This window comes from Nomascus leucogenys, chromosome 3, assembly GCF_006542625.1.
Source record: "Nomascus leucogenys isolate Asia chromosome 3, Asia_NLE_v1, whole genome shotgun sequence".
Classification (NCBI taxonomy): Eukaryota; Metazoa; Chordata; class Mammalia; order Primates; family Hylobatidae; genus Nomascus; species Nomascus leucogenys.
Genome location: NC_044383.1, coordinates 39,984,913 through 40,055,942, shown reverse-complemented (window position 1 = coordinate 40,055,942; position 71,030 = coordinate 39,984,913). Strand labels below are relative to the sequence as shown.

Sequence of the window (71,030 nt, the reverse complement as noted above, 5' to 3'; positions counted from 1 at the left end):
AAGACCAAAGGTAGATAAAACCACAAAGATGGGGAGAAACCAGAGCAGAAAGGCTGAAAATTCCAAAAAACCAGAACACCTCTTCTCCTCCAAAGGAACACAACTCCTCACCAGCAAGGGAACAAAGCTGGATGGAGAATGAGTTTGACAAGTTGGCAGAAGTAGGCTTCAGAAGGTCGGTAATAACAAACTTCTCCAAGCTAAAGGAGCATGTTCTAAACCATTGCAAGGAAGCTAAAAACCTTGAAAAAAGGTTAGACAAATGGCTAACTAGAATAAACAGTGTAGAGAAGAGCTTAAATGACCTGATGGAGCTGAAAACCACAGTACAAGAACTTTGTGAAGCATATACAAGCTTCAATAGCTGATTCAATCAAGCAGAAGAAAGGACATCAGTGATTGAATATCAAATTAATGAGATAAAGCGAAAAGACAAGATCAGAGAAAATAGAGTGAAAAGAAACGAACAAAGCCTCCAAGAAATATGGGACTATGTGAAAAGACCAAATCTACGTTTGATTGGTGTACCTGAAAATGACGGGGAGAATGGAACCAATTTAGAAAACACTCCTCAGGATATTATCCAGGAGAACTTCCCCAATCTAGCAAGGCAGGCCAACAGTCAAATTCAGGAAATACGGAGAACACACAAAGATACTCCTTGAGAAGAGCAACCCCAAGACAAATAATTGTCAGATTCACCAAGGTTGAAATGAAGGAAAAAATGTTAAGGGCAGCCAGAGAGAAAGGTCGCATTACCCACAAAGGGAAGCCCATCAGACTAACAGCAGATCTCTCCACAGAAACTCTAAAAGCCGGAAGAGAGTGGGGGCCAATATTCAACATTCTTAAAAGAATTTTCAACCCAGAATTTCATATCCAGCCAAACTAAGCTTCATAAGCGAAGGAGAAATAAAATCCTATACAGACAAGCAAATGCTGAGAGATTTTGTCACCACCAGGCCTGCCTTACAAGAGCTCCTGAAGGAAGCACCAAACATGGAAAGGAACAACCAGTACCAGCCACTGCAAAAACATGCCAAATTGTAAAGACCATAGATGCTATGAAGAAACTGCATCAATTAATGGGCAAAATAACCAGCTAGCATCATAATGACAGGATCAAATTCAAACGTAACAATATTAACCTTAAATGTAATTGAGCTAAATGCCCCTATTAAAAGGATAAAGAGCCAAGACCCGGCTGGGCGTGGTGGCTCATGCCTGTAATCCCAGCACTTTGGGAGGCCGAGGCGGGTGGATCACGAGGTCAGGAGATCGAGACCATCCTGGCCAACACGGAGAAACCCCATCTCAATAAAAAATTAGCCCAGCGTGGTGGTGGGTGCCTGTAGTCCCAGCTACTCAGGAGTCTGAGGCAGGAGAATGGCGTGAACCCGATAAGTGGAGCTCACAGTGAGCCGAGATCACGCCACTGAACTCCAGCCTGGGTGACAGACAGAGTGAGACTCTGTCTCAAAAAAAAAAAAAAAAAAAAAAAAAAAAAAAGAGTCAAGACCCATCTGTGTGCTGTATTCAGGAGACCCATCTCGCATGCAGAAACACACATAGGCTCAAAATAAAGGGATGGAGGACAATCTATGAAACAAATGGAAGCAAAACAAAGTAGGGGCTGCAATCCTGGTCTCTGATAACACAGACTTTAAACCAACAAAGATCAAAAGAGACAAACAAGGTCATTACACAATGCCAAAGGGATCAATTCAACAAGAAGAGCTAACTATCCTAAATACATATGCACCCAATACAGGAGCACCCAGATTCATAAAGCAAGTTCTTAGAGACCTACAAAGAGACTTAGACTCCCACACGATAATAATGGGAGACTTTAACACTCCACTGTCAATATTAGACAGATCAATGAGACAGAAAGTTAACAAGGATATCCAGGAATTGAACTCAGCTCTGCACCAAGCGAACCTAATAGACATCTACAGAACTCTCCACCCCAAATCAACAGAAGATACATTCTTCTCAGCACCACACCACACTTATTCCAAAATCGACCACATAGTTGGAAGTAAAACACTCCTCAGCAAATGTAAAAGAACAGAAACTATAGCAAACTGTCTGTCAGACCACCGTGCAATCAAACTAGAACTCAGGATTAAGAAACTCACTCAAAACCGCTCAACTACATGGAAATTGAACAACCTGCTCCTGAATGACTACTGGGTACATAACGAAATGAAGGCAGAAATAAAGATGTTCCTTGAAACCAATAAGAACAAAGACACAACATACCAGAAGCTCTGGGACACATTTAAAACAGTGTGTAGAGAGAAATTTATAGCACTAAATGCCCACAAGAGAAAGCAGAAAAGATCTAAAATTGACACCCTAACATCACAATTAAAATAACTCGAGAAACAAGAGCAAAAAAATTCAAAAGCTAGCAGAAGACAAGAAATAACTAAGATCAGAGCAGAACAGAAGGAGGTAGAGACACAAAAAATCCTTCAAAAAATCAATGAATCCAGGAGCTGGTTTTTTGAAAAGATCAACGAAATTGATAGACCACTAGCAAGACTAATAAAGAAGAAAAGAGAGAAGAATCAAATAGACACAATAATAAATGATAAAGAGGATATCACCACCGATCCCATGGAAATACAAACTACTATCAGAGAATACTAGAAGCACCTCTACACAAATAAACTAGAAAATCCAGAAGAAATGGATATATTCCTGGACACATACACCCTCCCAAGACTAAACCAGGAAGAAGTTGAATCTCTGAATAGACCAATAACAGGTTCTGAAATTGAGGCAGTAATTAATAGCCTACCAACCAAAAAAAGTCCAGGACCAGATGGATTCACAGCCAAATTCTACCAGAGGTACAAAGAGGAGCTGGTACCATTCCTTCTGAAACTATTCCAGTCAATAGATAAAGAGGGAATCCTCCCTAACTCATTTTATGAGGCCAGCATCATCCTGATACCAAAGCCTGGCAGAGACACAACAAAAAAAAAGATAATTTTAGGTCAATAACCCTGATGAACATTGATGCGAAAATCCTCAATAAAATATTGGCAAACCGAATCCAGCAGCACATCAAAAAGCTTATCCACTACGATCAAGTGGGCTTCATCCCTGGGATGCAAGGCTGGTTCAACATATGCAAATCAATAAATGTAATCCATCACATAAACAGAACCAATGACAAAAACTACATGATTATCTCAATAGATGCAGAAAAGGCCTTCAACAAAATTCAACAGCCTTTCACGTTAAAAACTCTCAATAAACTAGGTATTGATGGAATCTATCTCAAGCTAATAAGAGCTATTTATGACAAACCCACAGCCAATATCATACTGAATGGGCAAAAACTGGAAGCATTCCCTTAGAAAACCAGCACAAGACAAGGATGCCCTCTCTCACCACTCCTATTCAACATAGTATTGGCAGTTCTGGCCAGGGCAATAAGGCAAGAGAAAGCAATAAAGGGTATTCAATTAGGAAAACAGGAAGTCAAATGGTCTCTGTTTCCAGATGACATGATTGTATATTTAGAAAACCCCATCATCTCAGCCTAAAGTCTCCTTAAGCTGATAAGCAACTTCAGCAAAGTCTCAGGATACAAAATCAATGTGCAAAAATCACAAGCATTCCTATACCCCAAGAACAGACAAACAGAGAGCCAAATCACGAGTGAAGTCCCATTCACAATTGCCACTAAGAAAATAAAATACCTAGGAATACAACTTACAAGGGATGTGAAGGAACTCTTCAAAGAGAACTACAAACTTCTGCTCAAGGAAATAAGAGAGGACAAAAACAAATGGAAAAACATTCCATGCTCATGGGTAGGAAGAATCAATATCGTGAAAATGGCCATACTGACCAAAATAATTTTTAGATTCAATGCTATCCCCATCAAGCTACCACTGACTTTCTTCACAGAATTGGAAAAAACGACTTTAAACTTCATATGGAACCAAAAAAGAGCCCGCATTGCCAAGACAATCCTGGGCAAGAAGAACAAAGCTGGAGGCATCACGCTACCTGACTTCAAACTTTACTACAAGGCTACAGTAACCAAAACAGCATGGTTCTGGTACCAAAACAGATATATAGACCAATGGAACAGAACTGAGGCCTCAGAAATAACACCACACATCTACCACCATCTGATCTTTTACAAACCTGACACACACAAGCAATGGGGGAAAAGATTCCCTATTTAATAAATAGTGTTGGGAAAACTGGCTAGCCATATGCAGAAAACTAAAACTGGACCCCTTTCTTACACCTTATACAAAAATCAACTCAAGATGGATCAAAGACTTAAACGTAAGACCTAGGACCATAAAAATCCTAGAAGAAAACCTAGGCAATACCATTCAGGACATAGGCGTGGGAAAAGACTTCATGTCTAAAATACCAAAAGCAATGGCAACAAAAGCCAAAATAGACAAATGGGATCTAATTAAACTAAAGAGCTTCTGCACAGTAAAAGAAACTATCATCAGAGTGAACAGGCAACCTACAGAATGGGAGAAAATTTTGAATCTATCCATCTGACAAAGGGCTAATATCCAGAATCTACAAAGAACTTAAACAAATTTACAAAAAAAAAGCAAACAACCCCATCAAAAAATGGGCAAAGGATATGAACAGACAATTCTCAAAAGAAGACATTTATGCAGCCAACAGACATATGAAAAAATGCTCATCATCACTGGTCATTAGAGAAATGCAAATCAAAACCACAATGAGATAGCATCTCATGCCAGCTGGAATGGCGATCGTTAAAAAGTCAGGAAACAACAGATGCTGGTGAGGTTGTGCAAAAATAGGAACGCTTTTACACTGTTTGTGGGAGTGTAAATTAGTTCAACCATTGTGGAAGACAGTGTGGCGATTCCTCAAGGATCTAGAACTAGAAATACCATTTGACCCAGCAATCCCATTACTGGGCATATACTCAAAGGATTATAAATCATTCTACGATAAAGACACATGCACACGTATGTTTACTGTGGCACTATTCACAATAGCAAAGACTTGGAACCAACCCAAATGTCCATCAATGATAGACTGGATTAAGAAAATGTGGCACATATACACCATGGAATACTATGCAGCCATTAAAAGGGATGAATTCATGTCCTTTGCAGGGACATAGATGAAGCTGGAAACCATCATTCTCAGCAAACTATCACAAGATCAGAAGACCAAACACCGCATGTTCTCACTCATAAGTGGGAGGTGAACAATGAGAACACACGGACACAGGGAGGGGAACATCACACACTGTGGCCTGTTGGGGGTGGGGTGGCTAGGGGAGGGATAGCATTAGGAGAAATACCTAATGTAGGTGACGGGTTGATGGCTGCAGCAAATCACCATGGCACGTGTATACCTATGTAACAAACCTGCACGTTCTGCACAGGTAACTCAGAACTTAAAGTACAAAAAAAAAAAAAGAAAAAGAAAAAAAAAAGAAACCATCCTGTACACCATTTAGAGGACTTAAAAACACAACTGATCCTCAGAAGAAACATAACTATAGCACTCTTGGTACTGAGACTAAAGAAATCCATTCCTCCACTGGGCCTCCACAGAGAAGCAACCACGTAGTGTAGTGGTTGATGTTCTCCACAGCAGTCCTGCCGTAAACACAGCAGTGAGTCCCACTCCACTGATTTTTTTTTTTCTTTTTGAGACGGAGTTTCACTCTTGTCGCCCAGGCTGGAGTGCAATGGTGCGATCTCAGCTCACTAACACCCGCCACCACGCCCGGCTAATTTTTTGTATTTTCAGTAGAGACGGGGTTTCACTCTGTTGGCCAGGCTGGTCTCGAACTCCTGACCTCGTGATCCACCCGCCTTGGCCTCCCAAAGTGCTGGAGATGACAGGCGTGAGCCACCGCGCCCGACCGCACTGATTTCTTAATACGTTTCCACATAGGCAAGAAACCTCAGTACCAGAGGCTACTCCATAATTCTCAGAGGCAGGCAATGTCCAGTTACATCCAGCAGTTCTCTGCTGTTCTGGCTTATCCCAGAATAAATTTCAGGGTGAAGGGAGCCCCCTCTAACGCCCCCTCTGACGGGGGCCTGGCAGGTTAAGGACCATGAGTCAGGCAGGCCACTGACGATCGCAGAGGCTGGAAATGCATGCTTTCACCCAAAGGGGGCGCAGCTTCTCAGCGCCAGCTGATGTCCCAGGGCGCTCTGAGTCCAGTGTGACTGATCTTTTTAGATTTTCCAAGAGAAATCTGGAATTTTATTTGTTTGTTTGTTGGAATTTTAAAATATGAAATCTAATAAAAGTTTTAACACTGTGGGACAAACTCATTTTTCGGTTTGTAACGTTTGTTTGGAGCATCTGAATGGGGCAAAAGAGTGATTCGCTCAGGCTGGGGTGGGAGGACAACCAAGGAACGTTCTTGGTTCCCTCCCGGGTCTTATACGCCAGAGGTCTCCCCACGTCCAGTTCAATTAAAGAAGTGCTGATGTCAATGACACCGTGAACACCGCCCTCTCTGACCCTCCCCTTCCACCTGCCATCTGGCTTCTTTCCTGGCTACACTTCTTGGACAGAGAGCTGGCTGGCTGCCAGCATTTCCTGGCTACCCTCTGCTCCCCTAACCAGACAACCGAGGGAGTGTCACGGCTGGAAAGGAACTGTGAGATCATCTACTCCAGGGTCTTTTGTCCAGGAAATCCCTCATTCATGGAGCTTGTTGAAAACGGTGGTTCCTTGGCTTCCCCCAAATCTCCTAAATCAGAACATTTGGAAGAAGCTGCATTTTTAACAAGCTCTCCAAGCCATCTCCAAAACATCTGAGGCATTACTAAGATTGGAAACCTCTGATCTCATTTAACCCTGATGAAATGGAGTCCCAGAGAGGAAAGTGACTTTTCCAAGATCACAGAGCAGATTTTCAGGAGAGCGAAAGAGGCCCAGGCTCCCGAAGGCAATGGTTGTTAGGGCCCCTACCATCTGGGCTTCTATGCCGCAATTCCAGCAACTTTGTTCTTTCCAAGCCCCCCAGTGCTTCGTCTTCCTAAGGCAAACCTGGTGGTTTATTGGCTTGATTCCCTTCTTCTTTGTCCTCTGTGCTGTGCTCTCTGCTTTTGAATCTAATCATTTTTGGCTTTGATGGTTGAGTAGGAAATATTAGCAAGACATCCAAGGGTCGTCCTCTCTGCCATCCTGCCTGCCACTCTAGTGGTAACACCCAAATAAGGGTGAAAGATCAAGACCAAGCTAGGGGTTTTCATAGAGTGCCTAGACAGAATCCAGAGAGATGACAAAGAAAGGAGTAGAGAGGACTGAGCCCTGGGGACTGTCCCATGGTCCAGAAGTAGATAGGTGCACTCAGAGAGAATCACATTCATGTTGTGTCACCCAAATCAAGCAACCATAGAAAGAAGGTATGGTACGCACCGAGGAGAAAGAGCACCTCATCATGGCGTTCACCTCCTCGCCCGCCAGATTCACTAGATTGATTTCACCCCAGGAGCAGCACATCTCCCACTAAAACGTTTTAATAGGTATTACAGGTGGCCGGGCGCGGTGGCTCACGCTTGTAATCCCAGCACTTTGGGAGGCCGAGGCGGGCGGATCGCGAGGTCAGGAGATCGAGACCACGGTGAAACCCTGTCTCTACTAAAAATACAAAAAAATTAGCTGGGCGTGGTGGCGGGCGCCTGTAGTCTCAGCTACTCGGAGAGGCTGAGGCAGGAGAATGGCGTGAACCCGGGAGGCGGAGCTTGCAGTGAGCCGAGATTTGCGCCACTGCACTCCAGCCTGGGCGACAGAGCGAGACTCCGTCTCAAAAAAAAAAAAAAAAAAATATGTATCAAGCACTGATCTTGTCACCTGCTTCAACAAATATTTAACCCATTTGCAACAAGCAAGGTGCCGTGCAAGGCTCTAGAGATGGAGAGAAGAGTAAAGCAGAGATCGTCTTCAGCAGAGCCATGGCCAGGCAGACATCAATGCAGATCAATGGCAGCACAGTGAGGTAAATGCCCCATTAAAGTCACCCCAAGGATGAGAGGACAGGCTTTCCAAACAAGGCCATGACTGAGCTAGGTTTAAGAAAACAAATGCTATTTCAGTACTAATAATATTTGTTTCTGGACTTAGGTTGCAAGTGAGTCATTAGGCAGAGCTTAAAGAAAAATATGCCTTGTATTTTATTGGTCACTTTTTGATGTCAAAGGATGAGGCTGTAGAGGAAGGGAAGTAGATCAATCCAGTTTCTGATACAGTAAAGGGCGTTCCTTCATATTCTACTAACAATGTTGAGAGTCACTTAGCTTCAAAAATACAGTAAGTAAACTATTTAGAATGCTGAACTATCAGAGGAGATAATAAACAAAGGTTTTTGTTTTTGTTTTTGTTTTTTTGTTTTTTTTGAGACATGGTCTCACTCTGCTGCCCAAACTGGAGTGCAGTGGTGCAATCTTAGCTCACTGCATCCTCAAACTCCTGGACACAAGTGATCTTCCCGCTCAGCCTCCTGAGTAGCTGGGACTACAAGCACGTGCCACTGTGTGCCCAGCTAATTTTTTTTTTGAAACGGAGTCTCTCTCTGTCACCCAGGCTGGAGTGCAATGGTGCCATCTTGGCTCCCTGAAACCTCTGCCTCCTGGGTTCAAGTGATTCTCCTGCCTCAGCCTCCTGAGTAGCTGGGATTACAGGTGTGCACCACCATGCCCAGCTAATTTTTGTATTTTTAGTAAAGATGGGGTTCACCATGTTGGTCAGGCTGGTCTCGAACTCCTGACCTCGTGATCTGCCCTCCTCGGCCTCCCAAAGTGCTGGGATTACAGGTGTGAGCCACCATGCCTGGCTGCTAATTTTATATTATTTGTAGAGACAAGGTCTGGTTTTGTTGCCCAAGCTGGTCTCAAACTCCTGGGTTCAAGCGATCCCCTGCCTCCCAAATGCTTGGATTACAGGCATGGCCTCTAAACTAAAGGTTTTAATGAAGGAGAATAAAAGTCTTGGGGGGGGAAAGGCTATTATTCTGTTTGATTCACAAATTATGCATAATGGCACATGTGCTACCTTGCGTGGATTATGAAGGCATGCATTTTCACTTCACTTTTATAAGGTAGACGTAAGAGGCAGGAGAAGCTGATAATAGAGGATTAAGAAAAAACTTGTAGAGTATATTGTTATCAGCATAAACTTAATCTGTTAATTAAATTTTGATCTGTTAAATGAGTTTAACAATATGTTGCATATATGCTACAGTAGTAATTTCTTACCTTGAAGGAGTGAACTTTATGGAAGTGATTCTGTTTATTGGCACTCAAAAGAGAAGCACCTCAAATTAAAAAAAAATTTTTCATAGAGACAAGGGCTCATTATGATGCCCAGTCTGGTCTTGAACTCGCGGGCTCATGCAATCCTCCCACCGCCTCAGCCTCCCGAAGTGTTAGGATTACAGGCGTAAGCTACCACGCCCAGCCCAATCAATTTAAAATTTTTCTTTTGTTTTACCTCTTTGTTTTACTACTTGTTTTACATCATGTTGCTGTGCAAAGAGCTTTGAAAAGGGAACTACCAGACCTGGAACCAAATTCTCGTTCTGACTTTGAGCCAGTCTCTTAAATTCTGTACAAATTTTAGTTTCCTCAACTCCAAAATAGGAATATTAATGCCTATCCCATAACATCCTAGGATGTTATCCAGGTTGGGCACGGTGACTTACGCCTGTAATCCCAACACTTTGGGAGGCTAAGGCAGGCAGATAACCTGAGATCAGGAGTTCAAGACCAGCCTGGCCAACATGGTGAAACCCAGTCTCTACAAAAATACAAAAATTAGCCAGGCATGGTGGCAGGTGCCTGTAATCCCAGCTACTCAGGAGGCTGAGGCAGGAGAATCATTTGAATGCAGGAGGTGGAGGTTGCAGTGAGTCAAGATTGCACCACGGCACTCCAGCCTGAGCGACAAAGTGAGATTCCATCTCAAAAAAGAAAAGAAAATCAAAATCCAGTGTATTCCAGGAGCTCCTGTGTATTAAGTGTTTTTAGTATCCCAGGTGATATGTTAAACACTTCGTAAGTGTCATGTCATTTTATTCTCACAGTAACACTATATGGGAATTTCTATAATGGTTCCATTATACAGATGAGAAAGCTGTGTTTAGAGAGCTTGTCCAAGGTCAGACAGCAAAAAGGGTGGCAAGTCAGAATGCGAACCCAAGTGTGTCTGCCTCTAGACGCTGAGCTATCAACCCCTATGTTATGTGGCCACTCTTCTATCACCCTAAAGCCAGAAAATGTATGTGAAAGCACATTGCAGATGGCAAATACTGTCCCAGATTATTTTCATTTTTCAGCAATGACTCTAGTGTGGACGGAGCTGGAGAGAACGTGAGAGAAGAAAGTGACATGACCTGCCCCCAGAAATGCTGTTCGTTTTACTTGTCCATTATCACCATCTCTCATCCTCACTTGAAACTAGTATCGATGCAGATGCTTTCAAATGCCAATAACAGAAAAAACTTACACCATCAGGACATTTATTGTCTTTTTAAAAAGAAGTGTGGAATCAGATGCTCGCAGTTTAGATCAGCAATTTCACAAGGTTAGGGCTCTGGACTCTCATCTCTATCACTCCGCTCAAGTTCACATCTCTACTGCTGCAGTTCCAAGCCTCACATTCTAATGAGATTTTTCTTCAAAACCAAGAAGACAGCTTGCCAGGGTCATGAATGAGCACTCCTTATATGCTTCTTTTGTTTTATTGGAAAGTCCATTCTTTGGAAATGGAAATATTTATAAGGAAACTCCACAGCACATGTCCCTTACATGTCATTAACTAGAAATGGATATATAATGTATTAGGATGGGCCAGGCTATGCTTCAGTAAGAAGTAAGCCCTGAAATCTCAGTGGCTGAACACAATGGAGGTTTATTTCTTGCTCGCCTGACAATCTTTGTGTGCTGGTGGCCCCCTTTCATCTTGTGTTGTACCGTCTGGAACATGTAGCCTCCACCATCACTGCAGCAGGGGAAGAGAGGGATGGAAATGGTGCACCGGTTTTTAGTGTGTTTTTTTTTTTTTTTTTTTTTTTTAGACGGAGTTTTGCTCTTACTGCCTAGGCTGGAGTGCAATGGCGCAATATCAGCTCACTGCAACCTCCACCTCCTGGATTCAAACAATTCTCCTGTCTCAGCCTCCTGAGTAGCTGGGATTACAGGCACATGCCACCATGCCCAGCTAATTTTTTTTTTTGTATTTTTAGTAGAGATGGGAGTTCATCATATTGGTCAGGCTGGTCTCGAACTCCTGATCTTAGGTGATCCACCTGCCTCTGCCTCCCAGAGTGCTGGGATTACGGACGTGAGCCACCACGCCCGGCCTTTGTGCACCGGTTTTTAACTGCCCCAGATGGGAAGTGCTGCATCTCTGCTCACATTCCTGTTAGTCAGGACTTGGCCCCATGGCCTCACCTACTGCAGAGGTGGCTGGGAAGGGCAATTGACCCAGGAAAGGAAACAGCAAGATGAACACATTGTATTGTGTGCCGCACTCAGCCACCCCCACATGTCAGGGAAGGAGGGTCTTGGGAATGGCTGCTGGGTGGGTGACTGCCACTCCACCTCACTTCCACTTACTCCCCAACCAGGCCAGCAAGTCTGGTCACAGATGTGGCAGGGAAGGCTCTCCTTCTGTGGGTTTCCATGGCCTTGAAGGAAATAAAAACATTTCTCCCTAAAATATTGAGGATTGTTAAATTAAAGACCCTTAAAACACAGGGGAACACTCTACCTCACCCTCTACTTGTCTGACGGCAGGACATAAATCCTTCCATACTGGATGTGTGGGTGAATAGGCAGCTGGATGGATGAGTGGGTAGGTAGATAAGTGTGTGGATGGATGGGTGGGTGGATAATTGGGTGGATAGATGGGTGGGTAGGTGGATAGATGGGTGGAGGGTTCAATAGGTGGATGAATGGATGGGTTGGTGGGTGAATGTGTGGGTTGGTGAGTGGATGGATTGGTGGATGGATGGATGGATGGATGGGTAGATGGGCAGATGGATGGGCTGGTGGATGGACGGGTGGGTGGGTTAACGAATGGGTTTGTGGGTGGATGGATGAATGAATCTTTCATACTGCTTATGCACCCAGAGAAGGCACCAGCAGGTACCAGAGGAATCTGGAAGCAGATTTTACTGTCTTTCCACATTTTCCTTACCTTTTAAAAAGGGAACTGCTCGCTCCCTTGTCTTGTCACTATATAGGATTTTTGGCTCTTTCTTAAAATACTATTTAAGAAGGCCACTGCCTTGAGAGAGAAATACTTTTTTTTTTTTTTTTTTTTTTTTTGAGACAGGGTCTCACTCTGTTGCCCAGGCTGGAGTGCAGTGACACAATCAAGGCTCACTGCAGCCTCAAGCTCCTGGACTCAAGTGATCCTCCCACCTCAGCCTCTCGAGTAGCTGGGACTACAGGTGTACACCACCACGCCTGGCTAATTTTTGTATTTTTTGTAGAGACAGGGTTTCGCCATGTTGCCCAGGCTGGTTTCAAACTCCCGGGATCAAGGAATCCTACCTCCTCGGCCTCTCGAAGTGCTAGGATTACAGGCGTGAGCCACTGTGCCTGGTGGAAAGGAATACTTTCAAAACTGAGGCTTCTTTCACATAATGAGTACATCACACATTAATAAACTTCTGCTTGTTTTTCTTTTGTTAATCTGACTTTGGTTTTCAGGAGAGTGACTCAACTAAGAAGCCAAAAAGAGAAATTTCCCTCTGCAGCCTCTTGTGCCTCCGTCTTCCCCAACCCTTCTCTCTCAGTATTAGTCTTTCACTGGCCTGCCACCCTCTCCCCAACCCTGACCCTAACACACTGTAGACTGCTTAAGGTCACAGGTTGTCTTCCCTTCCCATCTCTCACGCCTACCCTAGGATCTGGCCCATTGTAGGTGCTCAGCAGATGTTTTTAGAGCAAGTGAAAGAGGGTCTTTTTGAAACAATGGTTTTAATCATTTGTGTCTGAGAGCTGCCTGGCTTTTTATCTTTTGAATTTCTGGTAGAATCATTGAGGAACGAGAAGTATGATTCAATCCTTAAACAAACATGGATACACAAGATGCCATAATGCAGACCTCAAAAATGTGGCCATAAATAAAGTAAATATTTGGTCAGTGACATCAACCTATGTAAAACATTTCTTTAAGGAAACTGACTTAGAATCCCACTTAAAATACCTTAAAAGACCTGGCTTTACTCAAAACTACATCTCTCAGATTGAAAGTATTGAGCCAGGCACAGTGCCTCACGCCTGTAATCCCAGTACTTTGGGAGGGCGAGGCGGGCAGATCACCTGAGGTCGGGAGTTCGAGACCAGTCTGACCAACATGGAGAAACCCCATTTCTACTAAAAATACAAAAAATTAGCCAGACATGGTGGCACATGCCTGTAATCCCAGCTACTTGGGAGGCTGAGGCAGGAGAATCGCTTGACCGGGAGGTGGAGGTTGTGGTGAGCTGAGCTCGCTCCACTGCACTCCAGCCTGGGCAATAAGAGCAAAACTCTGTCTCAAAAAAAAAAGTGTTGAGTGCCTTGCATGCCCAGAGAAGGTACCACAGGGATGGTGGCTGAGGCAATGGGTAAAAAATACAGGGTGGTTAGATATATACTCTTTAAGAAATTTAATTAAGGAAGCCAAATAAGAGAGATGCTTTATCAGCAGGGATTATCATCACTATTACAGTTGTTTGTTTGTTTGAGATGGAGTCTCACTCTGTCACCCAGGCTGGAGTACAGTGGTGCCAGTACTTCAACAAAACCGTAATTACTTTTGTACCAACCTATAGCAGGTGTCTTGCTTATCCATCACTGTGTAACAACACACCCCAAAGCCTAGTGGCTTAAAGCAAAAATGTATGACTACCTCTCATGGTTCTGTGGATTGATGGGGCTCAGTTGGGTGGCTCCCTCTCAGAGTCTCTCAGCAATTTCATCAGATAGTCTTAAGGCCTAGTTTTGGAAGTCACACAGCACCACTTTGACTGCATTCTTTTATTTATTGATTGATTGATTTTTGAGATGGAGTCTCACTGTTGTTTCCCAGACTGGAGTGCAATGGCGCCATCTCGGCTCAGTGCAACCTCCGCCTCCCGGGTTATAGTGATTCTCCTGCTTCAGCCTCCCGAGTAGCTGGGATTACAGGCGCGTGCCATCATGCCTGGCTAAGTTTTGTATTTTTTGTAGAGACGGGGTTTCACCATATTGGCCAGGCTTATCTTGAACTACTGACCTCAGGTGATCCTCCCCCCTCAGCCTCCCAAAGTGCTGGCCCAGGCACTGCATTCTGTTATTTAAAAACAGGGCACAGGACCAGCCTTGCTTTAAGTGGAGAGGACAACACACAAGGGGATGAATACCAGGAAACATCCTTCACTGGGAGCCATTGTGGAGACTGACTACCACAGTGGTAGTTTAATGAACAAACACAAGGCATCCCTCGTGTGTGCTGAGGACCATGCCTCTTGAAAGGGCTTTCACATCCATTTTCATTTGATCACAGGTTTGTGAGCTAGGCAAGCCCGTGTCAGGACTAGATTTCCTTGTATTTTTTTTCAATTCTCAGAACATTCTGGATGTAGATCTCTATTTTATACATACAGACGCTGTAGCTCAGCAAAATTGAGTGAATTACCAAAAGTCACACGGCTTCTAAATGTGGGTGTGGAATGTGAACTTTGGTCTTCTGATTTAGCCCTGCAAACTACAGAATTTTCCAAGCCGCCAACGCTCAGAACTTTTTGACACCTTGAACAAACCAGGAAGGAGACAAGAGTCTCCACCTGCAAAAAGCAATCAAGGGGAAGCAACCACAGATCTAAATTTGAAAAGAAAAAGGTTATCACAATTGTTAGAGTTTTACAACATGGTCATACCTACTATAATTGGTGCTGGGGAATGGACACGTGGCCACTGCTCATGGGAGTGTGATTTGGTGCAAACTTTCCAGAAGTGCAGCAGGTATCAAAGCCTTAGTTTTGCAAAATTTGTAAACTAGGAGAAAGTTAGCCAGGCCTTAGAGCCTCCTTCCTGCATGGGTTTTAGAAAGACAGGACATGGGGCTTTTACTCAGAAGCTGCTCAGCTAAGGCTGGTTATTTGTCTAGGGAGTCAGGAATCTGATGAGGCCAGGCCAGGGGTCTCTGAGGCTGAACAAAACATTAGCACAGGAGGAGCAAAAGTTAGACACACACACACACTCATGCACACACACACATATGCACATGAACCCAATCCAAAATTTCATATCTAGAAAATTTTCTAGATTGGGTAGACTTTTGCTAACAGGGAAAAATTACAAATAGTTAAATATCTAACAAGAAGTATTTTGTCAAACAATAAGAAACTATTCTGCCATTAAATTGAAGTTGTAGAAAACTATTTAATGCCACATGAAAGATTGCAATATTATTGATGGGGAAAAAGCAGATTTTGAAAGAGCATTGTAATATTATCATATTTTTTTTCAAAAATATACATGTGGGCATATACACAGAAGAGATAAGAAAGAAAGAATACAAAAATGCTAATAATAGTTATTTAAGGATGGTGAGACTATGGGTGATTTTTTTCTTTTTCTTTATCTTTTTTTTTGTTTTTTTGAGACAGAGTCTTGCACTGTCGCCTGGGCTGGAGTGCAATGGCGCCATCTCGGCTCTCAGCAATGTCTGCCTCCCAGGTTCAAGCAATTCTCCTGCCTCAGCCTCCCGAGTAGCTGGGATTACAGTAGTATGGGTGGCGCCCGCCACCATGCCTGGCTAATTTTTTGTATTTTTAGTAGAGACAGGGTTTCACTATGTTGGCCAGCTGGTCTCGAACTCCTGACCTCGTGATCCACCCACCTCGGCCTCCCAAAGTGCTAGGATTACAGGCGTGAGCCACGGTGCCCGGCTTTTTCTTTTGCTTTCATTTCACTTTTTTTTCTTTTTCTTCTTTATATTTTCAAATTGCTTATAGGATGTGTTGCTTTCGTAATGAGTTTTTGAAAAAGAAAATAAGAACGGGAATTAGAAAAACATAGAGGATTTTAAGCTGATTTCAACCAACTAACGGAAAATATACAAATCAATAATATAGTACTGTGTATCTGACTTTTCAAAGTGCTTTCGAATTCAAGGTCTAATTTGATTTCTATAATAACTCAGTGACAGAGACTGGACAGGTATTATTATTTCTATTTTGCAAATGGGACAAGTGAGCCTCTAACTAGCCAATTAGTGACAAAACCAAGACGAGATCCAGATCTCCTGGGCCATTCATGGACCTCAGATGAAGTCACACCTGGCTTTGAATTTGGACAGCTTACTTTCTATGCAACTTAATCTGTTGGGGACCCCCTGTTTTGGCCCACCCAGAATCCCTTGCCCCATCTTTTGGTCTCAGCACCCTGACTTTTCTTATGAACCTGCCCTTCCTCAATCAGTCCAGATTCCTGATGGGCATGAGATCCCCCACCCTGCCTACAAGAGCCACCTTTGGGAAGTCTGAGGATAGTGCTGGAAGAGTCTGCTGAGCTGGTAGGAAGTGGGCAAGAGCCTCTGTGGCCTCTTTGCCTCCACTAGGGGATGGATGGGCTTCCTGAAGCAAACCCAATTCAGAGAAAAGGGTCAGAGGTGACGACGGGTGCCCAAATAAGTTGTTTGCATCCCTGGATCCAGATGTGCCTAAAGCTAGAGTCACTGCCTGAACTTTTTGCTTACCCGGGCCGATGCATTTCTTTTTTTCTTTCTTTCTTTTTCTTTTCCTCCTCCTCTCCTTTATCCTCCTTCTCCCCTTTCTTCTCCTCCATTTCTGTTTGTTTTATTTGAGTGGGATTCCTGTTAGTTATAACCCAAAGTCTCCCGATCATTATATTCTTCTGCCTTAGTCTTCTCACCTATAAAATGGGAATAATAATAACAATGTTCATCTTCTGCACAGGATTGTTGTGAGACTTGGCTGAGTCACCACAAGTAAGGTGCTTGTTACATAGTGAGAGGTAGTAAATGTTACCTATTAAGGAGTTAGAGAAAGCTGAATTCAGAGAATTTTATCTCCCTGCTGGGGGCAGTGGCTCACACCTGTAATCTCAGCAATTTGGGAGACTGAGGCAGGTGGATCACCTGAGGTCAGGAGTTCGAGACCAGCCTGGTCAACATGGTGAAACCCTGTCTCTACTAAAAATACAAAAAATTAGCCAGGCATGGTGGCACGCGCCTATATTCCCAGCTACTCAGGAGGCTGAGGCAGGAGAATCGCTTGAACCTAAGAGGCAGAGGTTGCAGTGAGCCAAGATTGCACCATTGCATTCCAGCCTGGGCCACAGAGCAAGACTCTGTCTCAAAAAAAAAAAAAAGAAAGAAAGAAAAAAGAAAGTTTTATTTCCCCCTCCCCCCCAAAAAAGAAAGATTTCTCCATGCATCAAAATATGAGGAATAGATTCCTATAATGCAAATTATGAGAAAAGAGAAAGCACTGTGTCAGTCAGTTCACCAGGGAGTCATTATTCCAGAATTTATGGCCTAGGAGTCACTGACCTCACCTCACGCCTCTTGTCTTTCTTTCTTTCTTTCTCTCACTCTCTTGCTCATGTGTGTGTGTGCGTGCGTGTGTGTGTATGTGTGTGTTTCACAGGAATTGCGAGAGAGGAGGAGAAAGGGGAGATGAAGTGGTTGGCTGGACAGAAATGGCTGGTTTTGCAATGCAGTTTGGGGAGAGGAAAAGTAAACTGGGAGAAAGTTATCCAGGCCTTAGAGCCTCCTTCCTGCATGGGTTGTAGAAAGAGAGGACATGGGGCTTGCCATTTGGAAGCTGCTCAGCCAAGTCTGGTTATTTGTCTGGGGAGTCAGGAGTCTAATGAAGCCAGGCCAGAGGCCTCTGAGGCTGAACAAAACATTAGCACAGGAGGAGCAAAAGTTACACACACACACGCACACACACACAAGCCCATTCTGGCTGGATTAAACAGAAAAAGGTATAATGTAATTCACAGGCTCTCTGATGGGAGGGCCAGAGAATTGACCATGAAGACTTCCCAGCCTGGAATGATGTCACATGATGAAGGCTGCTCTAGTGGAACACTCAGTGTCACCACACTACAGCACAGACACCATGCCTGGCTTGCACCACTGGTTCTGGACAAGGGATCCTAGAAGCCTCTTGACTGTGCCCTAAACTGTTGCCCATAAATGGATTCTGTGAAACCCTAGCTTGTCCTCTCCTGCGAAGCCAGGTCTCTCACGGTATGTCTGGTGGCCTAAGCTTAGGGTACATGCCTTGGTGCAAGGGAGGCTGGCATAGCCAGTATTGACCTTTCCCTTGGGGAGGCAGGACTCATACTGTGGGAAATTTCCAAGTCACCTGATAGAGTTCACAAGGGCAGCCATCAAGTCTGATATATATCCCCACAATAGCACTGCTATATTGGGTGTGTGTGTATGTGTGTGTGTATGAAATAGACAAATGATCTATACCTCAAGGTCCACTTTCCAGGATGGTTTCATCCTTAAAAATCCAAAGAACCATCACTCAAGCTGCCACCAGGAGCAGGGAGCCCAGTTCCCTCATTTGGGTGTCACTCAACACCTCTGAGTCCAGACAACAGTTCCAAGCTCCAGGTACCATCTGGTCACCCCTTCTCCTTGTGGCTCTGCTTGGTCAGGTCAGCATTGACCCCATATGTGGGCCCAGGTCCCTTTCTCCCCTTACCCCCTGAAATGAAAAGCTGACACACTCTTCAGAGATGTACCAGGCTCATGGATGGATGGATGGATGGATGGATGGGTGTATAGGCGGATGAGTGGGTGGGTGGATGGACACCAGAGGTTTGAGAGACAATGGTCACTGTAGCCAGTGACACCAGGGGGCAGTGCTGAGCAGCTTTTCAAGGCCTAACTCCCTACACTCTTCCATCGGACCTGGCTGGCAGGGCTTGGAGAGCTCATTTTGTTCAACGTTTTCATTTGTGAGGAAGGAGTTGAGGCCCAAGACAGGAATGGCTGTGTCAGTAGTGCACAGCAGCTGTGCTAGCTCTTGATGCGGCTCCAGCACCCTCTGCATTACAGTATTTGCATAAGCCCACCTTCCCAGGCTTGGAGGGCCCCCACGCTGCCAAGCCTCCCTCAGCTCTCAGTGACTCTGGAGGCCTTCCTAGGAGGATCATCTGCTGCCGGCTGCTGAACTCAATCAGCATGGAGGAAACAGACAGAGTTCAGGGCATTGGCCAGGCTGAGTCATTGTCTTCAGCCCCTCCGAAAGGCTGCGTGTTAGGGCCCTCATTGCACACCCCTTCCCCAGTCATGTCTTTTCTCTCCTTTTGGAATCCAGATCAACTGGAGGTCATATTTCCCAGGAAAGGAAGGACCCCATGCTGAGAACACGTCTTACCATAAATGATCCCTCTCTTCTCAGAATTTACTTCTGTGTTACATCACCTCTAGCCCTGCTTTTTAATTTCCACTGCCTGTTTCTTCGGGGGCAGTGGGGGTGGAGTGGGGGAGTACCAGTGTGGTGATGGCCCCTCCCACCCCCACCCCCATCCTAATCCATCTTTACAGCAGGCTCCTGAGGACCACAACTTAGATAGCAGAGACATCGAGAGCCTCACTAAACCTCAAATTTCCGTTTTCATTCATTCATCTATTTAATTATTCAACTATTGAAAATATTTTAAGCCCCTACTATGTGTCAGATGCTAAAAAAAAAATCACAGACTTACACTTATTAAGCCCTTACTACACTAAAGGTGTGATATTTAGTATATTATCTTACACAAGCCAATGAAGGAAGTATTTTATTTATTTATTTATTTATTTTTATTTTTTTGAGATGGAGTCTTGCTCTGTCACCCAGGCTGAAGTGCAGTGGTGTGATCTCGGCTCACTGCAACCTCCACCTCCTGGGTTCAAGCGATTCTCCTGCCTCAGCCTCCTGAGTAGCTGGGATTACAGGCACCTGCCACCTATATCATTCAATTCGAAAGTATTTTAATGACTGTGTAATATTCTACTGAAGACATATAACTTATTTACCTCCCCCGCCACTGTTGACCTTATATCTATTTTAGGAGTGGTTCAGTGTTTCAGTGTTTAATATTTTCTTCCTTCCTTCCTTCCTTCTTTTCTTCTTTCTTTCTTTCTTTCTTTCTTTATTTCTTTCTTTCTTTCTTTCTTTCTTCTTTCTTTCTTTCTTCTTTCTTTCTTTCTTTCTTCTTTCTTCCTTTTTTGAGACAGAGTCTGGCTCTGTCACCCAGGCTGGAGTGCAGTGGCGCCATCTCAGCTCACTGCAACCTCCGCCTCCTGGGTTCAAGCTATTCTCCCTGCCTCAGCCTCCTGAGTAGCTGGGATTACAGGCGCCCACCACCATGCCCGGATAATTTTTGTATTTTTAGTAGAGACGGGGTTTTGCCATGTTGGCCAGCCTGGTCTCGAACTCCTGACCTCGAGTGATCCACCTGCCTCAGCCTCCCAAAGTGCTGGGATTACAGGCGTGAGCCACCTTGCCCAGCCTTGAAGGATGCATTGTTATTTTCATTTTACAAATGAAGAAACAGAGATCTAGAGAAGTGATGTCACTTGCCCAAGGGTGCACAGCCAGTGAGCTACAGAAGAGGAATCAAACCCAGGAGGCCACACCCAAGTATCAGACATTTCCTGCAAGTGTTCAATTGTGAGGCTTGTGGCTCAGGGCTCTCCCCCTTCAGCTGCACCCCACAGGCAGCACCAGAGTGCTGAAGCACGCAGCCCCAAGCAAGGGCCAACGGGTGAGCAGGAGTGACAGAGATCCCAAGGCCTAGGTTCTGGCCACTGAAGTGTGTTGTAGCTTTGGGACTTTCGGAGTGGAATTCCAGAATGTTCCATCAGGTTCCATTCTTCAGTGATGCCTGGTTGCAAAGCTGTAGCTCAGGGAAGAGCCCCTCCAAAGTCACTGGGTTGAGAATCGAGAACCTGAGTCTCCTCCATTGGGGCTAATAAGCCGTGTAAGCGGGACCATCTCCCTTTGCTGCACGGGGACCACCTGCTGCCTCCTCTGTGAAACGGGAGAGCATACCACCTGCCCTGGAGAGCTGTCCTCAAGATGAGATAAGAGCATGGACGTAAAAGGGTCTGGAAATTCAGAGGTCTTTGCTTGTATGAATATGTGTCCTTATTATCGCCATGTGATGGGCTGGTGAGTCTTGACTGAGTTTCTCTGGAGATTGAAGCAGTAATCAAGTTTTTAACATAGGATTTTTTTTTGGTTTTGTTTGTTTGTGATGACTGCCACACATACTGTGTCCTAAAAGAAAGAGAAGTTTAACAACAACAGCAAAATATGCAGGACATAATCTTGCAAGTAAAAATGGATGCGGTTAGCCTTGGGGAAAACTACACAGTCGACACTTCCCATTTCACTTTAAACCAGCGGAGACTGAAGCAGAGCCTGGCCTCTGAGAGCCATTGCTGGAGCGTGAGTGTGGTGCATAGCTGTGTCCTTTCACCTTGCAGCCAAGCTGGGGGCTAAATATGGCACGGGACAGTTGTGTGCATTGAGGAAACTGAGGGATAGAATAGAAAAATAATGTGACTGGACAAAAATTTTTTTTCCTTTGAGACAGAGTCTCACTCTGTCGCCTAGGCTGGAGTGCAGTGGTGGGATCTCAGCTCACTGCAACCTTCACCTTCCGGGTTCGAGTGATTCTCCTGCCTCAGTCTCCTGAGTAGCTGGGACTACAGGCACGTGCCACCACGCCCAGCCAATTTTTGTATTTATAGTAGAGACGGGGTTTCACCATGGTGGCCAGACTGTTCTTGAATTCCTGACCTCAGGTGATCCACCCACCTCGGTCTCCCAAAGTGCTGGGATTACAGGTGTGAGCCACTGCGCCGGGTCCTGAAAACGATTTTTAAATGCATATTACAAAATAGTGTGTGCAACCTAACTCCCATTTTATAAAATACCTGTAGGTATACAGACAGCCCCGGATGTACAGAAAACACACTGGCAAGTTACACAGCACAATCTCACAGGGTTATTGCTGTGTGGAAGTATGATGGACAAATTTATACTTTTCTTGCATTTCATAATAGAAACATAGAACTAATGAAGAAGCCAAAAAAAAAAAAGGAGATGCAAGAGGAATCATGCAACATTGCAGTATCTTGGCCAATGGTCTCCTTGGGATGTGTGGAATTTCGGTGAAGCCACATCTTGTACTGCAGAAAGCTCTTCTGGGCTTGTGCTCACGTCCCTCACCTGCTGTCTGGCCATTTCTAGGACTGGGCATGATGCTGGCCATGCAGTACGTGCTCCATCAGTGTGTGCTGAATGGACAGCCTGCCTTCCTCGGCTGGCCACTGTGGCTACTGGCCGAGAGAGGGCCACAGAGAAACACTACCGCTTAAGTAGAAACAGACCATATCAAAATTGCTCTTCTCTCTGAGTTGAAAATTTTGTCTTTAGGGGCTTTAATTACATCTTTCCTTGGAAGAATGGGAAAAAGGCGATTACCAAGATCCCACTTATCCAGTTTGAGCTCCTGTATTGGGCAATCTGGCCTCATTAAAATAAAGACCATCTTTAAAACATGGGGGGAGGGGAGGCATCAGATGTTGGATCTTCTATTGATTAGACTCCTTGGTGACAAGCAACAGGAGTTAATAAATTCTGGCCAATTTAAGCTGGAAAGAAATGCACTGGGAAAGATCCTGGTAGCTACCAGTGTGGACAGGAAGGCTGCAGAGCCCAGGTGATAAAACGGGCAGGGCTGAGAGTGCTGAGTTGCAGGGACCACTGCTCGAGCCCCTGAGCTTTAGCCCCCAAACAGAACTCACTTGTCTTACTAATATTTATTTATTTATTTATTTGAGACAGAGTCTTGCTCTGTCGCCCAGGCTGGAGTGCAGTGGCACGATCTTGGCCCATTGCCACCTCCACCTCCCAGGTTCAAGCAATTCTCCTGCCTCAGCCGCCATCTCAAAAAAATAATAATAATAATAATAGTAGTAATAACAATGCTATTAATAGCACTCAAATACCTGTGTGATAATTACCATATTCCAGGTTATTTTAAACACTTACTTGCATTAACTCATTTATACTTCATTAAAATCCTGTGAGGTAGTGCGGTGGTTGTAAAATATGGCTGCAAATATTTTGATAATTCTTCCTTCAAAAGGTGGAGTCAGAGGCTGGCTGTGGTGGCTCAGGCCTGTAATCCCAGCACTTTGGGAGGCCGAGGCAGGTGGATCACTTGAGGTCAGGAGTTTCAGATCAGCCTGGCCAACATGGTGAAACCCCGTCTCTACTAAAAATACAAAAATTTTGAGGCGGTAGAGATACCCCAGTGCCTGAGGAGGCCTCTGTCACCAGGCTGGAGTGCAGTGACATGATCTCGACTCACTGCAACCTCCGCCTCCTGGATTCAAGTGATTCTCCTGCCTCAGCCTCCCGAGTAGCTGGGACTACAGGCGCATGCCACCATGCCCAGCTAATTTTTATATTTTTAGTAGAGATGGGGTTTCATCATGTTGGCCAGGATGGTCTCGATCTCTTGGCCTCGTGATCCACCTATTTTGGCCTCCCAAGTGCTGGGATTACAGGCGTGAGCCACAGTGCCTGGCCACTACTAATAATTTTTTTTTTTTTTTTTTTTTTTTGAGATACAGTCTCGCTCTGTCACCCAGGCCAGAGTGCAGTGGTGCAATCTCAGCTCACTGCAACCTCTGCCTCCTGGGTTCAAGCGATTCTCCTGCCTTAGTGTCCCAAGTAGCTGGGACTACAGGCTTGTGCCACCACACCCAGGTAATTTTTGTACTTTTAGTAGAGATGGGGTTTCACTATGTTGGCCAGGCTGGTCTCAAACTCCTGACTTCGTGATCTGCCCACCTCAGCCTCCCAAAGTGCCGGGATTACAGGCGTGAGCCACCGCACCTGGCCACTCCTACTATTATTGTTATTGTTCTTTCTACCCCCCTTGCCAATCCCCCTACTCCTCAGTGTTCCTTCTTCCCCAGTTACCTCAGCAGCAGGGGGCTGATCCTTCTGGACTATTGACTCCTAATGCCTCCTCAGGGCACTGGGGCTTCTTGAGGCATGGCTTCACCTCTTTTGTCTGCCTGGGAGGAACAGAGTTTAGTCACCCCAGGACTCCAGCTACAGTGGTCAGGCCTGGCCGTCCAATGTGAGGACATCCCCGCCCTCACAGTTGCTAAAGGGCTGGCCCTTGCTCTCCTTTCTTCATCTGCCCAGGCAAGATTGCCGCAGAAATGAGCTTGAGGAAACTCCCAGGCAGGCAAAGTAGGCTCAGTGGGACTCACAGATGGGCCCTGCCCCGTCGATGCCCCTGCTGTGATAGGGTGTGATAGGGTAAGTAACTGTCCAATGGGTTCACCTTGCCCGCTGCCTAAACAGAGCTGATTTATCAAGACAGGGGAATTGCAACAGAGAAAGAGTAACTCATTCACTCAGAGCCAGCTGTGCAGGAGACTACAGTTTTTTTATTACTCAAATCAGTCTCTGCGAGCATTTGTGGATTAGAACTTTAAAAGATAATTTGGCGGGTAGGGGCTTGGGAAATGGGGAGGGCTGATTGGTCAGGTTGGAGATAGAATCACAGAGGGTCGAAGTGAGTTTTTCTTGCTGTTTTCTATTCCTGGGTTTGATGGCAGAGCTGGTTGAACCAGATTACCGGTCTGGGTGGTGGTGGCTGATCCATCGAGTGCAGGGTCTGCAAAATATCTCAAGCACTGATCTTAGGTTTTGCAATAGTGATGTTACCCCAGGAGCAATTCGGGGAGGTTCAGACTCTTGGAGCCAGCATGACGTCTCAACTGTAATTTCTAATCTTGTAGCTAATTTGTTAGTCCTGCAAAGGCAGACTTGTCCCCAGGCAAGAAGAGGGTCTTTTTGGGAAACAGGATGCTATCAATTTTGTTTCAGAGTCAAACCATGAACTGAATTCCTTCCCAAAGTTAGTTCGGCCTATGCCCAGGAATGAACAAGGACAGCTTGCTTAAAGTTTAGAAGCAAGATGGAGTCAGTTAGGTCTGATTTCATTCACTGTCATAATTTCCTCAGTTCTAATCTTACAAAGGCGGTTTCAGGTATGGGGTGGGCTTTGAGGGCTTGAGCAGAAACCGCAATCAAGTGGGCAGGAAGAGCCAGTGAGAAGGGCCATTGCTGCCCACAAGCCCACAAACCATGAGGCACAGCCACCTCTAACCACAGTGCAGGTTTTGGCCTGCCAAGGACTCCCACCTGAGGGGCGTGCACAGGGGCTGAGTCCCAGCCAGGCCCTGTTGGCCATGCCCAGGGCCTTGGCTGCATCCCCTGGGGAAGGAGCGCCTTCCAACTCATCTGTTCAGGGAAGTCCCTTTTTTTCTAACTTATGTAAAGCTTTGAGTGTGCTAGCTGTGGCTGGCCTCTATATCTTGTTTAAAGTAGACACGGTGTGATCCCTGCCCTGGGCCCCTAGTGTGTGAACAACTTATAAAGAGGCAGCTGATCACTTGAGTCTTGCTCTTATTTTCCAGCTTCTGCTTGGGTTCCTTTCTTTTGGCAGATAGGTGTGCTATGGACAGTGGAGAAGATCACAGTGCTGGGCACACCAGAGCACTTGCCTCTTGCCAGGCATGTGATGCTCTCTCGGGCCTTCCTACCTTTGCATTGCTGTTCCCTTGGTCTAACAGGCATTGCTGTGCCGTGTCTACCTGGGAACTCTTGGGCTTCCTTGAAGAAGGTGTCTTGCACCACCATCAGGGTGCAAGATGGTCTTCCCCGTCACCCCACTCTGGCCTGGCTGAGGTGGTTACCCAGCTATGAATGCTCAGGGCAGTTGGGTCTGGGGATCTGGGAGGGGTCTCACCTTGACAGGATGGGAGGAACAGAGGCAGGAGAGAGACTTTAAATCTTTACACGAGGGTCAGCAACCTTTGCATTCTGCTCTATAATGTATCCTAATTTTGCAAGGAGATACCCTGAACCTGCAAAGGCATATGTCTCAGAACTGATAGGTATAGACACACAGACAGATACATACATACATACACAGACAGATGGACAGACTCTCACAGAGGGATTTGGAGGTGGAGCAATGAACCAGTAAGCATTTTCACACTAACTTTATAACATTTTTCCAGAGGAAAAATAAGAAAACCGGCTCACACTTGTAATCCCAGCACTTTGGGAGGCTAAGGCAAGTGGATCACTTGAGGTCAGGAGTTCGAGACCAGCCTGGCCAACAGGGCAAAACCCCGTCCCTACTAAAAAGATGGGTCTCGAACCCAGCTACTCAGGAAGCTGAGTCAGGAGAACCACTTCAACCTGGGAGGCGGAGTTTGCAGTGAGCCAAGGTCACGTCACTGCATTCCAACCTGGGCAACAGAGAGAGACTCTGTCTCAAAAAAAAGCTAAAGGAGTGGGGGGGGAGAGAGAGAGACAAAAAGGGAGAGAGAGAGAGAGAAAAAGAAAGAAAGAAAGAGAAAGAAAGAGAGAAAGAGGAAAGAAAGAAAAGAAAGGAAGAAAGAAAGAAAGAAAAGAAAAAAAAGAAAGAAAGAAAGAAAGAAAGAAAGAAAGAAAGAAAGAAAGAAGAAAGAAAGAAAGAAAGAAGAAAGAAAGAGGGAGGGAGGGAGGGAGAGAGAGACAAGAAAAGAAAAGAAAAGCATACACAGAGAAAGTCCCCTGTGCACCTGTGCACCTCTCCTCTCCTGTTTGGTTGGAAATGTAAAGAGGTACAGAAGCCACCTGCAATGTTGGCTTTCTCTTTAGCTTAGAAACGAGACTGTCCAGATTTACGTTTGGTGGATCCTTGTCTCGGTTTCTATGGTTTTATCTGAGAGTGGAAGAGGTAAAGAACTAATACCATGGGCAATAAATATGACTTTCCCAGTGATGGATCAGCCTATGGGTATCTGCTGTCCAGTCTCCAAGGAATATGTGAAGTCTGTCTACCCTGAGGATGCCACACCCAGCCCTGTGTATGAAAGGGATTTCATAGCTGTGCACATCTGGGGCCCAAACACAAAGCAGAGCCCAGTGGGTTGATTAAAGGGGTCACAGAGGTTGTGGTGAAACCTCTATGAGAAAAAATGGTAACATTTGTGGCTTTTGCCACTAGATGTGACCCCATGACAGGGTTAAAAATAAGAGATGAAGTCTTGTGAGGTCTCAAGAGCACAGGGTTTCTCAGCCTCAGCACTATCAACATTTTGGGCTGGACAATTCTTTGTTGTGGGGAATGTCTTGTGCATTGTAGGATGTTAGCAGCAGCGTCCCTGGCCTCTACACACTGGATATCAGTAGCAATCTCCCAGTTGTGACAATTAAAAATGGCTCTAGACATGACAAAATGTCCAAGGGTGAGGGTTGCAGCAAAATCTCCCCCAGTTAAGATGCACCGCTCTAGCGGATCAGAGCAAAGACTCTGGAGTCCAACTGTCTCAGTTCAAATCCCGATGTTTGCAACTTGTGGGGGAATTGAATGAGTTAACAAACGCAAAGGAAGGATGGCCGTATACTTTATCCTCCAAACCAGGGCAATTTGAGAATGAAAAAGGTTCTAATAATAATTTCATAAACTGGGGCTGGCCATGGTGGCTCGTGCCTATAATCACAGCACTTTGGGAGGCCAAGGTGGGAGGATTGCTTGAGACCAAGAGTTCAAGACCTGTCTGAGCAACATAGTGAGACCTCACCTCACAAAAAATAAAAAAAATTATCTGGGCATGATGATGCGCACCTGTAGTCCCAACTACTCCTGAGGCTGAGGCAGGAGGATCACTTGGGCCCAGGAGTTCAAGGCTGCAGTGAGCTATGCCCATGCCACTGTACCCAACTTGGGTGACAGAGTGGGACCTTGTCCCAATAATAATAATAATAATGATAATATCATAAACTGGGACTGTCAGCAAGCAGAGTTGTGCCCATAATCCATATACAGTGTTGACCACAGAGCCTGACCCACAGTGTCCACTCAATGACCACTGTGCTAAATGCTTTACATAAAAGAACTTCATTTAATCCTCCCCAAACCCTACGAGGTCAGTACGATCACTATCCCCTTTCATATATGGGAAGATTGAAACTCTAAGAAGCTACAGTAACTTGCCTAAGGTCACACAGTGAGTTGTCCAGCCAGGGCCCTGGTCCCCAAAGGCTAGTGCCCACATGGGCTTGGATACTGCAGGGAAATGGCACTACTCGACACCCATCCGGCTCTGCATCAACTGCTAGCTCTACTAGGTAATTCACAGCTCCAGCATTAGACTCATGACATTGTACCTTTACAAAGCTGAGTGTTTAGGAGTTGCTGTGATAAAAAGCAGGGACTGCATGAAAATCAACATGGAGCAGTGCTCAATATGATTTTGTTTTGAAAAACTGTGCAGAGTGCAACAAGTGCACCCAGCCCATCAGGAGGCTATTGTTGTTGGTTTTTTAAAAAAAAATTTTGGGACAGGGTCTTGCTCTGTTGCCCACATTGGAGTACAATGACCATAGTTCACTGTAGCCTTGACCTCTCAGGCCCAAGCCGTCCTCCCACTTCAGCCTTCCAGGAAGCTGGGACTATATAGGTACAAGCCCCCACGCCCAGCTATTTTTTTTTGGCAGAGATGGGATCTGGTTATGTTGCCCAGGCTAGTTTTGAACTCCTGGGCTCAAGTGATCCTCCAGCCTCAGCCTCCCAAAGTGCTGGGATTACAGGGGTGAGCCATTTCACCTGGCCTCACTGTGGTTATTTAAGAATGAAACAACAGGCCAGGTGCGTGTAATCCCAGCATTTTGGGAGGCTGAGGTGGGTGGATCATTTGAGGTCAGGAGTTTGAGACCAGCCTGACCAACATGGTGAAACCCCATCTGTACTAAAATACAAAAATTAGCCGGGCGTGGTGGTGGGTGCCCGTAATCTCAGCTACTCGGGAGGCTGAGGCAGGAGAATCGCCTGAACCCAGGAGGCAGAGGTTGTAGTGAGCTGAGATGGCGCCACTGCACTCTAGCATGGGCGACAGAGCGAGATTCCCTCTCAAAAATAAAAATAAATGAAACAACAAAATTTTTACCCCAATTTATATGTATTATTATTTTCCAAGATAGTTACTAAGTTGTTAGGACATAAAGTCTTATTAAGTTGTTTGGACCCAGCTACTTAATAAATGAAACTGTTTCTGTTTGTTTTTTCTTTTAGCCTAGGGGTGCCATGAAGGTGCTGTGAATGGAGAAAGTTTATGAGCCTCTGCACTCAACATTTTGCCGTGGGTAGAACCCAGGAGGTTAATGTTGGGGAAGGCCTTTTAGTGCATAGAGCCCACCCTGGTTGTACATTCTGGCGAAACCTCTCTGTGTCTATATCATCACATCAGCCTGTGATGTAATCATTCTCTCTCTGTCTTTCTCTGTGTTTTTCCCTCTTACTCTCTCTCTCTCTCTCTCTCTCTCACACACACACACACACACACACATACATATACATAGTTTCCTTTCCCTTACACAAACACTAATATCCCCTGACCCTAATCAGACAGTTGCCAAAACCCCATTTGCCTGAGTTCCCTTTATTTCAATTTTTTGCCCTTTTCCAACTCTTTCAGGAGGCAAACCAGTTCTGTTTTTCAACTTGAACCTAGCCAATGTTCAAGTTGAGCATCTACTTCTCAGGTCAGAAGTCACATCGTCAGCTCAGACCTGTTTAATACCATGAAAAGCAGACACACAAATGGACCCCCTCCCCAGGCAGTACTTCAGACTCTGGCGCAACCAGCCTGAAGTACTTAGGTTTCTTTCTTTCTTTTTGTTTTTTTTTGAGATGGTGTCTCGCTCTGTCGCCCAGGCTGGAGTGCAGTGGCGCCATCTCGGCTCACCGCAACCTCCACCTCCTGGTTTCAAGCAATTCTCCTGCCTCAGCCTTCCAAGTAGCTGGGATTACAGGTACCCGCTACCACGCCCAACTAATTTTTGTATTTTTAGTAGAGACAGGGTTTCACCATGTTGGCCATGGCTGGTCTGGAGCTCCCGACCTCAAGTGATCCACCCGCCTCGGCCTCCCAAAGTGCTGAGATTACAGGCATGAGCCACTGCGCCCCGTCAGTACTTAGATTTCTTAAGACCCGGCCTTAAGAAAGACAATTAGAAGACAGAATGGGCAACTGGGAGAGGCCTGGTAATATGGCAAAGGGGAGAGGAGGTGAAGGTGTGGGTGGCAGGAGGGTGGCTGGTTGGGGAAGTGGCCACTGGATCTTAGGCCACAGGCATAGTTTTCCATCTACAGCTTCCTCATTTACAGAAAACGAGACTGCAGTGGTGTGATGGAAATGTGTGGGACGGGGACAGGTGACTGGCTTTCATTACTAACCAGAGAACAGCTTAGACAAGTCACTCTGGCTGGGCCTCAGTTTCCTTATCTCTAACAGGACTGGATTGCCCAGTGCTCCTCAAACTGTGGCACCTGGGGAACATTCATAGCTTGTGTGTGAATCTGCCAGCCTTGAAATATCTGTCTTCCTGGGATGGCAAGTTTATTAAAAAATTTGGAAGGACTCACCCTTTTTATAAGAAAGCATTTTATGTCGTTGTTCAGAATGCAAAATGTATATGCATTTTAGTTACAATAACTAACATTTGATAGCATTTAATGAGTAATTATTGTGTGCCAAGTGTGCAAAACTCTAGGTGAGCCTCACAATAACCTAATGGGGTATTATTATTCCCATTTTATAGATTAAAAATCTGGGGTAGAGGGAGTAGATAATCCACCTAAAGACCTGTTATTAAGTAGTGATAAAAGATCTCCACTCCCTCTCTCCCCCACAAAAAATACAGACTCATTACAAGTTGCTTTAGGATGTACTTCCAGACCCATGGAGTTTCTTTTTAGTAAAGCCTGAACGACACAGGCCAAAATAATCTCCAAAGGCCAGCTCTGACCCTTTTAAATCAATTTTAGCTAAATCCGTTCACAAAAGGCTTCGCACATCCAGTGTCCCTGAAGGATGAAGGAGGTTGGGCAGGCCCTGCGGGCGCTCCAGGAATTCGCTAAGTGAGTTTTCTGGCTTCTGGATACACTTTCAAATGGCCAGAGGGCGCGAGACTTCCGCCTTGGCCGCCACCTCCCCGTCCAGCTGTGGTGTTCGCGGCCAGTGTTGCCGGGCACTTCCTCGTTCCCGCGCGCCCCGGGCGCAGCTCCCTGCACCCAGTGCTGGCGCTCCTCAGAAGGGAGGGGGCCAGAGTCGAGATGTCGCAACCGCCTCCCTCCCTCTTTCCCCGCCTTGGCACTCAGTCGCCTCCCAGATGAGCACTCTCTCAGACTGCTGCTGGCCGCCAGGCGCCGGGAATGTCCCCTGAATGCGCGCGGGCAGCGGGCGACGCGCCCTTGCGCAGCCTGGAGCAAGCCAACCGCACCCGCTTTCCCTTCTTCTCCGACGTCAAGGGCGACCACCGGCTGGTGCTGGCCGCAGTGGAGACAACCGTGCTGGCGCTCATCTTTGCAGTGTCACTGCTGGGCAACGTGTGCGCCCTGGTGCTGGTGGCGCGCCGACGACGCCGTGGCGCGAGTGCCTGCCTGGTACTCAACCTCTTCTGCGCCGACCTGCTCTTCATCAGCGCGATCCCTCTGGTGCTGGCCGTGCGCTGGACTGAGGCCTGGCTGCTGGGCCCCGTTGCCTGCCACCTGCTCTTCTACGTGATGACCCTGAGCGGCAGCGTCACCATCCTCACGCTGGCCGCGGTCAGCCTGGAGCGCATGGTGTGCATCGTGCACCTGCAGCGCGGCGTGAGGGGTCCCGGGCGGCGGGCGCGGGCAGTGCTGCTGGCGCTCATCTGGGGCTACTCGGCGGTCGCCGCTCTGCCTCTCTGCGTCTTCTTCCGAGTCGTCCCTCAACGGCTCCCCGGCGCCGACCAGGTGAGCGCCCCTCTGTGCGTGCCGGGCAGGTGTCCTGCGCAGGCTGGGAAGCGGGGCCCCGATGGAAGCTGGGATGAGGATGATCAACAACAACAATAGCCATTTATTGCACTTAATCGTTGTGCCAAACCTTGTGCCCATCGCTGTGAAGTTTAATCTCTTAAATCTCACTACAACGCTGTGCACACGCCCTCCTAAATTATGTTAAGTGGAGTCCCCCAAATTCTTGCAAAATGCAATGACTGTTGCGAGGTTAATCAACGAGTAGTTTAGGAGCGAGACGGAACTTTGGGGGTGCAGGGTGGCCAATCACTTTGTATTGTATCATGATTCCTCGCCAGGTGCTACAATACTGTTATTATCACACCCATTTATTTCACAGATGAGAAGCAGAGGCACACCGAAGTGTATAATAACTTGCCCAGAGTATTTTATCGGTAATTCGAGGAGGAGTGGGGCTCCTTCCAGAAGTTTACCCGTAATTCAAGGAGGAGTTGGGCTCTTGTCTACAGGCTGGGCCGACGAGCTCTGTTTTGCATAGCGGGTCAATAGTTGTCATTATTAGCTCATAGGGGTGGGAGTGACCATGATCTGAATAAGGTTCTGCGGATAGTTCAGGACAGTTGGCTCCGGTCGCCTCGAGTCCCGCGGTCCGGCATCCCGAGCTCGGGTCTTTTTCTCTCGCCGCTTTGCCCAGTGGTTGCAGGGTTCGTGCGCCAGGATCCACCCGGGAGAGCGAACCTAGACGCGGAGTCACGGAGGACAGTGGCCGCCGTCTGGCTGTCTTCCCAGTGTGTTTGGTTCTCCGTGCCTCGCGGAGAGAGATGGAGAAAGGACTTAGGTCTGTGCGCCGGGGGCTCAGCCTCTAGGAGCATCTGCGCGTGGCTGAGTTCTTGGCCTCCCCTTCCCTACCGGGGTCACTGGTTTTCCGGCACGGAACCCCCTACCCTTAAGCTCCATCTCCACCTAGGGGTGAGTATGGGGCGCCCTGAGTAATCGTGGCACAAACAGGAATCACAGTCCCAAAGAGGGACCTTCTAAGTGGTCAGAGAGGGGAGTAGGGAGGGAGAAACGACATGTCGCCAGGGGAAGGCTTGGTTATGGAGGTGCACACAGTCCACCAGGGACACCCCCTGGCTGTGTGACCCTCCAGAGCCTGGGACGGAGAGGTGGAACTTCTCTGGGGGTTTTCCCAGACCAGTCTCTCACACAGCCCTTGTACTGGGGTTAGGATGGACGGAGTCTGCCTCCTGTATCCAGTGCCAGTTTTTTTTTTTTTAAACATAAATCAAACTTAAACACTTGTTTCTAATGCTTGTGTGGAACACATTGTGGGGTGTTTGTTTGTTTATGGCCTTGAATGACTAATAAGCAGGAGCCCCATCAAGCCTGTGGCACTTGATCAAATAACATGCAAGCTTATGACCATGTCCACTCAAGTGGGGCCCAGAGAAGCCAGGATTAGCTGAGCTGGTGGATGCCATTTACAGGCAGACCAAGGGATCTGGCTTAGTGGGCAGGCTTGTTTTTAGCCCACACACACCTGAGAATCCAGGTGGGCCACGCAGATGCCTCTAAAGGCATGGATCAGGAGGGGGCTGGGCTTCTGCCATCAGTTTCTTTGATTTTTTTAAAAGTTATTCTCTCAATGAGTTACAGTACTTCTATATTCCTCACAGAACTTGAGGTATTTCACCTCATTTTCTTTCTTACAGGAGAAAATGCTGTTCAGGGAATGAAAGACCAGGTAGAATGTATCTTGAAGGTATCTTAAGTTTTCAGATGTGTATTTTGTGCCTCTCCCTTTTTTCAGTGATTTCAAGTATAACCCTAATTAATTGGCAAATGACATTAAAAAATAAGACTCTTGTCACTTCCCAGCCAAAGCCCAGACTACAATTCTGTGCTGACAGGGACACAGGTGACTGTTTGGGTGAGAAGGCCTTGGCATAGGCAGAGGCCTTCCATGTCTTGGCCACTTAGTACCGTACCCCTGTTAGGGAATCTGGGTGTGGTTAGAGCCCTCTGTGGTGCTTCCAGAGTGGCCACAGTTGTGCTGTAAGGTGCTTCTGTGGAGGTCTGTGTTGTGATGGCTGGGCACACAGACCTCCCATGTTTTAATGTTGAAACACTTCCTTGGTTTTAAGAGCCTTTGGAGAGGGATTTGGGCAAAGCCACTGGGAGAGAATGAGCCTGCAGTGTGCACTGGGGGCCAGGTGAGTTAGTTACCCACAGGAGCCCTACTCACTGAAATTAGTAGAGGTGAGGTGGGAAAGCTTGAAATTACAAAAAACAAAAACAAAAAAATCCCTGGGCACGGTGGCTCACACCTGTAATCCCAGCACTTTGGGAGGCTGAGGCGGGCAGATCACTTGAGGTCAGGAATTGGAGACAAGCCTAGCCAACGTGGTGAAACCCCATCTCTACTACAAATACAAAAATTAGCTGGGTGTGGTGGCATGCACCTGTAGTCCCAGCTAAAAGGGAGGCTGAAGCAGGAGAATTGCTTGAACCCAGGAGGTGGAGGTTGCAGTGAGCTGAGATGGTACCACTGCACTCCAGCTTGGCCAGCAAAGCAAGACTCAATCTCAAAAAAAAAAAAAAATTTAAAAATTAAAAAAAAAATGGGACAATCCTTTCTGGCTCTCCATCTTCTTTGTCTTCTTTCCTACCTGTCTGCCACATCCACCTCATCTGTCTCTCTCTCTCTCTCTCTCTCACACACACACACACACACACACACACTTTCACACCTACCTGCCCAGGAACCCAACAAACAGAAAAACCCCAATTTCTTAAGGGTTGTTGCCTGAACACATAGAAAACATCCAATATTATAGGTTCAGCAGTTGAAGAAATAAGTTGAAAAGAATGAGAGACAGAAAAAAACAAAGGGGGAGTGTAGTCATTAAAAAAAAAAAAGCAACAGGAGGATCTGGTCTAGACTGACTGAGTCTCACATTTAAAATTAGCAAAGGCTTGTTTTCTCAATCCCCGTATTCCCAGCTTTCTGCTTGTGGATTCTGTCTGCCCCATCCCACTTAGAGACTAAATACGGAGGTTTGGGATGGGGGATATTTTCCTAACCCAAACCACACACTGAGAGAATCAACCAAGCCTAAGCAGATGCTGGCTCCTTCCCCTCAAGGAGCGCTGGCCAAGGAAACTGCCCCTTAGAGCTTCTGCCTATCCGAGAGCCCTCCTGAAACAGAAACTCAATCTCTTGTCCATGTGGGCTGTGGTTGCCCAGTAGTTCATGGTAATCAGACTCTAAAACTTCACTGAAGAGAAGATGAGGTGATAAACATCCTAGAAATGCGAGACAACTTGGTATTTGGAGTGGGCTTTGGAGTCAAACATTCTGTTTAAATCCCATCTCTGCCATTCGGGAGCTTCATGACAGAATCCAAGCCGTCTAACCTCTCAATACCTCACTTTCCTCTTCTGCAAAATGGGCATGATTACAGTATCCACCAATCTTACCGGATCGTCATGGGCACTCATGTTCAGTAAATGGGCCAACACCTGGCACATACACAGTTAAGCACGTAAGAATAACTAGCTATTATTAGTTTCCTTATCTTTGAGCATAAACATTTTAAACATTCTTCAAACAGTATAATTCTTCTGATTGCTGTAAAATAACAGACTGCCATTTTAAGAGGGTGAACACATCCTAGCAACGTTGACATCTCAGCCAGGTCAGCTCACCCTGCTTCAACAGGATTCCAGCCTGTGTGTGCTGTGGCCCTGGCTGGGCGGTGACCCACATCGGCAGGTGGAGAAGACTGTCTATCCTGGCCAGAATGTGCTGCCCATTCGTTCTGCAAACATTTACTAAGCACCCTTCCCCTCTTGCCCCTGCCACAAATCATGTAAATCCACCTCGGTCTCTTCAAGGAGAAGCACACAGATGGTCCTAGATTCTGGCCTAATTTGGTCCTCACAGTCACCCCACCCCATATTCTTTTGTTTATTCTAAAAGAGGAAATCCCTAAGGTCACAGAATGGCAAAAGATGGAACCAGAATTTAGCCCCACTCTTTTGGGTCCCTCTGGATGCCGTCACCCTTGGGTTTATACTTCCCTGGGGCACTTGATCCCACTGCCCCACCCTACCCTAATTTAATACCAGGCTAGTCATGTGAACGTTCATGTGTCTCTGCTGAGTGTGGATCATCTGAGGAAACAAACACAGTTTGCCTGCCTTTGTTATGATGAGAGAATACTTTTAAAACATAAGAAAGGAAGCATCTCTTGCGTTAATATTTTCTCTCTTTTTTGCTGGGAAGCTGATAGAAGACGAAATCTCCAACTAGGGCTCCTAGGTTCTTAAAATGATCTCAAAGTCTTCCATGTTGATGGCAGAGGTGAGACACAGGAACAAGGATTTACCAAGGGTCTCCAGAGGTACTGCAGGAAGAATCATTAGAGAGACTGATAGGCAAACAGCTGGAACAAACAGCTAGAACTTATTTGCAAACAGGCAGTGTTTGCAAATAAGTCAGCCAGTGTGGGGAGGGTCAGCATTTCCGCAGTGCCTGTGGACAGATGTCCCCATTCTCAAGGGGAGTCTCCTTAGAAAATCTCATTTGGCAATTTTGTCCTGAGCACCTAATGTGTATTAGGCAGAATTCTAGGTGCTGGGATGCTGGCTGGAAAAAGGCAGGCTTGGTCCCTAGCCTTAGTAACACACTTCAGTGGGGGCTCCAGACAGGGAAGGGGATGATTGCATAAGCTGTGGAGAGCTGTGGAAGGGTCTCTGCTGGGTGTGGGGAGTCCAGGAAGCTACTGGGAGATGGCGGTGTCCCCACTGAGTGTGAAGATGAGAGGAAGTAAGCCAGGCAAGGGGATGGAGATGAGGAGGGCACTGTAGGCAGAGGAGAGTCCACATGGAGGTCAAAGAAGCAGTGAGTGCTGTTCTGAAACTTGCAAGGGGTTCTCCACCATACAGGTGTAGAGTGTGAGGTTCAGTGTGGTCAAAGGACGGTGCTGGAAGGGTTGGCAGAGGAGAGGGAGAAGGGCCAGAGTCATCCTGGTAGAAAGTTTAGACTTAATGGTGATGGCCTGGTTGGGGGCAGGCCAGTGAAAATGCAATAGGTTGATAAGTCAATAGCTGTGAAGGAGGAACTTAGAGATCCCTTCTGAGTGGGGAGGAGGAGGTGGGCAGAAGGCCAGTGCTCGGGTTTCTGGCAGCTTGGAGAATGGTGATCCTGTGCCCTGATTCAGGGAGTGCAGGAATCAGGTGGAACCATTTGGGGATGGGACCTTCAAAGCTTAATGTGCCTATGAGGCCTCCTGCTGGGATGTCCTCAGGGCTATTGGGCAAGTCTGGGGTTCAGGAAAGCATGGAGCTGAAAAGAGTAGATTGGAGATTTACCTGCAAAAGGAGCCATGGAAATGAGTGAGATGGCCAGGGAGAAGTGGAGACTGGGATGAGGCAGAACACATTTGGGGGATCCAAGTCACACTTATCCCTTCACTGTGAGTGGCCTCCCAATTTCATCCCAGAATTCTGGTCTGACACCTGAGCTCCGGCCTCCCTATGCCCCTGGCCGCGGTCCTTCCGGGCATAGCAGAAACAACCCCCCCGGGTGGCTCTACCCTCTCTGGTCCTCTGAAGCTCTCTGGGCACTTCCAGCTGCTTGTCCTGTCCTAAAGTGTCCTAGCGCTTCTCTGCCTGCCTGCCTCCTGGAGGATAGGGCCAGCGCCTTGCTCTTCCTCACTGTGGCTTCGCTGTGGTCAGCCACCACGTCTGGAGTCAGGTGGCTGAGCAAATGAATTAAAGACTATTGTTGACTCTGCCAATTCCGCTCTGTAACTCAGTAACAAGGCAGGCCTGCCACTTTCGTTTTCCAAGTTCCCTTTTTAAAATCAGGGGACATTTCACATGTGCAGAAAAAGTACAGAGAATATGATAGGACTCACATCCCCACCTTCCAGACTTGACATGCTGCCTAACTCCTCTACATGTCACGGCCTGCGGGAGAATACCTAGAATCAAAACGACTTAGCCAAATGGATTTTCCCACAGAAACCAAGTTATGACAGCAACTTGGATCTCTGTGGGCATGGCACCTGTTATTTTATTTTTTAATGGACCAGATAGTGCATTTAGTCAACAATACCATATAAAACCTTCTAAAGAGCATGTCAATCCATCATTCAGGCCCCCAAGCCAATTGCACTGCCTCTCAGTTCATGTGTGGGGGTGCTGGGCAGAGTTCTTATCTTTCTTCCTTATCACACTTCCTGCCCTGAGCAAGAGCCACAAATCAAAAGGAGAACGAGCGTCTTTATTAAAGTCACGGAATTTGGGAGCTTCCTGGGACAGGTTCATTGTCTCTGTTGAAAAATAGCTGGTAAAGTTGGCAGAACTATCATGGTGGTCTGTGTTTCATGTCTGATCATCATTTCACTTATAAGTGAACTTTTTTATAAAAGTAATATAGGCACATAATGGAAAATTAGGAAATTCAGATAAGCCACAAGAATAAAAACAATTCGAGAGTCCCGCCTAGAAATAGACACTTCACTTTCTGCATTGTATCCTTCCATGTTTTTTTCTGTGCATGCGAGCATGTGAGTGTATGTGAGAGAGAGACTGTGTGTGTGCGTGTGTGTGTTGGATGGCCATATACTCATTCACACATATACATGCTCTTCAACACACTGGGATCATAGAAGCACATGGTTTAGGGGCCTGCTTTTTTTCTTTCGCTCCTACTGTAGAGAGAACACCTTGCTCTATCATTATACCCTCTACAAAAGTCTTGCTAACCCTGGAGAGATTTTGGCAGACATTCTGGAAAAGGCTTTTGGAAAGAGTTGGGGGTCTTAAGAAAAGCTTCTGTGTGTCCTCTGTTTTCCTACTGTCCCTTAAAATTTTTCCATCACAAGAATAGGAATTAGAGACCAAGTCACATTTGGGGCTGGAATCTGTTTCTTCCAATTGGTGCTTCAGCATATCTGCTCATATGTATTGCTACTGCTGTCTTGGAATGAGGGGTCCATAGTGGGCAGAGGCCTGAGTACAAAAGGGGGTGGTGTGGGTTTTCTAGAGAGCAGTAGTAGCCTCACTGCCAGTAATCAGAAGATCCTTGAAAGAAACAGGTTTCTGGCCGGGCATGGTGGCTCACGCCTGTAATCACATCACTTTGTGAGGCCAAGGTGGGTGGATCACAAGGTGAGGAGATCGAGACCATTCCGGCTAACATGGTGAAACCCCGTCTCTACTAAAAATACAAAAAAAAAAATTAGCTGGTCATGGTGGCATGCTCCTGTGGTCCCAGCTACTCGGGAGGCTGAGGTGAGGCAGGAGAATCGCTTGAACCTGGGAGGTGGAGGTTGCAGTGAGCCGAGATCGCGCCACTGCACTCCAGACTGGCAACAAAGTGAGACTCCGTCTCAAAGAAAAAAAAAAAAAAAAAAAAAAAAACAGGTTTCTTTCCAATCACCAAAATGTGGAAGGATTTAATAAACTTCCCCCCACCATGTGTTCACACCAGCCCAGTCTTGATTCATTGCTAAAAATTCTCTGCTTTTGCCTAGTAGAGCATTCAATGAATATTGGTCAAGTGAATGAATGAATGAATGGTACTTCGGATGATCATGCTGCCCCTAGACATTGGTTAAGATGCCTTGGCCCTTCAAAATCAATAATGTGGTCTTTTTACACAGCATGTGCTCTTAAAAATCTATTCTATATGCATGTGTTAGGGCCACTTGTTTTCTAAACAGTTTTGTTTCTGTAGTCAAGTGGGCATAGGAAGTTTATATGTGGGAAGTTAGCATATGCACACACACGGATATATGTCTGTTTTCATTGGCCTATTTATTCATTGGATGAAATTGTTGCAGAAGCTATTTGTAACTATTCAGTAAGGTCTCCATATGTTGCAGTTCTTGCAGTTAGTGTTAAACATTTGAATCAATACAACATAGTGATAGCAGCAAGATCACAAACCTTCACACTCTTCTGCCATATTCCATTGGTTTTACATCTTGAACTGTCTGTGAGTGGAGGCTGATCTTTGCCTTGGGGCTCTATATGGCCAGGTTGATGCAGCTCGACAAGCTTTAGACACCTGAGCACCCCCAGCATGAACACTTAATGCTTTAGCAAAGACCCTGTGGCCTTCAGCTTACACGGTGTGACTACAGGGAAACCTCGTTCCTGTTTCGATATGTTTGTTTTGTAGCATGTCCTTTCCGATCTCTGTAACCTTTCAAGGGTCAGTTTTCTCCTTTGTAAAATGGCAGGCTTGGAAGAGAAGGCTCAAAAGCCCTTTGCATGCCAGCCCAGGGAAGTGGAAAGACCACATCTAGGAACCGACTCTAGCTCTTACCACCCTGTAAGCCTGAGGCTCAGTTGCTGTCCCTGGAGAACAGGAAACACAATCATGGCTATTCTGAGGGTCAGGGGCAAGTGCTTTGTAAGTGGGATTGTGGTGGGCAGTGGGAGGGATTCTGGGGTTCACTGTCATGCTAGCTGTGTAACTGGGAAATGCAACCATGTAAGTGTCAGGAAACCCTCAATAAGACTGAGCCAGAGGCCAATACGAAGCCAGCATTTACGTGATGTTCTTTTCCTTTGTGTAACTAGGAAATTTCGATTTGCACACTGATTTGGCCCACCATTGCTGGAGAGATCTCGTGGGATGTGTCTTTTGTTACTTTGAACTTCTTGGTGCCAGGACTGGTCATTGTGATCAGTTACTCCAAAATTTTACAGGTATGTTTGCTTCAAGTGCTGCCACTGAACTTCCCTCAGGCTTGAGGTTATTTTTGCTAGAATCTTAGAATTTGGGGTCGGAGAACACCTAAGAGTTCAGGCCAGCTCAATCTTGATTCACTCCCCAGGTCTACAACACTGAGGAAGGAGAGGGTTTTTTTTTTTTTAAGTTATATCTTTGTGAATATGTTTTTGCTCATCACTAAAGTAATACCAGGTCATTACAAAAAATTAAATTAAAATGAAAGCAGACACATAAATGTAAATAACACAGAAACTGAAAACTTACTCTACCTTCTTAACAACTCAAGATGTATTTTTTCAGGTTATTTTTCTTATAAGCTTATGTATATGTCATGTATACTGTGTGTGTATTTGATGAACCATATGAAATTGCAGGTTAAAATGGTCAAATGGTTATCTGACACTGTTCAGTGTTCTTTGCAGATATGAGATAATACTCTGCTCTGTAACTCCTTTTTTCACTGAACATTATATCTTAACATCTTTCTACATCATTCCTATATCTCTAGCTCATTACTTTTAGTGGCTACAGATGTGACTTCATTTATTTTATGGTCTTTTGGGCTGTGTCCATTGTTTCCCCATCGCAAACACTGCAGTACTGGAGAATGTATACTTTTTAAAACATTTTATTGAAGTATTATATACATATATAAAAAGCACACTGAGCATAGGTGTAGGCTCAAACTGAGTGCATTCATGAAAGCAGCTCCCAGGTCAAGAAATGGAATATTACCAGAAGTCTCTCCTATTATCTTCCAGTCGCTACTCCACCCACCCCCAGGGAATGTCCATTTCAAATGTGCACTGAAACAGGAAATGATCTCTACCTTCAAAACAAATATGTACAGGGACATAAAAAGGACGAGTCAGCCTGTTTTATATCTCGTAAGGTAGCCCATTTGTGAGTAAGTTGCCTGCTCAGGCAAACAGCATGGGTGCATCCATGTTTATGCCCATTTTAGAAGGTTTAATGCAAAGCCCTTGAATCCTCGTGGAGGTTTATAGTTGTTGAATCTTGGTTTTATAGCATCTCATGTGTGGGTCATATGGCAAGTAGGCACTTGAAGTGGTGTCCTGTAGGGCCTGCTCACCCTCTGGTCACTTTTATGGCCCTTTCTTTGCAGCTAAGGGTCTGTAACCTTCTTAGATGCTCAGAACCCATAGCCAGGCCAACCTCCATCTGGGTCGGCTAATCCCTGGGTCCTGTGGGAGATGGCTCCTCCATGTCACTCATTAGACTCTTGCCCACCCAATGACCACTAAAGTGACACCCAGCCTGGGGTTTGTTCAATTGCAGGAGACAGATTCAGACCTGGAGTTAAGGTCTGGACAGTGCTTGCGACGGGACCAGGCATATGATAGTGCTATATAAGTGTTAGCTATTATCATTAAGTTAAAAGGAAAGAGGTGAGAGAAAAAGGAAGATTAATGTAGAACTTATTTAACAAATATTTATGTAGTGTTGACCATATGCCAGGAACTAACTCTTTAATTCTGATAAGAATTACAGATGAAGAAACCTAGGCACAGGGAGGTTAAGTAACTTACCCAAGGTAACACAGCTTGTAAGTGGCAACAGGATTTAAATTCAGGCAGTCTGACCCTAGAGTCCCAATGCATTAATTCCTCAGACATGTGTTAAGGGCCTGCTCTGTGCAAAGTGCTTGGGGGAAAGGAGGTGGGCTAAAACCGAGCAAGACACATTCTCTATCCAGAAGGAGCTTTGACATAAAAGGGGAAGAGGGAGGAGACAGACAAGGGTGCTGATATCAAAAGGAGAGAAACTGAACACAAGGTGGAATGATACTGAGACTTTGCAAACACTTTGCAAACTGTTAAATGCTACACAAACGCAAGGGATGAATAAGGGGTATAAGAAAGAAGAGCAGGCCAGGTTTGGTGGCTCACGCCTGTAATCCCAGCACTTTGGGAGGGCGAGGCCGGTGGATCACCTGCGGTCAGGAATTCAAGGCCAGCCTCGCCAACATGGTGAAAGCCCGTCTCTACTAATAACACAAAAATCAGCCGGGAGTAGTGGTGGGCGCCTGTAATCCCAGCTACTGTGGAGGCTGAGCCAGGAGAATCGCTTGAACCCAGGAGGAGGAGGTTGCAGTGAGCCGAGATCACGCCACTGCACTCTAGCCTGGGCAACAAAGTGAGACTCCCTCTCAAAAAAAAAAAAAAAAAAATGCCAAAGGCCATGAAGACAGACACAGAGACTTGACAGTGTTATTTTAAAAATCTGGGTTTGAGTCTTGAATCTGCCACTTACTTGCTGTGTGGCCTTGGCCAGCTTAATTACCATCTCTGGGCCTCGGTTTCCTCATCTGCAAAATAGCAAACATAATGCCAGCAGTGTAGAGTTGTTGTGAGGCATGTAGGAGATGCTACTGATGGGACAGAGAGAGCCATGCCTGCCTGTAGCAGGTGATGAATAAATTATGACGGTCGTGATTTGTTAGGCAAGGCTGCTCTTCTGACCCTTGTCTCAGAGCGTGCTGGGAAAAGGTGCTGCTAAGATTTGCAAGAGAATAAACAACAGCCCAGATTTGGAGCACATCAAGAACAAGGAATTGACGCTAGAGCAGGGCTGGCTGGAAGGGGCGGCAGCATTTGACCTCCTTCCTGGAGGTCTCACTCCTGAATTCCTTAGGTGCCAAGAGGGCTCTGGTCTGCCCCTTTTCACTCATACCTCATGCTTCTCAGCTGCCTGCTGAGGGAGGAATGATTTTCCATCCACCCCCATCTTTTTCTCAAGGCCAGGGTCCACCTGGAAAAATTCTATGAGACCTGAGGAGTTGGGGCAGTTATCCTTTTAGCCACCCACCTCTAAACAGCAGTTTACTCTCGAAGCACCTTGTGTCTAAACCCACAGCCAGACTTCACTTCTCCCCATCACAGACCTCAGAACACCTCCTGGATGCAAGAGCTGTCATGACTCACAGTGAGGTAAAAGGGCACTCTGAGTAACAGAGTAATAGATCAAATATGTAATTTACATTCCATCACCACCCTCACCTTAAGGCCCTGTGTGGTCTGGCCCTGCCGCCTTTCTCACCTTCATATTTCACCCTCCCTTGTGTCCACATTGGCCTTGAGGCTGTACTGCACACTGGCCACCACACTTCTGCCCCAGGGCCTTTGCACCTGCCACTTGTTCCCCTGTATCTCTCTTCTCCAGATTTCTGCATGGGCCACTTCCCCACTTCATTTCGTCTTTACTCAAAAAGCTCTTCACTAAAAAGTCTTCCCATCAATCTCCAATTCCTTATCCCGATTTATTTCTCTTCAAACACTTACTACACCTGTCATATTCAATTTATGACAGTCATCTGTCTTGCCCACTACAATGCAAGCTCCATGGGGGCAGAGGTTTTGGTTTGTTCACTGCTATATTCCTATGCCTAGATCAGAGCCTGGCTCATTCATTGTAGGTGCTCAATAAATATTTGTTGAATGACTGAGGCATGAGCCTTGGATCACATTGAAAGGGTCTACAGGGTCATCTCTTCTTGGACAGTGGGAAAATCACTGGACAAAGAGTCCTAAGACAGGAGTTCTAATCCAGGCTTTATCACTGTGTGACCTTGGGCAAGCCACTTAAGTAATGTGAACCTCAGTTTCTGCAGGAGCCAAATATGCCTCAGTGGATTAACACAATAAAATGAAAGAGCAGATATGATAATGTTTTAAAAATCACAATTTTAATCCAAATATCACTTAAAAATTACTTTCCACCTTATTAGCAAAATTCACTGTTGCCCATTTCCCAGGAGGACTATGACATTTGTTCTTACTTGGTACCATGAGTTTGCCAGGCTGATAATTTGGAAGCAGGCAAGCTATACCAGGTGGATGGAGTGTGTGAGCAGGGCCTCAGTTTGCATCTCCTCCCCTGTGAAGATATACGTAACTCAGAGATACTGAGTCAGCTTTTCTGTCCAAGCTTTTTCTGTGAAGCTTGGTTTTACATAACTCTGTAAAATCAATTGAACATCAATGTTAATTAGGCATAATAACAGACAATTCACAAATTGTTTGAAGCCATGGCATACATAACTACAGCACTACCAGTCCCACTTCTCACCTGTCACTAGTTCCTGTAACCCAGGTCTCATCTCCAGGCTTGAGAAGTATCTCTTTTTCACATCACCCTGGTCTTCTATTGCTCTAAAGCAGTATGTCTCCTAGAATGTTCTGTAGAGTGCCATGGCAGTGTTAGGTGTTAGAAAGGGTTTGGGAAGTGCTGGGATAGGCTAGATTGGATTCTTTGCTGCAGGACTTCTCAGGACCTTTATTATGCCAATATACTTTGACGATCTCCCACACAGTAACAGAATAGGTATCATTGCTAAATGTGACTACAGAAGCCCCTTTTCTCCACAGAGCATCTCTCTGCACTCGTGCTCCAAGAAATGCCTTTTTGGAAACCCTGCTCTAAAGTCTCCACCCTCCTTCCTGGTTCTGACCTGGGCAAGAATTCAGAGCAGGCTTCGCCCTGGCTCTCCCTACCGCCCACCCTTCAGGGGCTGCTTCATGTGCTTGGAGCAGTGGCCTTATTCACCCTTCTGCCCTCCCTGCTTCCTCTTTCCTTGTGACTCAAACATGCCATACATCTTCAGTATTTTTTCCAATCAACAGTTTTCCCAGGGAATAACCTCCCAGCGACTTCTAAGTGCCTTCGGATCAGGCTGTCACCACTGTTTGGGGCTTGCTTGATGTCATCGCCCAGCAACTGTTGCCGTGGCAACTGAGATGCCTCTACCCTTTTGTAACAGTGGATGTTTATTGATCCCCCTCTCATTGCCCACATATGCGCCAGAATGGAAGAGCAGCGTGGGTGGAGCTGCCTTGCTTATTGCTGTGTGTCCAGCACCTATGAGTGCTTAGCACATAGCAGGGGCTTATAAATATTTGTCGAATAAGTGAGTCTATGGCTTGCAGATGGAAAACCCTCAGCCTGTCTCAGGGCTAAACTGAGAAACAAAATCTGTTTCCACTGGACATGAGGGTGTTAGACAGTGAACACAAAGCCCTTTCTCCATGCCTGACCTGCATTCCCCAGCTTTGGGGGCCTGCATGCTGGTCGTGGAAAGGGAGGTGGAATCTCTGGAAAGATGGAATCTTCTGTCCAGTGATTCTAGATGGGAGGCTGTTGATTGACCAAGCAGCCCCCAGAGGAAACTCAACCTTCAGGGTTGAGTCCCAACTTTGTCAGTGGGAACATCCTCTACCCATCCCCACATGTTGGCAGCAGCAGTCTGCTGGCATGGAGTGGCAGAGGGGTGTGAGGTAGGGTGGAGGCTCCCCCACGGTCTTCAGAAGCTCATGTGGGTGTGGAGGCAGTGAGTCTCAAAAAGGTCTGTCTTCAAAGGACTGAGGGAAATTCCAGACTGAGCCTATTGTCCTAGATGAGCAGCTGCGACACTTTAGTGGGCAAGAATCACCCGGGGAGTTTAGGAAACTTGCAGATTTCTGGGCCTCACCCAGCCCCACACAATCTGAATGTCTGAAGGGGCCCCCCAGCATTTGCATGTCATCATGTACCCGGTGGCCGTGGACCACCTTCCCCAGATGCTGTCCACCTCTGCTGCGGTGCTGTGCCTCAGCAGAGAAGAGCACTGGCACCCGGCATGGGGTACACTCCCCTACTTGACTGTGAGGCTCAAGCAAATCACTTCTCTTCTCAGGGCCTCTTAGTTCCAAAACTGCGGCAACCACAGAACCTATCCCAGAGGCTTGTTCTGAGGATTAGGATTAATCCTCAAAAGTTAATTGAGCATTTAGTTTAATCTAAAAGCACATCAAGCATTCTGCCCAGTGCAGAAGACATTTGAAATCCTGGATCAATGTTAACTATCCTTGACATCTAGCACAAGGAGAGGAGGAGGAGAGGAGCCACATTTGATTATAAAGCCCCATTTTCTTCCTCACACCCTACCAGTGGTGGGAACTGTGGAGAAAAGGAGATAGTAGCACCTCTCAGTGCTAAAAAAGATCCAGGCAGGGTGTGGTGGCTCATGCCTGTAATTCCAGTACTTTGGGAGGCCGAGGCAAGCGGATCACCTGAGGTCGGGAGGTCAAGACCAGCCTGACCAACATGGAGAAACCCCGTCTCTACTAAAAATACACAATTAGCCGGGTGTGGTGGTGCATGCCTGTAATTCCAGCTACTCAGGAGGCTGAGGCAGGAGAATTGCTTAAACCTGGGAGGTGGAGGTTGCGGTGAGCCAATATCGCACTGTTGCACTCCAGCCTGGGCAATAAGAGCGAAACTCCATCTCAAAAAAAAAAAAAAAGAACTCCATCCACTTATGCACTTGGCCCATGAGTGAGCCCACTTTGTCTGTCACCCACAGCCATTGTCAGGTACTTGCTAGGGCTCTGGGCCGCAGAAGACACAGCATGCCTTGCTTCAGCTCCCATCCCCCAAGGAACCCGTAGTCTGGTGGGGGTCTGTGTTAGTCTGTTCTCACACTGCTTTAAAGAACTGCCTGAGACTGGGTAATTTATACAGAAAAGAGCTTTAGTTGACTCAGTTCCACATGGCTGGGGAGGCCTCAGGAAACCTGCAATCATGGCAGAAGGAGAAGCAAGGACCTTTTTTGCATGGTGGCAGGAGAGAGAAGCGAGTGAGCAGGAGCAGGGAAAACTGTCTTATAAAACCATCAGATCTCATGAGAACTCATTCACTATCACAAGAACAGCGTGGGGGAAACTGCCCCCATGATCCAAACACCTCCCACCTGGTTCTTCCCTCCACACGTGGGGATTACGGGAATTACAATTCGAGATGAGATTTGGTTGGGGATACATATCCAAACCATATCCGGGTCAGAGGTACGAAGGACGCCTGGGCTGGGCGCGGTGGCTCAAGCCTGTAATCCTAGCACTTTGGGAGCCCGAGGTGGGCGGATCACGAGGTCAGGAGTTCGAGAACATCCTGGCTAACACGGTGAAAACCCGTCTCTACTAAAAATACAAAAAAAAAAAAAAAAAAAAAAAAATTAGCCGGGCGTGGTGGCGGGCGCCTGTAGTCCCAGCTACTCAGGAGGCTGAGGCAGGAGAATGGGGTGAACCTGGGAGGCAGAGCTTGCAGTGAGCTGAGATGGCGCCACTGCGCTCCAGCCTGGGTGACAGAGAGAGACTCCGTCTCAAAAAAAAAAAAAAAAAAAAAAAAGAAGGACGCCTGGACATCTACCACACAATATATGTGGCAACTGTCACATGAGTGCCTGAAACAATGCTGCAGGATGCCAAGCGGGAGATGAACCAGGAATCCTTCTCAGACTTGCTGGCATTAGAGTTTGGAGTTAAAGGCTGGGCAGAAGGATTCCCATGGGCAGAGATAGTAGAGAGTGGGAAAGAACTAGTTTATGATAAAGACAATGGGCTGGCGTCAGGCTGCCAAGTTGCCAGTCCACCTCGGCAACTTCTTAGCTGAGTACTGGTGGGCAAGTTTTTTAAGCTCTTTGAGCCTCAGCTTCCTCATCTGTAAAATGGGGATCATCACAGTACATATGTCACAGAATTGTTGGGAGAATTTAAAAAGGTAAACTAAGTGATAGGTAAGGGCCTGGCACATAGTAGGTGCTCCATAAATGTGAGCCTTCATCAACATCACTCATCAAAAAGTATTTTTATGACACTACACCAGGGACCCTGGGTACATCGTCGCCCTTCTTAGGATGGTGTGGGCAGCAAGAGGGATGAAGCTGCTGTCAGAATCAGCCCTTGTGGGTCCCCCAGCCTGTGCTTAGGCCTAGAGCGGTATCCTTACTCAGAGGCGGTGCCAATTCCTCTGCAGCCCACCCACCTGACACCCTGCCCAGCTGATATTCTCCTAGATCTGACAGCCAAGGCAGGTTCCTTAGATTAACCAGGTTTCACCTGAACACAAATTCTAATTTTGATTCTACATAGTGACTTCCAGACTTGGATGTGCCAATATGGCATCTGGCATTTGAGCCCAAGGTGGTGCCCTTTGTCTCCTGAGCAACCTTCACCCTGCAGAGCCATCGAGGGGAGAGGAGGGCTGAATAGTGTGGCCATCCCTTTTGAGACTTTTGTGATTTGTCTCATCTTTAATCCCACTGAGCTAGATTTTCAGAGATGGGGGCTCTGACCCTGTATTATCAGTGGAGTGACCTTCAACAAGTTTCTTAAATTTCTTGAAATTCAATTTCCTCATCTGGGAAGTGGGAACAATGATAGTGCAAATCTAAAGAGTAGGTGTGAAGATTAAATGTGACCATTGAGAAGTAAATGTGCGGCACAGTGCCAGCCACACGGAAGCCCTCAGTAAAGCTAGAGATCTGGATGACTGTGGGGCTGTTCACTCAGCATCTGTTGCACTGGTCTCCACCATCAACAGGTGCATCTAAACTCCTGCACAGAGCAAGCAGCCACACTGAATCATAAAACAAACAACTCTCCTTTCATTAGCTAGTTACAAGATTTTTTTTTTTTTTTTGAGACAGGGCCTCACTCTATCACCCAGGCTGGAGTGCAGTGGCACGATCTCGGCTCACTGCAACCTCCACCTCCTGGGTTCAAGCGATTCTCATGCCTCAGTCCCCTGAGTAGTTGGGATTACAGGTGCCCACCACCACACCCTGCTCATTTTTTCGTATTTTTAGTAGAGACAGGGTTTCACCATGTTGCCAGGGTTGTCTCGAACCGCTGACCTCAGGTGATCTGCCCGCCTCGGCCTCCCAAAGTGCTGGGATTCCAGGCATGAGCCACCGCGCCTGGCCTAGTTACAAGTATTCTAACGGGAATATTTTCAGCCATTCTGATCTTGCAGTTAAATTTACCTGAACTGTGAATGATGTTAATTACCTTCCAATTACTCCCCCTCTTGAGATTCAGGAGTCTTGGGGGACACCTGTAGGATCTCCTGAAAGAAGAGTCCAGAATCCCCTTCTAAGCCCACATAACCAGGGCTGCCTTCATTGCCTGCCACGCCTCTGCTTCACTGCCACCCCTGCTCATTAATACAAAATATTAGAGGTCCCAGCAGCTCCACTGGTAGGAATTTATTCTACGGATATGCTCACCTAGGTGTGCAAGGATATGCATGAGGAGGCTCTTTCCCCCAGTTGCCACCTCTCAACAGGGGACATAATTATAAAATGGTCGTTTTCCACAAATATCACCAGCAGTGCTCTGACAAGCTCCTCTTTCTTGCTGGGGCAGGGGCACCTTTAATGACACCTATGTCTGATTTACAGAGCTTTCCAGTCACTTTTTGGTTATTTTACAATGTCAATCTCATAGTCAGTTCAAATCTTCCCCTGCCCAAGGCATAGGATGTGGGTTTGTGGTGCTGGAGCTGGGAGGAGGACAGAGAAGGAGGATGGGCTGCCCTGGCAGTGGTCTGGTCTCCCACAAGGACAAGGAACTTGCATGATTGCCCATATGAGGTGGTTGCCCCCTTCTGTTGGTCATTGCCTCTGATTTCCCTGTGTCTGGTGATGGTGCTAACAGGCCCTGTTGATGAGGGGATCATGCCCAAGCAGCACCCACTCTAACCCATGGGCGGGCCCTTCCCACATCCACTCCCACCAGGTATGGGCAGACCCTTCCCAGACTCAGCTTCATTTTCAAGTTGGCTTCCAACAGCAGCTGCCCCAGCAAATAAGCAGCCTCTGATCACATCATCTTTCCTTAACCCCTGACTCAGGGGCCTGTAGGCAAGACTAGGATCCATTTTCTCCTGCTCCTGCAAAAGGAAAGGAACCTAGGGTGGGGTCCAGTGCTCCCTTCCGCCTGGCCTGCCACACTGGTATGCCATCTCCCACTCAACAACCTGTAGGGGAGTGATATGGTTTGGCTATGTCCCCACCCAAATCTCATCTTGAATTGTAGTTCCCATAATCCCCATAATCTTGAATTGTAGTTCCTATAATGTCATGAGAGGAACCCGGTGGGAGTAATTGAATCATGGGGATGGTTTCCCCCAGGCTACTCTCATAATAGTAAGTTCTCATGAAATCTGATGGTTTTATAAGGGTCTCCCCCTTCGCTTGGTTCTCATTCTTCTCCTTCCAGCTGCCATGTGGAGAAGGACACATTTGCTTCCCCTTCTGCCATCATTGTAAGTTTCCTGAGGCCTTCCCAGCCCCGCAGAACTATGAGTCAATTAAACCTCTTTTCTTTATAAATTATCCAGTCTTGGGTATGTCCTTATAGCAGCATGAGAACGGAATAATATAGGGAGAGAGGGGAAGAGTATGCACACTGCTACTTCAGCTGCTACCTCCCCAAACACGGCCAAAGAAATAAAATACTCCTCAATAGGGGCTGGATAAATTGCAACCACCATTTATAGATAACAAGAACGAAGTGCCTTCTCTGTGCAGATATGCCTTCTCTGTGCAGATATGGCCCGAGCACCATGATATACTGCTAGGTGAAAAAGGAGCAAGGCCCAGAGTGTGGTGTGTGGTGTGGGCCCATCTGTGTACCAGGCAAAAGAGCAGATGCCTGCAATCCCACGCCAGGAATATTGTGTGTGGCAATGGTGCATTTCCAGAAAGCCATATGGGAAAAAACTCACGTTAGTCACCTCTCGGGGTGGAAATAGGGGGTACAGAAGGCCAGAGACCTGATGTTCTTCGTTTGTTCCCCATCAGCATAGCATTGTTTGAGTTTGAACCCTAAGCACATTGTGCTTGCGAACAATTAAAGAGTCACCTCTTTTAAAAAAATTACAGGGAAGATGTCCCTCTTGTAGACCACCCAATTCAGGCTTTTCACTTCCCCTCATAACTCTGTTTACAAGGTAGGTGATTTTCTGCTTTATCTCTCAGGAGTCCAGCCAGGGGTCCTGTTTCTCCGGCACATCCTAAGCTCGGGCATGCAAAGTCCCAGAGGCACACAGCCTCGGTGCCTTGGGGATAGCAGATTCCAACTCTTGGGCCCCTAACTCAAAACCCCCAACAACCCTCAGTCACCTGTGGCTCCAGTCCTGTTTTGGTTTTCCACAGATCACAAAGGCATCAAGGAAGAGGCTCACGGTAAGCCTGGCCTACTCGGAGAGCCACCAGATCCGCGTGTCCCAGCAGGACTTCCGGCTCTTCCGCACCCTTTTCCTGCTCATGGTCTCCTTCTTCATCATGTGGAGCCCCATCATCATCACCATCCTCCTCATCCTGATCCAGAACTTCAAGCAAGACCTGGTCATCTGGCCGTCCCTCTTCTTCTGGGTGGTGGCCTTCACATTTGCTAATTCAGCCCTAAACCCCATCCTCTACAACATGACACTGTGCAAGAATGAGTGGAAGAAAATTTTTTGCTGCTTCTGGTTCCCAGAAAAGGTAGCCATTTTAACAGACACATCTGTCAAAAGAAATGACTTGTCGATTATTTCTGGCTAATTAGTTTTTCTTTATAGGCAGAGTTTCTCACACCTGGTGAGCTGTGGCATGCTTTTAAACAGAGTTCATTTCCAGTACCCTCCATCAGTGCACCCTGCTTTAAGAAAATGAACCTATGCAAATACACATCCACAGCACTGGCAAATTAAGGGGTGATCACCCAGTTTCATATTTTCCCTTTATAAAAGGATTTGTTGGCCAGGTGCAGTGGTTCATGCCTGTAATCCCAGCACTTTGGGAGGCCGAGGTGGGTGGATCACCTGAGGTCAGGAGTTCGAGGCCAACCTGACCAACATGGTGAGCCCCCCTGTCTCTACTAAAAATAAAAACAGGCCGGGCACGGTGGCTCACGCTTGTAATCCCAGCACTTTGGGAGGCCGAGGCGGGCGGATCATGAGGTCAGGAGATCAAGACCATGGTGAAACCCCGTCTCTACTAAAAATACAAAAAATTAGCCGGGCGTGGTGGCGGGCGCCTGTAGTCCCAGCTACTCGGAGAGGCTGAGGCAGGAGAATGGCGTGAACCCGGGAGGCGGAGCTTGCAGTGAGTCGAGATTGCGCCACTGCACTCCAGCCTGGGCGACAGAGTGAGATTCCATCTCAAAAAAAATAAATAAATAAAAATAAATAAAAAAATAAAAATAAAAATAAAAACAAAATTAGCTGGGAGTGGTGGTGGGCACCTGTAATCCCAGCTACTTGGGAGGCTGAACCAGGAGAATTGCTTGAACCTGGGAGGCAGAGGTTGCAGTGAGCTGAGATCTCGCCACTGCACTCCAACCAGGGCAACAAGAGTGAAACTCCATCTTAAAAAAAAAAAAAAAGGATTTGTTATGGGTTCCTTTTAAATGTGAACTTTTTTAGTGTGTTTGTAATACGATCGAATTTAATAAATATTTATTTATGACTGTTCAGCAATCACATCTCCTACATATAAAGCCACACCATAGTGGTTTCTGAAGTGAGTCTTAGAACCGATTCAGGATGCAGATTTCTCCTCTGAAGGGTCACAGCCACCCTGTGCCCTACCTTGGACTCACAAGGCTTTAGGATCATTCACTGATGTCAAGAGCAATTGAAAAATTTCCAAAGAACAGTTAAAGGTGACTTACTTTTTTTTTTTTTTTCATTTATAAAAATGCCGTGGACCCTTTTAAGAGAATCAGCGTCATGAAATCAGAGAGAAAGTAGGATGACTCTGAAATGTTTGAGAGTGAGTTCAGGAGTGGTTTACTCCTGATCCATCCAGCAGAGATGCCTCTTAAGCACCAGCCATGGCAGACAGTGTTCTTTGTGCTAGGAATACAGTGGTGAACCAGACAGCCATGGCCCTCTCTCAGGGAACTTACCTTCAAGTCAGGGGCAGAAAAACTAAATAAAAGTCAATAAACTATATCTATATACAGATATATAGATATATTTAAGATGACAGTTTTGCCCCATTGCCCAGGCTGGAGTGCAATGGCACAATCACGGCTCTCTGAAGCCTCAAATGCCTTGGCTCAAGCAATCCTCCCGCCTCAGCCTCCCAGGTAACTGGGATTACAGGCATGAGCTGCCATGCCTGGCTACAAATCAATAAATAGTATAGCATCACAGAGTGAATAAGCACTGGGAAGAAAATGGGACGGTGGCTATGGTAGTGATGGGAATTTAGATCAGATGGGGAGAGGCCTAAGAAGACCTTTCTGAGGAGTGACATTTGGATCAAAAGGTAAGCAACAAGAAAGGGCCACCTGTGTGAATAGGGGGAAGGGACACAGAAGAGATGTTAGTGCAAGGAGGCTGACATGCTTGAAGGGAGAGTGGCGTAAGCCGACTATTGATGGAGCCTCCTCTGCACTAGGCACTGCCTTTAATGCTGAGACCAGGGGTACCCGGCTGGGGCCTGTCAGTTGAGGCCAGAGAAATTGCAGGGTTAGATCACATAGGGCCTAGGAGTTTATTCTTTTCTCCAAGCCCCTGGAGGTTTGCAACTGGAGGCTGACATGACCTGATGAATGTGTGCAAAGATTACCCTGGCTGCTGGGCAGGGAATAGACTCTGAGGAGCATGAGTGAAAATGGAGACCAGTTGGGCAGCTGCTGAAGTGGAACAAGGGGATGGGACCTTGGAGGTGAGTGGCATTAGGGAGGGATTGTGAGAAACGACTTGTAAATATACTTTGGGAAGGTAAAACAAAGATGATTTATTGATAGAAAGGATGAAATAAAATGTGAGGGAAGGAGAGCGTTCAAGGGGAATACTCTGATTTTTTAGCCTGTCATTGGTTGGATGGCGAAGCAGACAACAAAAATGGGGGAGCCTCGGCAAAGATTAGGGGTGGGGAAGCCAAGAGTTTCATTTGGAGCTCATAAGTTTGAAATCTCAGTGAGACTTCCAAATTGAATAGGCAGTTGGATGCAGAGATGTGGAGCTTGGGCCTGGAGATGCACATTGTTTGGAGATATAAATGGTGTTTATAGGCCTATGGTTTTATAAAACATCTCTTGGAGAGATAGAGAGAAACCAGAGCCAAAGATTGAACCCAGGGACACTCCACCACTTGGAGGCTGGGCCAGTGGCTGGAATGCACAGCAGCACAGGGCCTGGCGTATAGTAGGTGTTCAACCAATCTTTGTTGCTGAGGAAATCAGCACCAGCAGTAGTGACTGCTCGTGCAGTTTCTGGAGCAGCTTGCTTCTGAAGTCGGATTCATGGAAATCACAAGCTTGAGGACAAAAGAACAGAGATGTTTTGCTCACTTTAGTTGATAGATCTGATCAATTAAACCTGTTTTTGGAAGTGATGTGTGGCTATCTTATTGAAGCGGCATCGCTGTCTGGGGTAAATAACTGGGGTTAGTTAACTTGTGCCAAGAGGATTAAGGACACGGACATATGTGGGTGAGTTAAGCAGCAGAATGTTTAATAGGCAGAAGAAAGGAGAGAGGAGAGCAGCTCTCTCTCTCGTGAGACAGAGGCATCTGAAAAGGGAAAAGTGGTGGACCACAGCATATTTTATAGGCAGGCTTGAGGAGGTGGTGTCTGATTTACATAGGGCTCACAGATTGGTTTGACCAGGTGTGACATTTACATAGTGCATGAGAAAGGCTGGCTGCCCCACCCAAATCTGATTACGCAAATGGACTTTCCACTTGGCCATCTTGTCTGCTCCTTACTGCACTCATAGCTGGCAAAAAGAGAAGATGGAGCTGCCATTTTGAACATGCTTAGTCTTAGGTACTACATTCCAATGGACACAACTGCTGGCATTCACCCATGCAAGCTTCCCACTTGCTTGTCTATTTCTGCAGCACGATTTTACAGGCTGCTCTTTGTTAGAAAAGGATTTAGGGGCTGCCTTTCATTAAAAGGAAAATCTTACCAAGGACTTCCATACCCTCACTATCTGCCTAAGTAATTTCTTTTTAACTCCCATATCATTATGGTTCTCTGAGGTTGTCAAACTGAAGCTGCGGAGCAAGGCTCTGACAGCCTGCGGTTCCGTGAGAGAGGAAGGCAAAGCTCTCCCATGCACATCACCTGTCTCCTCTGTCTTTGGTGGAGAACACTAGCATGGGGCACCCAGGAGCCTCCCATGGTCCCTGGATATTCCAACACCCAGGCGGAGATCTATGATGCTTTCCTCACTCCCAGTGCATTTCATAGACGTCAGCCTGGCATCACCGGTTTCACAGCTCCCCAGAGCTCTAACAGACATTGCCTAATTGAATCCTCACTGCAGCCCATCAGGCAATGACTATTTTCCCTTATCTCCCAAGAAAAGAGTGAGGCTCAGAGAAGCCTTGTAATCAGCCCCAAATCCACAGCTAATATATATCTGAAGCAGATTTGCACTTAAACCAAGACCCTCTGGTACCAAAACCTTGCTGCTTTTTTCAGGATGAGAAATGGAGGCCCCTGGGAACACCTGGAAAACTGAGGCAAGCGGCCTTGCACCCATACACTAGGGTTCCCACATGCTGCTAATGATGCAGGATGCTGGTGTTCTGTCCCAGCCCCCGCTACTTACCCCTTACCCAGCCCCTCCCTGCATTCCAGGTAGGGGGTGCTCTGATCTTTCCTATAGAACGAGATTCCAGAGCCCCATCTTCCAATTTCCCCAGAGGCCTCCCTCCTCCCTCTCAACATTTTGCCTACACCTGAAAGAGGTGAGTTGCATGCCAGAGACAATAAAGGGCTAAGGAGTGTTTCCTAGAGCTCACCTTGTCCCCTGTGGCTCAGCCTCTCAAATCCATCAAATCCAGCGTTGGTGAGCTGCCAGCCCGCCCACCTCATAGGCCTAAGGCTGACTGAGGACTTGGGCTCGCTGGACTGACCTATCTACTCACTTCCTCTTTTGGCACCAATGCTTTGGCCAGGCTGGTAGGTAAGGCCTTCCTAAGTTAAAGAGGAAACCTCCTTTTCAGGAAGTTGGGAGAAGCCAGTATTCAATAATGGAGATTAGGTACTAGAACAGGCCAAAGGTCAGAAAGAGCCACGTGCTTCTGGTATAAAGAAGCGCACCCCACCTATCCATCCGCAGCACAGACATAAACACAAATGAAAACTAAAATCACAGGACACGGGTGACTATATTTTAATGAATCAGAGTCTGGAATCTTAAGCCCCAGAAACTTTCAGGAAAGGCAAGCAGATTCACTGACCCCCACGTGTATCTTTATGTGTAATGAAGGTTTTATGGGAACTGAGGGAAGATGGGGAGAGAAGGGCAAATTAAACTCCTAAGATAAATAGAGCTGAAGACTGAGAGCTAATCAGAAGTTCTCAGATGAAACTAGATTCTTGATGTTGCTACAAAACGTTTCTTTCTGATCTGCCATCGCAGTAACCTGGAAAATACAAAACAAAGCCATTAACGACAGAAAGTGGACCCAGTTTTTATGTAGATAATGAACATCATGATGGCCTTGGAGCTGGCTTCATTCAAATGCTTCTTAATTCGAATGCATCACAGCAGATCGCAACCCTTAAGGTTACAGGTGGCTGTAATTCATAAACACCTTCAAGGCTGTTTCTGAAACCCACTGAATTTCTCTGGATGTAACGGGGGTGGAGAGAATAAGACTTGCTGGATGAACAGGGCTTCCTTTGATTTCTCTTAAGTCTGCCTTATTGCATTGCAAAGTGTCGGGGGCCATCCTCAGCTTTCAGGAAGTGGGGGCCAAGGCAGCCTGACCTGGGACACAGTGGTGATGGTTTTATAAAGTGTTTCTATGTCTCATGTCATGTGTCACCAGATGGTGTGGCACAAGGGACTTCAGAGTCACAAAACTCTAGGTTTGCATCCAACTCAGCTACCTATTAAAGATTTAGGGCAATCTTTAATCATTCTTCATCATTGTCAGCCTCTGTTTATTCATCTGTACAATGTGCATAATCTGCTTCCTAAGGTGCCCTGCTGTGGTGGAATCCTCGCCGGCCTTACATTTAATTTTGAAGGGTGAAGCTTCAAAATCAATTTGATTTTGGTCTAAGTTCCCATCTGTTTGGTGTAGTGGGTCAGTTCATGACCAACAGAAATGCTCCATTTTGTTTAATTATTATTATTTTTTTTTTTGAGGCAGAATCTTGCTCTATTGCCCAGGCTGGAGTGCAGTGGTGCGATCTCAACTTACTGCAGCCTCCGCCTCCCGGGCTCAAGTAATTCTCCTGCCTCAACCTCCTGAGTAGCTGGGATTACAGGCTCATGCCACCACACCTGGCTAATTTTTGTATTTTTGGCAGAGATGGGGTTTTGCCATGTTGGCCAGGCTGGTCTAGAACTCCTGAGCTCATGTGATCAGCCCGCCTCGGCCTCCAAAAGTGCTGGGATTTCAGGTGTGAGCCACCACGCCTGGCCCATTTTGTTTAATTTTTTTCTACATTTTAGCATTACTCTATTTGGATTTTGAAACCCAGTATCCCATAGCAATGAGTGAGTGTCCATTCAAACTAAGTGGAGCTCTTTCCTCCACAATGTTCCTGGTTTTAAAATCAAGATCAGACAAGGGTAATATCTCCTAAAAGATCCTATGGTTGTTCCAGAGAATCTCAAAACCCCCAAGTGAGGAAACCCAGCTAGTCAATGTCATGGCTGTTTGGTTTCATATAGAAAAAAGAAGGTGCGTTGAAATCATTCTCTTTGGAGTTTACTACATTGATGCCCCGTGGAGTTTTTCCATCAATGGTCACATGAGCTGCCCACCTCTTTACTGGGCTGCTCAATCCCAAACAATCTTAATTCAGTCAAAATGGTTTTTTGGGACAGTGTAGCCAGGGGTGACCACAGAAATGGCCCAAGGAAGCAGAATAAAAGGAAAAGAGAGCCCACTGCAGTGTTAGTGCCAGTGAACTGGACAAAGGCCTTTACCCACACCTGCGTGAGCCCTGTGAGAAAGCCAGTGAAAAATCTGGCCAAGCAGGATCAGGATTTGGCCTCAGAAAGGGGCTCCCAAGACCCCCTGTTTTCTCTGGGGTGCAGACGAAATGAATTTCACTAGCATGTGGGCCCAAAGTCCAAACCCACTGCCCTGCAGGAAGAGCCAGGAGGCACCCTGCACCCCACTCACCGTTGTGGACGATCAGCCTGTACTGCCTGGCCAGGCACAGCTCCTCCTGCCGCTGCCTTACAATCTTCTGCGCTTCTGGGGGCAGGCCGTTGGGGTCCCGGGAAAATACGAAGGAGTAGCTGTCAGCACAGGTGCCGTCGAGGTTCAGGAGGCGGCAGGAGTACTGCACGGCATACGTGTCGTAGTCCGTGTCGATGATCCAATGGTCATCATCTGCAAGCCAGAAAGCCACCATGCCGATCAATGCCTTTCCCTCATGGGCTCAGATGTCGGAGAAACTCACGACCAGGCCTGAGAACACAGTGACTTCCAGAAGCTGGTTTTATTTCCTTAGGAAGCAGGACACTTCAAAGAATTCTGACAGCTTTTATAAAATTTGGCAAATCAGAAACGATCTTGTTGTCCTTTATTGAAAAAAATCTTGGAGTCAGGGAAACCTCATTCACTTCAATAATCATCTCTCCCTGTGATTATGTCACTATAAATGTGACAGCATCTTTCCAAAGAACCACCAAGAATGTGGGCTCATCAAAAGCACAGAATAAACCGTTCTACTGTCGCTTCACCATCTACTCTCCAATAATATCTGTGTCTTTTGTGGCTAATATCTGATGGCCACCAACTTATGTTACCCCCAATATTGGCTTATGTCTTTCTCCATCTCTATCAGCTGGTTCCTAATCAACTCACTAACGGGGCTGCCCCCTGCTGTCTCAGTCCTCTGGAGGATGCTGCGCCCATGGTCACGGCTTCTCTGGCTCCATCCTAATTCTGCTTATTAATGCTACTCACTTCTTTGTGCTGGCAAAGAGTAGGTTTTGCCTTGAGGACACAAGAGGCCCACCATCTGGCATCAGATATTCCTTCTCAGACCTTGTCCTCATCACAACTCACAGAGGCAGAGCTGAGCCACTGAATTTAGATTATATGTATTCCTCAAGGCTGAAATGTAAGCCATGAAGAATAAGAGTAAATGAAAGTGGTAAAAATATCAACGAAGGCAGGAGAAGAAAGAACATTAATTAGAGTATATGTGTGGCCGGGCGCTGTGGCTCGTGCTTGTAATCCCAGCACTTTGGGAGGCTGAGGTAGGAGGGCAACTTGAGGCCAGGAGTTTGAGACTAGCCTGGGCAACATAGTGAGACATGGTATTTATGAAAAATGAAAATAATTAGCCGGGTGCGGTGACGTGCGTCTGTGGTCCCCCCTACTTGGGTGCTGAGGTGGGAGGATCACTTTGAGCCCAGGAGGTCAAGGCTACAATGAGCTAGGTTTGCGCTACTGCACTCCAGCCTGAGTGAGAGTGACATTCTGTCTTAAAAAAAAGAAAAAAGAAAAAGAAAAAGAAAGAAAAAAAGAACGTATGTGAGTGATTTGCCACAGAGAAAGAACAGTGTCACCCTACATTGAGATAAAAGTGCCACATCTCTACTTAATTTAACCTTCTTATTGACATAATACCATGATTGGGACTTTCTGAGCACTTAATTATGTGCCAGTCACTGTATGGACATTCCCATTTGCTTTCTCGGTTACCTCTCACATTGATCCAAAACTGCACACTATCATCCTCTACTTTATAGGTGAGGAAACTGAGGCACAGAGAGACTTAATAATTCACCTAGGGTCACAAAGAGCAGGGCAGAACTGGGATTCAAGCAAGGGAGTGTGATCCCAGAGCCCACATGCTTCACCTCTACACCACGCTGTCTCCAGACAATCAGTACACTGGCGGGAGAGGGGCAAGAAACAAAAAGGCTTTGTGTCTCCATCTCAGGCTCAGGTGTTGGGGCAAGGGGTGATGCTCCCTCTGCAGTGTTCCAGTTGGAGAAGCGCAGAGAGAACTGGATCCCCCTGCGTTAGAGGGTGTAAGGCCATCTGGAATGCTGGCCCTAAGACGCCTCTGGGTGTGCCTCTCTGAGAACCCCTGGAGTGCCAGCCTAGGATGGGGTTCAGCCCAAACCCAGGCTCTGCAGGAGGGCTGTCCCAGGAGTGGGTGTGGAGCCCCTCTCTTCAATTCACCCTAGGCCTGCCAGGAGAATAAGCCACTCCTGTGCCTTGAGGCTGTTCCAGGGTAACAGTGTCAGAGGTGGGGCTGAGGAGATGTTCCAGAACCATGACTGCTCAGCAGGGACCATAAAGTTATTCAGCAGAAAGGCTGGGAACAGAAGCCACAGGGCTGCCTGCTGGGCCTCACCCTAACCACTGACTCCCCTCACAGGCTCCAGAGTATCTGGGTGGTCTTCCTCATCCTTGGATGAAGTCATTCCTTCCCTGGTTATGAGGATCACAGCGTCTGTCACAGGCACCCTCAGACACGAAAACACTTGCCTTTGAAATGTTACCTCGACTCATGATCCAGGCAGCTATTAGCTTGGCCGATCGGCAGCTTAACTTTTTTTTTTTTCCCTCCAAAATGGTCGCCAGCATGTAAATTTTGACAGAGGAATTAAGTAACTTTCAATACTTGGATTTAGTAAAATTGGCTACTGTTCTTGACTTTAAAAGAAGGCCTAAGTTGGTTTGGTTAATCTCCAGGCTCTTTTGGCTGAATAATTCAAAGACGAAGAATTTAAATCATAGTGACCTTGACCAGGCTCTCCCTTTTAAGAGTATTTGCCAGAGATGAACTGCCAGAGCACTGCGAGAATGAGGTTGGTTCTCTAACCTCCTCACACCCGGCAGCTGGGCACGGCTCCTCTGGAGAACCAGACACCCCCAGCCATTTCCAGACTGCAGCTAACCGCATGCAGTGGAGCTAGGGGCAGAGAGCGTTGGAGGCAGTGGCTGTGTGGCTGGGAGCCCCTGCCTCCCCTCTACCATCCTAGGAAATGGGGTCACCCTGTAGCTGCATGTACACTGTACCTACACAGACTGGTTTAGCAGTTTGGACTGCCAGTCCCAAAACCAAAGACAATGCTTGGTAGAGGGTGCTGTCTCGGGCAACCTGGCTCCATTGGTCTGTTCTGTTGCTCACTGCTGTGGGCCTGGCATGTGTCCTTTCAGCTCCCTAAACCTGCATGCTCCAATCATCTAAAGCAGCAAGACCAGGTGGGAAGCTCCCTGTGGTTCTCAGGCCTAACAGTCCAGCTGAGCCAGCCAGGCAACAAATTTAATGCTATTTCTGATGCATTGTCAAAATACACCAACAGGCCCCAGAAAAGTGAGTGGAGTCTGAGGCCTTGACACCTGAGTAAGCCAAGATAACTCTTCAGATTGAATTATCTAGACCAGTGGTTCTCAAACTTCATTGTGCAGAAACAGCATACCCAAGGAGCAAACTTAAAATGCAGACTCCGGGGCCCTGCCCTTAGAATGTCGGACTCAATAATTCTGGGTTTGAGTCCAGAAATGTGCATTTGTTAACAAGCACCCTAGTGTATTTAGATATAGATGGAACAGGAACCCTGACTTTGAACAACACTAATGTAAACATTCAGGCCTGCATTGTTATTCAGCCTGACAAGGGCCCCTTTACCAGCAGAGTGACAGACTTTATCTGACAGAAGGACACAAGGAGAGTCTTTGTCCATGTCTTTCTGCAAGAGCACAAAACAATGATGATCATAGCTAATGTTTATTGAGCACTTACTATGCACTAGGCTAAGCATTTTCACAAATTACCTTAATTAGTCCTTCCAATGATTCTATGAAATAGAAACTATTCTTTATCCCCATTTCATAGTGAAGGAAGTCAAATCTCAGGGAGGCTAGCCTGTATTCAACCAAGACCTGCTGATGGTAGTATCCTCAACCCGAGACATCCTGCTTGCCGCTGGTGGAGCCAGAAGGGAAGACCAGTACAGAGCATGCCCAAGGCTGGAGCAGCAAGCCACATCAGTCTGTTAACACTGACATTCACGTTCAACTGTAGAGATTGATCACATTTAATTTTAAAATAATTTGACAACAAATTTCATGATCGTTTGGCCCTGAGTTACTTTCTCTCCATAAGCGCACCTCATTTTAAACACATTCGTTTGGTGAGATGCATTGTGTGGAGCAGGGAAGAGGCTGAGGATGCAGCCCACTCTTGGAGTGGCCTTCAAATCCCTCTGTCCAAGTCAGTGTTTAAAGCAAGACCATGGTCAGGGAGGAAACTGGCACAAGGAATGAAAGTAGAGTTTGTTAAGATGACCCCAAAACAAGCATGTAAAACAGAATAAGGTAGGTGCATCAAGCCATGCCATTTGCGAGATACTCAGAAAACCAAGGGATCGTTTGTGCCTTTTTACAAGCCCTGGGTTAAGAGGTGTCACTAAGTGCCCAAAATTCACCGTGTGCCCCTAGGCCAGTCACTTCTCTATAGGCCTCAGTTTCTTCACTTCTAAAACAAGAGACTTGAACCCAGTGGTCTCCATGGGTCCTCCCATTCTAGACCCAGAATCTAAAGCTATGATTTCACGACCAGGGAGATAACTAAGCAGCCATCATATCAAACACTTACAAAGAACTCATGTCTCAGGCACCGTTCTGAGTGCTTTCTGCCTGTTGACTCATTGCATCTTGCAACACAACTCCATGTGGTAGGTTCTATGATCATTTCACTTTGCAGATGAGGAAATAGGCACAGAGAAGTGAAGGAACATATTTAAGGTTCCACAGGTAGTGGTGGAGTTGGGATTTGAACTTAGGAGGTCTAATTTTAACTGGGCGGGCTTAACTACAACACTGCACAGCTTTTTTTTTGAAATGTAACCTAAGAAGGAATTTAATTGTTAAGCCTTCCATATTACAGTCATCTCACTTATAGCAATCACTTTCAAGATTCTAATACTTTTTCCCCCTCCAAATGAAATCCTGATAAAATACCAATATACAAGAGGCAAAAGCAAACCAATCTGGTTTGATATGGGGAGGAGGCAAGAAACAAAATGCTCCCTTCTCATTGGGTCATCTCTGACCCTGTCCCTAAAGGCATTGCCAACAGAATCCTAGTCCATTAAGGAGCACATCTCGAAATGCTATAGAGCATATGTGTTTCCTCTTTCTAAAAACTAGTAATCTTGTACCTCTGGTATTGATTTTTGTAATCCATTATCAGAAAAGAATATTTTACTCTAAATAAATCAGTTTGGGACGTTTTGCTGCACAATTTGAAATAATTTGTATTATTTCCAAGGATAATAAATAAAAATAAAGCTTCTCAGCTTTTTCTCTACCGGGTATGGTGGCTCATACTTGTAATCCCAGCACTTTGGAAGGCAGAGATGTGAGGACGGCTTGAGCCAAGGAGATCAAGACCAGCTTGGGCAAGCTGGGGAGACCCTGACTCCACAAAAAATACAAAAATTAGCCAGGCATGGTGGCCCATGCCTGTAGTTCCAGCTACTCAGGAGGCTGAGGTGGTATGATTGCTTGAGCCCAGGAGGTTGAGGCTGCAGTGAGCCATGATGGCGCGACTGCACTCCAGCTTGGAGGACAGTGAGACCCTGTCTCCAAAAAAACAAAACAAAACAAAAATTAACATTAAAAATTAAATAAAATTTTAAAATGCAATTTCATCCAACACACAACTTTAGAGGAAGTCCAAGAGTGTGGTGTGCCATATATGGAGAGCAATGGGTTACAATAAAGGACACTTCTACCCTGGATCACCAAGCAGAGAGAGTCTCCCTGAACAACCCTTGGTCCTATCTCACGGGAGAGCTCAAACAACACTTTGCAAAAGCTGGTCTGGATTAGGAGTCCCTGTAGTTCAGGGCCACCTAATCCTGGCCTGAGATTTGGAAGCCTGGCTTCTGACATTGGCTCTAACAAACTTCTTGCGTGTCCTTGGGCAAAGTTCTCTTCGCCTCAGTTTATTCATCTACATACTGAACCCCCTCCAAAAGGTTAACTCTCCCTCTCTAAGATTCCATGATATGTGCCCCATGGCCCGCATTATTCTCTAGCTGCCAAGTAGATTCCCGATTTGAAACTTCGGATAAATGGGGAAAAAAATGGGAAAAAGGGCATGTAGACACTGTTTTCTCATGATTAGGCCAAATTTTAGGATGTTCTTCTACAAGTCCTCAACATCGCTCCCCTCCACATCTGATTTTCACAGCTTAGGGGAAAGGGAAGAGGCCACTGCCACAGCACACTGTGCCTGGCTCAGAATCTCAGCATCGGCAGGCCAGGCACTTAGAAGGCATCCATCCCTATGCACAGTGCTCCCTCCATCCTTGGATAGGGCTCTCTCGGCCTCTGCGGGAGCCCCAGATAGTCAAGGTGTCTCAGGGATTCAGCCCAAAGAGACGGAGGAAATGCAGAGCTAGGTGGAGTGGTGATGTGGAAGGCAGGAGGAGAAAGCATGGAGAAGGCACACACCTTGGCACAGTGGCTGGTGGGGAAAATGACACCTGACAAACCGAAAGGTCCTTTTGAGCTTAGGCCAGGTTTCATGAGCTGAGGTTTGGGGAGGGGCTAGGTAGCTGCTCCCAATCTTGTCCCCCTAACCTTTCCGCAGGCCATTCTTCCTAAGGGTAGGTACCTCTGGAGAAGAAACCCAGCAATTTGGCCCCGTAGGGGCCCCATTCCCAAGACAGTCCCACAGAGCTGACTACTCACTTCCTTTCTGGAGAAAGGAGGCTACGCCCCAGTACTTCATCTTGAACTTGGCAGGGTCCTCGGTGTCTGTGAAGGTACCCACCATGTCTGCGCACACGTCCCAGTTACTGCAAAAGCCAAGGGGATCCTCAGCCAAGCCGGGCAAAGGGCTTCCTCCCTCTCTCCACCCACTCGGTGCTCCCTTCCCTTCACAATTCCCACGTGGCAATCAGCAGGCAGGGCCCTTGGGGGACCCCGGAGCGCAAAGGGCGCAGCTGCCCCGGCGGCCACTGACTTCAAAAGACGGACTCGACCCTTGGCCGTGGCGCTCATCTGGCCGGTCTCGTCCACGGAGAACTCCGCGACGATGTTGTCCTGCAGAAAGAGGCCCTCGGGGTCCTTCTTGGCCATGGCGTACCAGGTCCCAGAGAACTGTGAGAAGGATGACAGCAGGGGTTTGGCGTCCGAGGGCGCACGGCGGGCCGCGGGGAGGGCGGGGATAGGGGTTGGGACCTGGGCCACCTGGGCCCCCTGGGCCGATACCTACGCGAGCCTTGTCGAAGTTCTCCTTGACTCGGAAGCTGCTCACTCGGCAGTCGCGCTCCGCCCGGCCGCTGCCCAGCGCCGCCAGCAGCAAGAGCGCCCACACCCACTTCATCTTGCCCAGGAATCCGCCCTGCGGGAGACGCGCCTCCGTCAGTGCCCGGCAGCCGACCCCCGGGCCGCCGTATCCCACCCCACCCCACCCTGGCCCATCCCGCCGCCGGCCCCGAGGCCCCGGCTGCGACTCACCACCGGGAGGGGAACCGCGCGCAAGCCTGGCCGCCGCGTCCGGGCGCGCGTGGAGCGAGGGAGGCGAGCGCGCCGCGGCCGCCCAGCTGCTTTATAGCGCCGGGGGGAGGGGGTCGCGCTTTCGTAACCGCGCGGGGTGAAAGACCGAAGGGGAGGCGCCGGGGGCACTTGCATAACGCGCCCTGACTCACCGGCGCCCGGGCACGGGCAGGGTCCCCGTGGGCCGGCCTCACCTCCAGGACAGCCTCGGGCACGGTGGAACGGCCGCGCGGGGTGGCCTCGGCCAGGCCAAATGCGCCAGCGGCCCTGGCTCAGTTACCCTGCACTCGTGCCAGCGGCCGCCAGCTGCGGTCTAGGGTGGCCTCCGGGGCCAGTGGCTCTGGCAGGAGGCTCGAGTCAACCTGGCGGGAAGACCGTGGCCTCACAGAGCGAGAGCGGACCCGCGAGGCTCCCTGGTGCGTGAGTGCCCAGGCCCTGGCCATGCCACATTGGCGCCTCCGTCTGCCTTCTGAGGTCCACTTGTGCAGGAATTTTGGAATAATTCATCCAAGTAGTTTTTCATTTCATAAAGGATGTATTTTACTCTCTTTCAGGAGCGTTGTGGTGCCCTCTGGTCAATATTTGTTCTTTAGTTTCAACATCTTTAAAAGCATTAAAACCCTCCCTGTTAAATATTCTCCAGAAACGCAACCCTGGTCAGGACAGGAAATATTTTAGCAGCCTCGGTGGTCGCCTGCTTACTCCGTGGCACTTCCCTGAAACCACTTGGAAAAACACTTACCGATTGTTTATGATGCAATTTTATTTCAAACCCATGTTGGAATTTTCATTTGTTTTCAAAACAGCTAAGGTTGGTTGTTTTGTTGGCTGGGGAGTAGACAAAGGAGAGAAGAGTAAACAACATTCTATAACGTCAGTAGCCAATTGAATCAAAACAGTGTGACTAGTTTAGGTATTTTGCCTGTGTGATGGCACAATTTACTGACCCTGTTTTTCTCTTTCTGTTCGAAGTTAAGAGTTCCACTCGTTTGATCAAAGCAGCCAGTGAAAGGATGAGAATGACGGAATGAGAATTCATGATGTGGCAAAGAGGTATCTCTTCTTGAGATTCCTTCTATACAATATCGATTGTGTCTCCATGACCTAAATCGGAAAGATTCGAGGTCAATTTGGGCCATTTTGCTGCAGCCAGACCTGAAATAAGAGGAGATCGGGGAAGAGGAAGGTGGCTGCCAAACAGAAATAAGGAGTTGATTGGTTCTCAGATCAATCCTTTATCTATAGGGCATTAGGGCTAATTCTGAGCATCCTGAAAAGAGGACGTCTGTGGCTTCCTTCCCCGCTGCTTCTCCATCTTTTTCCCACCTTCCCCTTCACTCTTGCACCCGTTTGAGTCTCAGCAGTGTCTGGGGAGCCAACGGTGATGCATTTAACTCCTAACCGCCGCAGAGCTAGGAAAGCCTGTTTCTGGACACCAAGCTAACTAGGAAATCTTCTGATTGGGCCAGTTTTATAGAAGACTGTGTAATCCCAAACAGCTCAAATAAGTTCTGCTTCAGACCCTCTCCTGCAGGACCCTATGGGGTATGGATCTATGCACCCTGGGTGGGAAAGGATTTTAGGGCACCTCTCTATCTCCTACCCAATACTTGGATCCCCTCTTCGGCATTCCAGAGGAGAGGTCTTCCAGGTTTTGCTCCCAGTTCTTTAGTGATGGAGAGCTCCTAGCTTAGCCCAGTTGCCTTTGGACAGTTATTCCTGCCAAAAACGTTCTCGTAATACTCTCTGGCCTTGCAGCCATTTCTCCTAGAACGCATTCTGGTTGCCCTTGCACACACTGTGGATTGAATAATGAAGGGTATTTCAGTTCATTTTGGTGATGGTTTTGATGCAGCAACAAGTTTTCGTTTATTTGTTGGGTGTTTAAAGGTTGTTTCAGAGTAAAAATTTGGGGTGAAAAAAGAAAAAAGAAAGTTGATGTAATCATTCCTCTGCTCCTCCTCTTTTAATGATAAATCAGGGACCTTAGTACTCCAGATACCATCAGAGAAAAACAGTTTATTTTGGCATTCTTTCTAGGATTTCTTCATGATTACAAATAAGTTAATTCAGGTCAACTGATGTTCTTCAGTACTTTGGAAAAGATCCTCATACATTAACTTTTCAAATATGTGTATATGTCAAGTCAAAAGGAAAAATGTTCACAGTGAATATCTCTGTGTGATAGGATTAGGGACACTGAAAGATTTTTTCTTTGTGCCTTTTTGTATTTTTAAAATTTTCTATGGTGAAAACGTTAATCAGAAAATAAAGCAAATATTTCCTTTACAAATATTTTTCTTGCTCCTTTTTCTGTAGGTAAAATTATGTTTTAAATTACATCTTATAGATCGTATATAATGTACACAAAATTTCATTCATTTCCTTGCCATGCTTCATGGAGAAATAGACCATGTTTCTTTCATTCATCTTTGTACCTGTCCCCACTGTCCCCACTTTTCCACTGGGTATATGAAGAGACTTGTTCATAGTAGGTGCTTAATCAATAGATATAATTTCTTTTACTGAAATTAGTCACTCTATGCAAACTCCATAAAGCATTTATTTTTAAAGACCTGTTCAGAGTTCACCCTTTCTAATATATAATTCCTCAGGATTTAGTACTTGTAGCAGAGGTGGCTACTTGGCCTTTCACCAAAAAATTTGCAGTCCCCTTCCATGCTGTAAAGTTGGGGACTACCAGTCTGCCAGCCTCTGCCTTCCCTGTCCCCACTTCCCGAAGCTCTATAAGGCCATGAGCCTTCTGGCCAGTGGAAGGGGCTGTGTCACTCCCAGGCAGAGCTCAGAAAAGCTGCCTGTTCAATTGTTCACATCCTCTTTTCTTCTCTTATCTGCCAGGGTCCCCACTAGTGACTGACTTTATGTGAACGAGAGATGAGCTTCCACTGGATGAAGCTACTGAGATTTGAGAGGTTACTTCTAACAGAAGTTGATGTTACCTTAACCTTAACAGCATCAAACAAGTCACTAACTTCTAAAAAAGACTGAAAAAGATTTTACCATAACTGACAGAAGAACTAATGCAAGACATTTATGTCCTTACCCTCATGAAAATTAAGCACTTCCAACCAGCTCCATTTTATACAAAGTAACATTTATGCCCACATCTGGACGGAGGCCAAGAAAAATGAAAAACAAGGAAGTGGAGCAGCATTTATCTTCTGACTGCATTTAAAAGATGTCAAAATAGTTGGTTGAAAAATGGAAAGGTTAGTCAGTCCATGTTTTCAGGTACAAAGAGATAAATTAATTTTTTCAATACGGTGTTCTCAGTGGTTGCAAAGTCATCAGACCGTCTCATCAATTTGGATAAAAATAATATGGTTTTCACCAACCAAATTGTCTCTGAGATACCTGGTTATACCTATCAATTAAGTGCAGGCACAGGGCTTTCATGAGTGCAAATGTGCAGATGGAAGGGTCCTGTGCAGTTGGCTGCCAGATGTGCCTGAAATTCCTACCTACAGGGTGTGCCTTTCCATGATGGGTAATTATAGGAACAGATAATCTGGCTAAGGTGGAACTGAAGAGTGGGTTCAGTATAATAATGTGAAGCACACTTAATTAACCCAGGATATTGTTGATTTTTGTGTTGGTGCTTCTACCTTGTAGGCATATGTTTTGGCTATTGTATAAGCATAACTTCCTGTAGAAATCATTAACTGCAGCGAAAAATTTTAACAATGATGGAATTAGAAATTACATGTGCTCATTTATATAGAGTACTACTGAAAACTTGTTTAAACAGAAAGTTTAAGAAAGTTAAATCATTCCTTGGTAGATTTTTAAAAAGATTGTCTGGAATTTTTATTTCACTCTTGTATTAGCATTTAACATTTTATGATATTTGTCTAGATTTCAAAATCTTCAAAGAAAGAGTCTTTGTATATCCCCCTCTAGCATCAAGTACGATGTCTGGTTCACCTCACAGGCACATTTTTTAATTTAGCCATATTTAAACTGGTAGTTTTAGAGTAGGTTACTATCGCTTGCTGGTTATGACCTTGGGCATAACTTAATTTCTCTGTGCTTCAATTTCTCACCTGTAAAATAATAATAGTACCTACCTTATAAGATTATTGTAAAAAGTAAATGAGATAGGCCGGGCACGGTGGCTCACACCTGTAATCCCAGCACTTTGGGAGGCTGAAGCGGAAGGATCACCTGAGGTTGGTAGTTTGAGACCAGACTGACCAACATGGAGAAACCCCGTCTCTACTAAAAATACAAAATTAGCTGGATATGGTGGCGCATGCCTGTAATCCCAACTACTTGAGAGGCTGAGGCAGGAGAATCGCTTGAACCTGGGAGGTGGAGGTTGCCGTGAGCAGAGATCGTGCCATTGCACTCCAGCCTGGTCAACAAGAGCGAAATTTCATCTAAAAAAAAAAACCAAAAAAAATTAAATAAGATAATATATGTAAGTATCTTAGGAGGGTACCTGTCACAGAGTATATATTTTGTATGTTATCTATTCTTATTATCCTTTTATTATTACCAGGTGGTTTATATTTCTTTTAAAAATTCTATGTAAATGCAATGGAGTTTTCACATTGACTTAGTTATCATTTCAGAGTTTATCTAAATAAATTTATTGTCATTAAAAACTATTAGCATCTAAGATTTTGACTTTTTCCCTCATTTTCTCCATCAGTTAATATTCTATCCAAAAAAACTGAACAACAAATCTATGCTTTGAATGAACCAGAAGCACTGATGTAAAAATTAAACAGTGAAGTCAACATTTTGTCATGTTATAAATTTATTCTAAGTGATCTGTTTGGTAAGTTTAAATTTTAAGATATGTCATTTTCCACCCTATTTAATAAATGGTGCTGGGAAAATTGGCTAACTATATGCAGAAGAATGAAACTTGACCCCTACCTCTCACCAGCTACAAAAACTGACTCAAGATGGATTAAAGACTTAAATGTAAGACTTCAAACTATAAAAATCCTAGAAGAAAATCTAGGAAATACTTTTCTGAACCTCAGCCTAGGCAAAGAATTTATGACTAAGTCCTCAAAAGAAAACACAACAAAAACAAGAATTGACAAGTGGGACC

The 71,030-nt window shown here is 46.4% G+C and overlaps 2 protein-coding genes across 4 annotated transcripts; one reads left to right on the top strand and one right to left on the bottom strand.

The window, feature by feature from the left end:
• Positions 1-31,322: 31,322 nt before the first annotated feature.
• On the top strand, positions 31,323-52,251 carry FFAR4 (free fatty acid receptor 4). Of its 2 annotated transcripts, XM_003255232.3 has the most exons (4): positions 31,323-31,889; positions 40,494-40,622; positions 43,551-43,598; positions 51,641-52,251. In XM_003255232.3, exons 1-4 carry the CDS (start codon positions 31,323-31,325, stop codon positions 52,028-52,030), a joined length of 1,134 nt encoding a protein of 377 aa, XP_003255280.2. In that variant the 3' UTR covers positions 52,031-52,251. The 2 variants fall into 2 exon arrangements, with proteins under 2 accessions (XP_003255280.2, XP_030665106.1); XM_030809246.1 differs by lacking the exon at positions 43,551-43,598.
• Positions 52,252-56,586: 4,335 nt separating this feature from the next.
• Positions 56,587-66,315, bottom strand: RBP4 (retinol binding protein 4). 2 transcript variants are annotated; one of them, XM_012505827.2, is made up of 6 exons: positions 66,097-66,315; positions 65,661-65,789; positions 65,409-65,545; positions 65,135-65,241; positions 58,583-58,795; positions 56,587-56,863 (listed from the first exon to the last, which is right to left on the bottom strand). In XM_012505827.2, the coding sequence occupies exons 2-6, from the start codon at positions 65,769-65,771 to the stop codon at positions 56,826-56,828; spliced, it is 606 nt and encodes a 201-aa protein (XP_012361281.1). In that variant the 5' UTR covers positions 65,772-65,789; positions 66,097-66,315; the 3' UTR covers positions 56,587-56,825. The 2 variants fall into 2 exon arrangements, with proteins under 2 accessions (XP_012361281.1, XP_003255281.1); XM_003255233.3 differs by lacking the exon at positions 66,097-66,315 and adding an exon at positions 65,906-66,028.
• Positions 66,316-71,030: the final 4,715 nt, after the last annotated feature.

Coding starts and splice junctions, on each gene's coding strand:
- FFAR4 (XM_003255232.3), top strand. CDS start 31,323: ATGTCCCCTGAATGCGCGCGGGCAGCGGGCGACGCGCCCTTGCGCAGC. Junction 31,890..40,493: donor GGCTCCCCGGCGCCGACCAG/GTGAGCGCCCCT, acceptor TTGTGTAACTAG/GAAATTTCGATTTGCACACT. Junction 43,599..51,640: donor CTGTCATGACTCACAGTGAG/GTAAAAGGGCAC, acceptor GGTTTTCCACAG/ATCACAAAGGCATCAAGGAA.
- RBP4 (XM_012505827.2), bottom strand. CDS start 65,771: ATGAAGTGGGTGTGGGCGCTCTTGCTGCTGGCGGCGCTGGGCAGCGGC. Junction 65,242..65,408: donor GGTCGAGTCCGTCTTTTGAA/GTCAGTGGCCGC, acceptor TGGCTTTTGCAG/TAACTGGGACGTGTGCGCAG. Junction 58,796..65,134: donor CTCCTTTCTCCAGAAAGGAA/GTGAGTAGTCAG, acceptor TCTGGCTTGCAG/ATGATGACCATTGGATCATC.